This window comes from Mesocricetus auratus, unplaced genomic scaffold (assembly GCF_017639785.1).
Source record: "Mesocricetus auratus isolate SY011 unplaced genomic scaffold, BCM_Maur_2.0 Super-Scaffold_4256, whole genome shotgun sequence".
Lineage (NCBI taxonomy): Eukaryota > Metazoa > Chordata > Mammalia > Rodentia > Cricetidae > Mesocricetus > Mesocricetus auratus.
Genome location: NW_024429182.1, coordinates 52,956,252 through 53,024,293, shown reverse-complemented (window position 1 = coordinate 53,024,293; position 68,042 = coordinate 52,956,252). Strand labels below are relative to the sequence as shown.

General features: G+C 50.2%; 5 protein-coding genes, 1 long non-coding RNA gene and 1 other non-coding gene across 10 annotated transcripts; 5 read left to right on the top strand and 2 right to left on the bottom strand.

Moving 5' to 3' along the window:
• The first annotated feature begins 21,190 nt into the window (after positions 1-21,190).
• On the top strand, positions 21,191-29,180 carry Slc29a2 (solute carrier family 29 member 2). 2 transcript variants are annotated; one of them, XM_005064029.4, is made up of 12 exons: positions 21,195-21,598; positions 21,832-21,913; positions 23,115-23,275; positions 23,434-23,573; positions 24,143-24,277; positions 24,485-24,582; positions 25,110-25,194; positions 25,909-26,051; positions 26,329-26,434; positions 26,521-26,606; positions 27,478-27,677; positions 28,189-29,180. In XM_005064029.4, exons 1-12 carry the CDS (start codon positions 21,570-21,572, stop codon positions 28,298-28,300), a joined length of 1,377 nt encoding a protein of 458 aa, XP_005064086.1. In that variant the 5' UTR covers positions 21,195-21,569; the 3' UTR covers positions 28,301-29,180. The 2 variants fall into 2 exon arrangements, with proteins under 2 accessions (XP_040605824.1, XP_005064086.1); XM_040749890.1 differs by lacking the exon at positions 28,189-29,180 and having other exon boundaries at positions 21,191-21,598; positions 27,408-27,544.
• Positions 29,181-35,507: 6,327 nt separating this feature from the next.
• Positions 35,508-35,589, bottom strand: Trnas-gcu. The gene has a single exon. It is a non-coding gene; the product is annotated as a tRNA-Ser (tRNA).
• A 425-nt stretch (positions 35,590-36,014) lies between these two features.
• On the top strand, positions 36,015-38,387 carry B4gat1 (beta-1,4-glucuronyltransferase 1). Its single transcript, XM_005064028.4, has 2 exons — positions 36,015-37,210; positions 37,548-38,387. The coding sequence occupies exons 1-2, from the start codon at positions 36,155-36,157 to the stop codon at positions 37,737-37,739; spliced, it is 1,248 nt and encodes a 415-aa protein (XP_005064085.1). The 5' UTR covers positions 36,015-36,154; the 3' UTR covers positions 37,740-38,387.
• Positions 38,388-38,575: 188 nt separating this feature from the next.
• Positions 38,576-47,064, top strand: Brms1 (BRMS1 transcriptional repressor and anoikis regulator). 2 transcript variants are annotated; one of them, XM_013115083.3, is made up of 11 exons: positions 38,576-38,744; positions 39,689-39,794; positions 42,708-42,909; positions 42,993-43,083; positions 43,248-43,375; positions 43,505-43,584; positions 43,662-43,758; positions 44,296-44,388; positions 45,728-45,792; positions 46,207-46,246; positions 46,571-47,064. In XM_013115083.3, exons 3-11 carry the CDS (start codon positions 42,771-42,773, stop codon positions 46,576-46,578), a joined length of 741 nt encoding a protein of 246 aa, XP_012970537.1. In that variant the 5' UTR covers positions 38,576-38,744; positions 39,689-39,794; positions 42,708-42,770; the 3' UTR covers positions 46,579-47,064. The 2 variants fall into 2 exon arrangements, with proteins under 2 accessions (XP_012970537.1, XP_005064084.1); XM_005064027.4 differs by lacking the exon at positions 39,689-39,794 and having other exon boundaries at positions 38,577-38,744.
• LOC110340802 lies at positions 44,917-49,581 on the bottom strand. Its single transcript, XR_002382621.2, has 3 exons — positions 49,469-49,581; positions 47,892-47,984; positions 44,917-45,123 (listed from the first exon to the last, which is right to left on the bottom strand). It is a non-coding gene; the product is annotated as an uncharacterized LOC110340802 (long non-coding RNA).
• On the top strand, positions 47,561-54,092 carry Rin1 (Ras and Rab interactor 1). Of its 2 annotated transcripts, none has more exons than XM_013115063.3 (11): positions 47,561-47,605; positions 47,901-48,057; positions 48,159-48,339; positions 48,430-48,544; positions 48,633-48,705; positions 48,861-48,952; positions 49,088-49,828; positions 50,062-50,367; positions 50,630-50,761; positions 50,890-51,041; positions 51,784-54,092. In XM_013115063.3, the coding sequence occupies exons 2-11, from the start codon at positions 47,903-47,905 to the stop codon at positions 52,231-52,233; spliced, it is 2,397 nt and encodes a 798-aa protein (XP_012970517.1). In that variant the 5' UTR covers positions 47,561-47,605; positions 47,901-47,902; the 3' UTR covers positions 52,234-54,092. The 2 variants fall into 2 exon arrangements, with proteins under 2 accessions (XP_012970517.1, XP_040605780.1); XM_040749846.1 differs by lacking the exon at positions 47,561-47,605 and having other exon boundaries at positions 47,903-48,057; positions 51,784-52,076; positions 52,955-54,092.
• An 11,019-nt stretch (positions 54,093-65,111) lies between these two features.
• On the top strand, positions 65,112-67,641 carry Cd248 (CD248 molecule). The gene has a single exon (XM_005064025.4). It carries the CDS (start codon positions 65,143-65,145, stop codon positions 67,429-67,431), a length of 2,289 nt encoding a protein of 762 aa, XP_005064082.1. The 5' UTR covers positions 65,112-65,142; the 3' UTR covers positions 67,432-67,641.
• Positions 67,642-68,042: the final 401 nt, after the last annotated feature.

The window sequence follows — 68,042 nt, the reverse complement described above, 5'->3', positions numbered from 1 at the left end:
AAATCTAAATGGAGACAGACTTGGAATCTATTCTGCTAATTTGGTCACAATTGTTGGGCCGTATTCCACCTCTAAAAATCCAGTCAAGAAAATTCCCTCACAGCCGGGCGTTGGTGGTGCATGCCTTTAATTCCAGCACTGGGGAGGCAGAGGCAGGCAGATCTCTGTGAGTTTGAGGCCAGCCTGGTCTACAGAGCAAGTTCCAGGACAGCCTCCAAAGCAATACAGAGAAACCCTGTCTTGAAAAACCACAAGGAAAGAAGAAAGAAAGAAGGAAAGAAGGGAGGGAGAGAGGGAGGGAAGGAGGGAAGGAGGGAAGGAAGCCCCTTCACACAAGTGCCCAGAAGCATGTGTTTGAGTTGATTCCACCTGTAGTCAAGTTGACAACCAAGGTCAGTCCCTACAGTAGCCAAGGATGACCATGAACTTCTCATCCTCCTGCCTCTACCGCCCAAGTGCTGAGATCAGATGGGCATGCCACCACACCTGGTCCTGAATACAATAGTTTTTAGCTTAGAGTAAATAGGCCTATTGATATGATCCATCCTAAATGTTTAATTAAGCCTGGCATGGTGGCTCATCTCCGTCATCCCAGCATTTGGGAAGCTGAGTCAGGAGTGCTGAGTCTGAGGCCAGCCTGAAACAAAGAGTGAGACCAGGTTTCATCCAGATAGGGAGAAGAAAAGAGAGGAGAGGGCGGAGCCAGGGTTTCCTCGATTCGTCTGTACTTTCGTGAGGGCTTGTAGACTTTAGCCTTGTTAATCTCTAACTATAGCTGCCAATCGCCACCACCCACCTTCTCCTTTACCTTCCTCAATGGACTGAGCACAGTAATGTGACAGGGTGAAGTTTCCTCCATCATGCCTCAGCTGGAGCCAACTTTCATTTAACTGACCCCGCCCCTTTTTCTATGCTCAGCTGGAACAGTCCTGTGGGAAAACACCCAAGCCTGCTCTAGAAAATCAGGGGCAAAATGTCCAGCTAATGAATGGCATTTTTTTTATTTATTTAAGTTAAACTGCCTGCTTGCTTAACTTCCTCCTGCAACTTCCAACCAGGATTTTTTTCTGTGTTCTTTACCTTTAAAAGCTCCCTATACAATGCACTTGAGGTCGCTCTGTAAGTGTGGCTCTCCAGGCAGTCTCCAGCCTCCTTTTGGTTTCACTGAGCAGTCTTTGGATCTCTAACCCTGCAACAGTAATAGCAGGAGATACATAACAGGACATGTCTGCCATGAAGTTCAGAACAGAGCTGTTGGCATCTCCGGGTGAATCACCATCCTTGGCACCATCTGGGAGGCACCGTGTGGTTTGTGCTCAGCCGGGCATATTCGACCCCACCTGGTATCAGGTGCGGTCTGTCACCCATCACTCTCTAGACCTAATCTGATGTTGCTGGCATCTTTCTCAGTAGGTGAAACACATCGGTTTCATCTCAACCATTTTTAGCCATCAAATGCTGAATGGGTTTGCTTTGAAAGAGCAGCCCTGGTGTGTTAGTCAGCTTTGCATCAGTGTGACAAAAGGCCTGAGATAATCAGCCGCGTTAGTCAGCTTTCCATTGCTGTGACAAAATACCCGAGGAATCAGCTGTAATTAGGAATAATTTATTTCTGGTTCACAGTTGGCTCCCTTGTCTCTGGTCCTGTGCTGAGACAGTCATGACGCCAGGAGAGTGAGGTAGGATGAAGTTGCTTAGCTCACGGTGGACAGGAAGTAGGAAGAGAGAAAGAAGCGGCCAGAAGGAAAGCACACGTGGCAAGGGCATATTCTCCAGTAACTTCCTTGCTCCAACGACCTTCCCAATCCCTACCTTCTCCCAGGAGCCCACTGAGCTAGGGATGCACGGGTGGTCAATCCAGCCTGAAGTCAGAGCCCTCAGGGTCCCATTGCCCTCCAGAGTCTCACCTCTGGACATAGCTGCTTCAGGGGGTAGCCCTTCATTTAATGTCCAAATCATAACAGCAACTTGCAAGGACGGAAGGCTGTTTCTCTGAGATGTCAGGATGACAGTGAAGGGGTGGGGGCAGGGGGCAAGTCAAGAAGCACAGTAAGGTCCCAGGTCCCAGTATCCCCTAAGGTCAATGATGCAACTTCTTTTTTTAGATTTTTTAATGATTTATTTATTTTTATTTATGTCTGTCTCAAGGTGTTGGATTCCTTGAAATTATGGTAGAATCTGACAAGGGAGTCCCTGTTATACCCCAAGGAGCTAGAATTGCTCAATTAATTTTGGTTTTTCAAGACAGGGTTTCTCTGTGGCTTTGGAGGCTGTCCTGGAACTAGCTCTTGTAGACTAGGCTGGCCTTGAACTCACAGAGATCTACCTGCATCTGCCTCCCCAGTGCTGGGATTAAAGCTTGATGCTGTTACTTAAGAGATGCGTTGAGAAAGTATATTCCCAGCGTGTCACAGAGACACCAGCACGGTGGAATAACAAGGCTCCATTTCCTTATTCAATGACTACAGCAGGTCACAACTCAGTGGATCTGTGAGTCTCAGGCCAACCTGGTCTACAAACGAGTTCCAGGACAGTCAGGGCTACACAGAGAAACCCTGTCTCAAAAAACAAACTACAAAAGTTTTGTTCTTGAGTCTCAAGACTTAATGACCTCCTGAGCTCCTCCCCACCTCCCCCGCCATCACCAATGTGATGGGGATTTCAACAAATGAACGGGGTAGGACACCAGCATTCTGACTTACTAGCACGATGGCAAAGGAATTGACTGAAATTAATGCCTGTGACACTTTCTCTGCTGGAGTTTCCCACTGTCCTGGTGCAGCTGAGCCAGCAGTTCTGAATCCTTGGGAAATTTATGTATTAATATCCCTTGCCAAGTGATCGCAGGGCATTATGGTTGCTAACTTTCTGCAAGATTCTCCTTTCTAACACATTTATCCATTTTTAAAACTTGAGAGACTTCTTGGGCCTTCCTGAATGAAAATGACAAGCTCATTTGTAGTTTGCAAACCGCAAACCAATGGTAGACTGCCCCCCAGTGGCGATCGCAGGCAACACCACCATGACCTTTTTAGGAGACAGCAGGCATGAGAAATTATTTTGGATGTCCATATGTACAAACACACACACACACACACACACACACACACACACACACATCAATGAATATGTTTTTAAAATTACAAAAGCTTTTCCTCTAAACAAAAACCAACTTGGGTCTTGGAAGATGCCTCAGCCATTCAGACCACTGCCCCTCTTGTAGAGTATCTGGATTCTGCTGCCAGCTCCCACATGGTGTCTCACATCTGTAACTACAGTTCTAGATGGTCTGACGCCCTCTCCAGTCCTCCATGGGCACTACATGAACATGATGCAAAGACACATTCAGGCAAAACACCCAAGCACGTAAATAAAATAAATAAAGCTAAAAAGAACTTTCTGAAAGTTTGCTTGTCTTCCATTTAATATTTTGGGGTCATAGCTAACCTCAAATAACTGAAAATATATAAAGTAAAAGGTTTCATGAGGGAAAGACTGCTGGAGAATGGTTACACCCCCACTTCCACATCTGTCTACAGTCTGAGGGGGGCTTATGACAAAACAAAAAACAATCCATGACTTTTGTGCTGAGTGACACGAGAGTGACTGGCCTGGGAGCCCTAAGACATGACATGGAGTCTCCCCACACAAAACTCTTTTTTTTTTTTTTCCGAGACAGGGTTTCTCTGTATTTTGAAGGCTGTCCTGGAACTCGCTCTGTAGACCAGGCTGGCCTCGAACTCACAGAGATCCGCCTGCCTCTGCCTCCCGAGTGCTGGGATTAAAGGCGTGTGCCACCAACACCCGGCCACACAAAACTCTTAAAGTCAGAAGTTTTGGAGATTTTGGAATGATACCTTGGGGATCAGAAATTCATTTCTGTATTATATACACCTACACACAGAGCCTGAAGCTAATTTGATGAAATATTTTAAAATAAATTTAAGTTTTTATTTACTTATCATGTGCTTGTGTGTGTGAGAGTGTGTGTGTGTATAATAATAAAAATGAATAATAAAAACCCAGAGGCAGATATTGGGTTCAAGCTGAAGATCAGAAAAGCAAAGCAGCCAGCCACTAGAGAGTTCTTACCTCTACCAAGGCTGGGGTGATCCTGTCCTCAGAGTGACTGCAGACTGAGACCCTGAGTTCCGGGCTTATATTCCTCTCTAGTGCTGGGATTAAAGGCATGCACCACCACTGTGCAGCTTCTGTGGCTGACTAGTGTGGCTGCTGGGATTAAATGTGTGTGCCACCACTGCCTGGTCTCTGTGGCTAGCTTTGCATTCTGATCTTCAGGCAAGCTTTATTAGATCATAAACAGAATATCACCACGTGTGTGAGTGTAGGTGCGTGCCCTTGTGCTACGGCACACGCGTGGAGGTCAGAGGACAACTTGTAGATGCTGGTTCTCTCCTCCCGCTGTGCGGATCCCAGGGACGGATGGGTCATCGAGCTTGGTGGTAAGCGCCTTTGCTGGCTGAGCCATCATCTCACCAGCATCTTATAGGATATTTTTATTTCTGTTTTAAATGACACGCATGTGAGTGTGTGCACTTGAATACAGGCGTCTGAGAAGGGCAGAAGAGGGCAGCAGATTCCCTGGAGCTGGAGTCACAGGTGGTTGTGACTGAGGTGGCCACTGGGAGCCCAACTCAGGTCCTCTGCAAGAGCAGCACATGTTCTTAGCCTCTGAGCCATCTCTCCATCCCCCATCAGGGCCTGCTCTTTAGAAGGAAACAACATAGAAAATAAAACAGAATTGAGCCTCCCTCCTCCTAGTCTAAGATCTCAGTGGGAAGAGGTGTGGACAGCCAGGAGGAGCTAAAAACAGTGGTATCGTCTAATGAATCCATGCACTGAACACTTTGGTATCGTCTAATGCATCCATGCATTGAACTCCTAATCCCGGAAGCATTTGAGCCATGGGAATTACGGGAAGTGCTTGAGTCACAAGGGCTCTGCCCTCAGAAGCAGATTCATCTCCTCAGAGACTGAAGGACCGGAGGCTAATCTGGGCAGTGGCTTTGAAATAAAAGACGCCCCCTTTGACACACCCTGCTCTGTGTCACCCAGTGATGCCTGTGCTATGTCTGGTACAGTGAGCCATCCACAGCGATGCCAGGGACACGCTCTTGGCCTTCCTATCCTCTCTAACTGTGAGCTAAATAAATCTTATTGTTTATAAATTACCTCGCAGTAGGTATTTAGTTATGGCAACAGGAAGTGATGAAGAAAACTTGTTTCTGACTCAATATAGTGGCCTCAGATGATGTAGTTTTACTCATCTTTTTCCTCATCACTCTGGAAAGCTGTGGTAACTGGTAAGGTGTCCTGGGCTCCAGTACTAACACTATCTCTTTCCATCTGTGAGAACAGAGACAGTGACCGATTTTTTTATGTTTATTTTATTTATTATGCATACAGTGTTCTCCCAGAAGAGGGAACCAGATCTCATTACAGATGGTTGTGAGCCACCATGTGGTTGCTGGGAATTGAACTCAAGACCTCTGGAAGAGCAGCCAGTGCTCCTAACCTCTAAGCCATCTCTCCAGCCAGTGACTGAATTTTTCTGTGCTTGTTTCCTTATCAGTCAAGACAGCCCTTCTTGCTGAAGGTAATTTGAGAGCCAAGGTTACATTTTAATTACTATGCCTAAGAGATCCAGGAAACAAAAATGCCCCTGATCTGTAAGCCCCTTGTCCAAGGACAGATAGTTCTTGAAATGCTGGAGGCTATTGCTTATGGGAGAAAACAAGCCACAGGTTTTTCACTCCCCTAAACAAGTTTGTTTGACCCATTGGCACCTATGTGCTTGATCACATTTGCATGGGAGGTTCACATGCATCAGGATGTATGCTTGCCCCTGACTGGATGTTGGCTGGAGGTACATCAGGATGTATGCTTGCCCCTGATTGGACCTGATGGTGAATGCAATGAATTACAGGTTTTTCTTCTTAAGTTGCTACAAATTGTGACACAGGGTCATTTCCCAGGAACCTAGGTATGGACCTGGCCAGCATTTAATTAAAGCTTGCTTTAAATTGTGGTAGTGGTCTTATTCTCAATCAGTGGGATTAACATTTTCTGGAAGCCCCCAGCAAGATTCAGACCACCCACCCAAATTTTAAAGTCGGAACCTTCACTCCAGAACTCTGGGGCTGAGGGCCTGCTTCTGAAGGCATTTGCCCTGAGATGTCCCAAGGCTCCAAGGCTGCCTTCGGTTTGCAGACTATAGAAGTCTGAGAGAGCTGTGCTGACTATGCTGAGAAACACAGAAAGCATCTCCAGAGGCCTCCTGATGAGTCCTAGTCTGGTTCTGTTTAGTGGGAACCTTATCTGGGACATGGAGGGGGTTTAACAGGACTTCAGCATTCTCCTGTCCGGGGCATATAGAAAGACATAGACTGTCATCTGATTCTGGTTAGAAAGTTTTGTTTGTTTCCTGTGGAAAGTTTTGTTTATCTGTAGCGAGCCGTAGGTATGTTTGCGGATATGGTGCTACAACACTTCACAATGATCCAAGGCAAAGGGCTGAGGATGTAAAATGAAGACAAAGACAGCGGCTCATTCTTACAAGGAGAATGGCTTTATTCTTACAAGGGTAGAGCCTTAAATACCAAAAGCAGGCATGGTGGAAAATCCCCAAGGTGGAAGCCTCTGTTCCCAGGGCCCTCCAGCAAAAGGTGGGCCCAAAACAGGAAGTAGCATTTAGACAAAGGATGGATAACAGGAACTTGCTGCAGGCATTGCTGAGAGGAAGGGAAGAGAAGTGTTTAGCTCAAAGTTCCTAGTACAAGTGGTCAGCAGACAGACCCCCCATGGGGAAGGGTGCAACAAATCCCCCTTTTTTATATAATTAAAATGAGCATCTGGCTTAGGTTGCCCAGGACGTTAACATCTATCTTACCCGTCAATGAGACGTCTGTCCAGGCCTCATAGACCCTCTGTCTTAGGTTGAAAGATGTCCCCTGGAACGTACCCGTCCCTGATAACTCATTTGTCTTGCTGGCTCAACCAGGCCTGCACTGAGGGGTCATCTGTTGACAAGGAAAGCATGATCTGCTTTGTAAGAAAATGGCTCTGGGCTTGTGGCCTCTCCAAAAGGCAAACTAGGGCTGAAGACTGAGTTGCCCAGGGTCAAAATCCCGAGGGTTAGTGACCCATTCTGTTTCTCAAGTAATAGACCTGTCTGCTACAGTCCACTAAGAGGGGGTCTCCCAAAAGGGAGGCACCCTAATCTCAGTAGAATAACAAGTTAAGTCCATTTGTTAATTAAGATTTAAAGTGCCCAATTGTAATTAATAAAAATTTGGGAACTGCCGGGCGGTGGTGGCGCACGCCTTTAATCCCAGCACTCGGGAGGCAGAGGCAGGCGGATCTCTGTGAGTTTGAGGCCAGGCTGGACCGACAGCCTCCAAAACAATACAGAGAAACCCTGTCTTGGAAAACCAAAAAAAAAAAAAAAAGCACTCTTTTAAAAAAAAATTGGGAACTTAGGGTAGAGGCATCCCCCCTTGGGGTGTCACGCCCACCTTGCTGCACCATCTTAAGGGTGCCGCACTTTGCAGCTCTCTACATGGGGGTTTGTCCAGTCTGCCTGCCTTGGTAACTGGCTAAGAGAGAGGGAAGCCAAAAACTGCAGCCGCTGTGATGACAAAGTCACTCCCGTGTCATGTGAGGACGAGTTGGTTCTCTCCTGAGTGTTCCACTGGAATAAGCATGACACCTGGAACACGGACCACCAAGGCTGATCAACAGCTTCTCAAGTGGCATTCCTGGAGGAAATAATTAAACATTTCTCCCGAGGGAGTGTTATTGAATATAGTAAATGTCCAAGTAGGCAAATCCATCCTGAGGGCTGCCTTTCCTAGGCTATGTGAGGCTGATTATAGCTGGATATGAGAGATCCCAACTCAACATTTTTAGACCCCTAGCGACTAGCCCATCACAGAGTAACTTGTCCTTCTGCCTTCTCCTGAGAAACCGGAGACCTCAAGATAAACTTAAAAGATAACCCTCCCTCATCCAGGAACTACTCACCACATTCCTGCTCAATGTTTAACTATACAATGCCCAAAGAATGCTTGCTTGAGATAACCTTCCTGTTAAGACATAAGCTATCATTTAACTTACTCATCCTTTATGTTTATGATGTTTACCTAACTTCCCCATCCTTTATGATGTTTGCCTAACTCCCCCATTCTTTATGGTTTTTCCCTTTTAAAAACCCCTGACTGCAGCTACTAGGGGTCGAACTTCTCTGCCCCTGCAAGGGTTCTGAGCTCAGCCCCGGTGCACTGGTTCCCCAATAAACCTCATGTGCTTGCATCAAGAACAGTCTCTCTTGAATTATTGGGGTGGCTTATCCCGAGACTGGAGTGAGGGTCTCCCCAGTCTGGGGGTCTTTCAGTTGGGGGCTCATCTGGGATTTGCAAACACCCAAATTCTTGGGGACCCCTCTTGGAGGTAAGATTCTGTCTTTGTCTGTGTCTTTGTCTGCTGGCTGTGTCTGAATCTAGTACTTTCGGTTTGCAGTCATCCTAGCTCGTGAGAGCAATGATCTCCCTATCCGGGATGGAGGGGAGAGTTATCGACAGATGTGTCAGGAGATAACCGACTGTCGCCCTGGGAGATGTCCCAGGAGGTCTGAGGGAAGTGCGGGGGCACCCGGAGATTTCCCGTCTGGGTGCTGGGGAGAGACTTTGCGTCTCCTCGGCCATCTGATTCTGTTTCCTGGTGTTGAAAGTCCCGCAAGAGGCGGGATCTGTTTCTGCTTTCTCGATCTTTCTGAGTGTTCTGTTTGTCTTCTTTTGTGTGACTTGGACGATGGGACAGACTGTCAGTACTCCTCTTGGTCAAACTCTCGACCACTGGACGGAAATTAGAAATAGGGCATGCAACCTGTCTGTAGAAGTTAAGGACCTTGGAGAACTTTTTGTTCTTCAGAATGGCCAACGTACAACGTTGGCTGGTCTCTGGAGGGTACACTTGACTGTGATTTCTGCCATTAAGAATATGGTCTTCTAAGCCGGGCGTTGGTGGCACACGCCTTTAATCCCAGCACTCGGGAGGTAGAGGCAGGCGGATCTCTGTGAGTTCAAGGCCAGCCTGGTCTACAGAGCGAGTGCCAGGACAGCCTCCAAAACTACACAGAGAAACCCGTCTCGAAAAACCAAAAAAAAAAATAATAATAATAATATGGTCTTCTAGAAGGGACTGGGGCCTCACACTGACCAAGGACCTTATATTTGTGTCTGGGAAGATCTGGTGCAAGATCCTCCGTCTTGGTTAAAACCTTAGACCCAGAAAAGTAAGCCAGGCTCCCGAGTCCTGGCACTCTGCAACACAGAGAAAACGAAAGCAGAAATGGCGGAGTCTAAACCACCAAATAAGACTCAACCCTCAGCTCCTCCTAAGATATATCCAGAAATTGAGGAGCCCCCAGAATGGCCTAGTATCCCACCTCCTTATCCCCTCCCAATACCCCCTCAGAATCCTCAACAGGGTGCCGTTGGAGGAGCAGCAGAAGGACCGGGGGCCGGGACCAGGAGCAGATGCGCCCAGAGTCCTGAGGGTCCAGATTCAACTACAGCGTTGCCTCTGCATGTATACGGCCCCCCACGGGCGAACCCTGACCAACTGTAATTACTCCAGTATTGGCCATTCTCTTCGGCCGACCTCTACAATTGGAAATCTAACCATACCCCTTTTTCAGAAAATCCCTCAAGCCTTACAGGTCTGATGGAGTCCCTCATGTTCTCTCACCAGCCTACTTGGGACGATTGTCGACAGCTTTTGCAGGTTCTTTTCACCACCGAGGAAAGAGAGAGAATACTTTTAGAGACGCAGAAGAATGTGCCTGGAATTGGTAGGGAGCAGCTGACGGTCTATTGTTGGGCTCTGGTGGCAGGTCTCAGGGGAGCTGGCAGGCATCCCACCAATTTGCCCGAGGTAAGGGAAGTTCTACAAGGGGAGAAGGAACCCCCATCTATGTTTTTAGAACATCTCTTAGAGGCTTGCAGGCGTTATACTCCCTTTGATCATACTTCCGAGAGTCAGCAAGCACATGGACAGCAGATAAGCTTTCGCCACCGCTCACATACATGGGGCAATTTATAAACAGAGGGGGTTACTCATGTCGGCTGGGAAGGACATTAAAAATAAAGAAGAAATCCTGAGCCTGTTAGAAGCCATATATTTGCCATAGAAACTGGCCATTATACATTGTCCCAGCCACTAAAAAGGCCAAGACATCATAGCCAAGGGAAATCAAATTGCTGACACAGCTGCCAAGCAGGCGGCTCAAGGAGCTATGATCCTCACAGCTTAATAAAAAATCAAGGAACAGTTTCACAGGGCCAACACCTAGCTGATTCCCCCAGATGTAAAGATAAACCTACAAAGAGAAAACTACAGCAGTCCTCCTATTATGTTTGCCCTAGAGATGGCAGATCTAGGTCGGGGACACATAGATGTGGAGGACTGGGACATTTCTATTGCAAACAATGGAGATGTGAAACTACCGGAGATACCCACTGGAGTCCCACATCCCCTTACTGATCGTGCTTATTCTACTGACTATAGGACCTTGCATAATTAATAGATTAATTGCTTTTATTAGACAAAGAGTTAGTGCTGTACAGATTCTTATGCTACGCCAACAGTATCAGAGATTAGAGCAGGCAATGCAGACTATATAGAGTCAGAAATTTAGTTTTGCAGTTCTATGATTAGAACTGCTTACTAAAAGAAGTGGGGAATGAGAGACCCCAACTCAACATTTTTAGACCCCTAGTAACTAGCCCAGCACAGAGTAACTTGTTCTTCTGCTCTCTCCAGAGAAACCAGTGACCTTAAGATAAACTTAAAAGATAACACTCCCTGATCCAGGAACTAGCTCACCACATTCCTGACGCATCTGGTGCCCTGCTCAATGTTTAACTGTTGGCTGGCTGGGCTGTGCTTTATGGCTCTGGGTGTGCTTTACGGACAGTGCACAACAGTGACCTGCAGAACATAGCAACCGCCCAGGGAGGGTTATCAGCCATAACAACCAGTTGACCAATCAACACAGGGCGGGTCACCCAAACCTGGAAGTGCACCAATCCTGAGACTGTTTCATACCCCTAGATACTCCCCTTATGCTGCCCTTTAAGATCCCTGCCTCGAGGTTTCTTGGGGTCTTTCTCCAGCCATCTGCCATGGTGGTGGGGTGAAGGGACCGAGCTAATGGGGTTAGCACGTTAAATATCTACAATAAAAGACTCTTTGCTTTTGCATCGAAATGGGCCTCTTGGTGATTTGGGGCACAACAGTGGGTTCGAGCTTCTGGTCATGTACTCTGTGGCCGGGGGCTCTCTTTCTTTGTCACAGCCTAAACATTTATGTCTTTTAGTTATTAATTTTCCTATCATAGTGGTTATGCCCTGTTTTCTCCCTCTTAAAGTAAAAATGTTATTTATTTTTGATATTGCAGGAACACACAGTTACAAGATTTTAAAACCTTTTGTTTGTTTTTTGTTTTTCAAGACAGGGTTTCTCTGTAACTTTGGAGGCTGTCCTGGAACTAGCTCTTGTAGACCAGGCTGGCCTCAAACTCACAGAGATCTGCCTGCCAAGTGCTTTGTTAAAGGTGTGTGTCACCACCGCTGGGCTTTAAAACTTTTTTAAGAGGAAATTTTAGATTTTTACAGGAAATTTTTAAAAATTAGATATTCTTTAAGGAACAGTTTTTTTTAGTTGTTGTTTCTTTTCTTTCAAAATAATTTATTCTTATTTACGTTGGTGTTTTGGCTGCATGTATGTCTGTGTGAGGGTGTCAGATGTTGGAGTTACAGACAGTTATTAACTGCCATGTGACTGATGGGAATTGAACCTGAGTCCTCTGGAAGAGCAATCAGTGCTCTTAACCGCTGAGCCATCTCTCCAGCCCCTAAGGAACAGTTTTTAAAATATTTAAATTTATAGGGCTATGGGACATTTTAATTTTATAAAACGTTTTATATTATTAATATTTGAACTTAAAAATAAATAAAAGGTTAAAAATCAAGGCCGCAGCTATGAGTACCAAATTCTAAACACCAGAAATTGGGATATTCGTATCTTATGATACAGCAAGACAATGACCTAAGCAGTCTGGGAAATAGCTTGGGGCTGCTTTTCAACCTATGGGTCATGACCCTTTTGGGGTTGAAAGACCATTTTACAGGGGTATCCTAGGACCACCTACATGTCAAATTTTTGCATTGAGATTTATAACAGTGGCAAAATTGCAGTTCTGAAATAACAACTGGAATGATTTTGGGGGGTGTCGACACAACATGGGGAATTATATTAAAGGGTTGGAAGCATTGGAAAAGTTGAGAACCACTGGCTTAGAGAATGTCTGTCCTTACCTAAGGTCTATTCATGCTTGAGAATATATGTCTAGCCTCCTTGTCTTTGCTAACTTTGTTAACCTCAAGCTATTTTAATAAACTGAGTCATACAGAAACTGCTATATTCTGTAATGGTGTACTCTAAAAGCATCAGGAGATTTCTTAGTATCTCTGTGGACTGTGTTTATGAATGAAAAGTTTTACTTTGATATTAACAGAGCTTCAATTCAGAAATTACTGTTTTTTTAAGGCTCAATAGTGACAAAGATAAAGCTATAAAATCCTTTTCCCAGCCGGGCATTAGACAAAAGCTCCCATCCCCTCAGGGGCTTGAAGAAAGTTCATGGTTGCTAAAAAGGGAGTCATTCTGCTTACCTCTGGCTCTTCATTAGCTCGTGACTGCGGTGCCTATAACTTGTCAAGGGCAATGCTAGCCTCTAGGCTCCCCCAGTCACTGTCCTACCCCAGAAACTTCTAGACTTATGAAAGCTACTAAGTTATTGCAAGCTGCTAATGGGAATTAAGAAAAATCTGACTATGTTTGACATCCAACACATGGCACAACCACAGGTATGGAGAAGTCACACCAGGCATCTCCACAAAGTCCCTGCCTCGTGTGCTCATCTAATTACTCTTTATCAATGAAAACTTGAGGCCAGTCTGGTCTACAAAGCTATACAGAGAACTCTGTCTGGAAAAATCAAAAACAAAACAAAAAACCCAAAATAACAACAAAACCCTCAGGAATCAGATATCAGGGTAAGAAACTGAATGATCAGAGAAGTGGCAGAGAAGCAACTAGTAACCTCCTTTCTCCTTCCTTCCTTGATCCTAAAGGGGCTAAGACCCTCTCCAAGCCCCACCCTACTACTTCCTGTCTCTCTATCTGTCCTCAGTCCTCCAAAAACTTTGTGGTTAATTTTGGTCAGCCGATAGCTAGCTCTGCCCTCTGATTCAAAGCAAATTTTATTGACAATCTTAGGAGCATCAGAATATGATCAAAATATCACACAATATTCCCCCCTTTTAGTCTAAGTAAAAAGCGAAGGTTTTAACACCGGCACAGCAAAACTATATAATAAGATCAATTATCAGGTAAGAATTACTGCTGCAGGATGGTCTTTCTGTATGCTATGAATATGTATTGCTCTCATTGGTTGTTAAATAAAATTGATTTGGCCTATAGCCAGGCAGAATAAGACTGGGCAGGAAAACCAAACAGAGATACAGGGAGAAGGAGGGCAGAGTCAAGAGAGAGGCCAACAGTTACCCAAGGTAAGCACAGGTAAGTCACAGCCATGTGGCATACACAGATGAATAGAAATGGGTTAACTTAAGTATAAGAGCTAGCTAATAATAAGCCTGATCCATCAAACATTTATAATTAATATAAGCCTCTAAGTGATTATTTTGAAAGTGGCTGCAGGATTGAGTGAGACAAAAAAAAAAAAAACCCTCTGTTTGTCCAGTCTGTCCATTTGCATTTGGTGAATTCAGAGGAAATAATACATTATCTAGCTTGGTGAGTACAAAGTTTTGTACCTAATTAATTTTCTATCCTAATTTATGTTGCCAATCCCAAAATATCTTTTAGACCTCAAAACATTGTCTTAGATAAACAATTTAAGCTTTTATGTCTTATACAATTTACACCCCTTTTGTGAGTTTCTGTTCAGAATTTGGTAACAACAATTTGGTAACTATTATAAGCCCCTCAAGACACACGAGTGGCCAGGCAAAGGAAATTAGATTCAAGAGGGGGAGGGGGATATAGAAATGATAGGATAAAAGGGTTGACTACTGGATCTACTTTTAAAATAAAAAGCCATCTTATATTTTACATTGGTATGGATTTTTGTATATTGATACAAATCTAAGGTTATTTTTGTCATACTGTATGTATGTTTCTACTCTTGTTTAAGATAATTTTGTATATTGATACAAATTTAAGGTTACTTTTGTCAGAACATGTTAATCTATGTATTCCATTGTTTAGGGGGCTTGGTAGCAAGTTGTTATTGATTATGACCAGGGAGGAAACTAAACAAAGGAAGTTAGACTCAGGGATCTTGTTTAAAAAAAAAAAAAAGAGGGGGAGGGATTTAGGAAAGGGTAAATCATTGAAGCTACTTTTTTTTTTGAGACAGGGTTTCTCTGTGGCTTTGGAGGCTGTCCTGGAACTAGCTCTTGTAGACTAGGCTGGCCTCGAACTCACAGAGATCCACCTGCCTCTGTCTCCCGAGTGCTGGGATTAAAGGTACGCGCCACCACCGCCCAGCGAACCTACTTTTTAAAAAAGATTTATTATGTAATCAGTGTTCTGCCTGTACTAGCACACCAGAAGAAAGCACCAGATCTCATTATAGATGGTTGTGAGCCACCATGGGGTTGTGGGAACTGAGTGAACTCGGGACCTCTGGAAGAGCAGCCAGTGCTCTTAAGCTCCGAGCCATCCCTCCAGCTCCTGAACCTACTTTTAAACTAAAAAAATCTAACTACTTCTCTCATATTTCACATTGGTATGGATTCTTGTATACTGATACAAATTTAAGGTTACTTATATATATATATATATATATATATATATATATATATGTTTCTACTCTACTCTTATTTAAGGTATTGCACCTATGCAGCTCATTTAAAAATGTAATGTGTAATTAAGAAATACAGGAATACAGGGCTGGGCGTTGGTGGCACACGCCTTTAATCCCAGCACTGGGGAGGCAGATGCAGGTGAATCTCTGTGAGTTCGAGGCCAGCCTAGTCTACAAGAGCTAGTTCCAGGACAGCCTCCAAAGCCACAGAGAAACCCTGTCTCGAAAAACCAAAAAAAAAAAAAAAAAAAAAAAGAAAGAAAGAAAGAAAAAAAAAGAAATACAGGTTAGTAGTTAGTCATTTATAACAATCAAACTTGTAGTCAGGTGTTTTTTCAAGGTTAAGCCTAGGGTTGTTTAGCTCAGATATACTTAATAGATAATGGCCCTCAAACTTGTCAGAAATCTGATGAATGTGGTATTGAAATGTTTAATGGAAAAGCTTACTATGACAGAGACTACCAGCTCCTACCTGTGATCCCGAGGTCTCCAAAGAAGACGATGGGCACCATGACAGCTCCACCTGGATTGTGGAAATGCTAACCACTGGGAAAGACTGTCCTAATGCCACACCTGTCCCCAGGACCCTGGACAAACTGTGGACAAGCTTTTTTTTTTTTTTTTTTTTTGGTTTTTCGAGACAGGGTTTCTCTGTATTGTTTTGGAGGCTGTCCTGGAACTCGCTTTGTAGACCAGGCTGGCCTCGAACTCACAGAGATCCACCTGCCTCTGCCTCCAGAGTGCTGGGATTAAAGGCGTGCGCCACCAACGCCCGGCACAAGCTATTATTTATCCTTCTCAGATCTCTGATGGTATTGATGGTTAGGCTAACTACACCTTTGTCAGCAGCAGAAAGCAACCAGATTCTTCCCGCATCTGCAGACAGCTTGTTAGCTCATTTCACATGTACAAATCAAGCCTCAGATATCCTATTGAGAAAAGGTAGACAGGTTTGCCTTGCTAACAGACTTCATATTAAAAGATAAACAGGTTTCAGGTATACCTTGCTACTAAAGGAACATAATTTAAAATAAATTGTTCCCAGTAATACCTTCTTGTTTCTCTGGTAAATGATTAGATGGAAAGAAAAGAAGGGTTAAAGTCTATGCAAGTTTTGAGGGTCTAAAAATGTTCTAAGGCATATAAAGTTCTGAGAATATGAGAGTCTATGTAAATTCTGAGGGCCTAAGATATGTGAAACTCTGGGGATGTGAAAGCGTAAGTAAGTTTTTAGGATCTCAGAAAGTGATTTAAGATGTAAATGCAATTTTGATTTAAGGTATGTGAAATTGGGCAATATTTCAGATTTCTTTCCCCTTTTATGCTATTGTTACACTAGAATTTCAAAAGCTAAGAGTTGTAGCTTTGATCAACGTAGTTCTGAGAAGCTGGTAGAGCACTGACTGCTTACTGTTCAGTCACAAGGTCAAGATTTTAGATTTCTTTTGGTTGTCACTAAGTATAGATTTAAAGATGCTTTTCATTGGGCTAAAGACATTTCAGTCCAATCCATGTCTGGCTCTCTGGACAAAGAAAAAAAATGCTTATGCTTTTAAACCCAAATCTATAGCTTTTTCTAGGATTCAAAGGTGTGAGTCTACTCCAGCTGTTTTACAGACACCGGTTACCTGCTTTTCCTACAATGCAGATTTCAGTACAGACTGGTAATACTAACATATTTAAAATGTTTATGTCTTTTTGTAAACTAAAGTACCATATAAGTTTCAGAGAATCAAAGGAGTCCTAAGACTCGGATCCACTTCTCATGGGTCAAAAGGAGTCCAGATAAGTACAGCCTGAGTTTCCCCATCTGTCTATTCCTGGAGATGGGATCTCTCTCCTGGTCTTGGGGTCCTCCCCTCCCCCAACTACTGATTAATGGGGACTGAAAGTTCCAAATGTAAAATTCTTTTGTTCCTAAATTTTAACTTCTGTCCCTAGTCTATATCTGTCTCAGCAGGTTTCCACTTGGCTGACAGACACATCCGAGCATCAGCTCCTGACTACAACCTGCTCTGAAAGACTTCGAGTCCTGGATTTCTGAATGCTGATGTGGACCTGTCCAGCCAGTGTGAATGCTCCCTGTCTCTTCAGCTGGATTAGCAAACCAGAGGCTTACCATGAATGTCCCATTGCCTGAATTCCCTCCTTGCCTTTGACTGGCATTCCAGCCCTCCTGGGCCCTGACAAAGTCCTAGTTTCAGAAGGAAGTAGTTACAGAAGGGAGTACATCATATGTCACCCCTTGTTCCCCAACAGGCTGGAATGTTAGATCAAAAGGAAACTCCCTGGCATAGGGGGCAAAATAGCTACCTATAATGCTGATTGGAACACCAGAAAAGGTACCTGTTAAAACCAAGTAGACCCATACCTATCAACAGGAAGGTTCATTAACTGAAACAGTTCTATGGTATGATGGGTCACAACCTGCTCTGTATAAAACAGAGGTTATTTTATAGCTTTAAGAGAAAATTGTTGTTTTTATACAAACTACTCAGAAATCATTAGAAATAATCTAGCTGTACTCAAAAAATCATTGCAAAGAAAGGAGACCTGAGACAAAGTAAACAACCGGTCCTCATTCTCACTTCCAGGTCCCTTCTAGATAGGACCTCTGCCTGCCATCACGGGGCTTTGGCCCTTCTGCTTCTGCTAATTGTTGTTACACAATTGATGCCATAACTAAATGATCATTTCTGTTGGGTACCATTAAGCGGATGGCTATTAGACCCCAATATAAACAGGTGCCCATCACAGAGTCAAGGATTTGACCCAAGACACTACTCAGTGGGGGAATGTGAGAGCCCAAACTTAAAACTTTTGTTTTAGTTACTGTGCCTAAGAGATCCATGAAACAAAAATGCCTCTGATCTGCAAGTCCCTTGCCCAAGGACAAATATTTCCTGAAATCCTGGGGCTATTGCTTACGGGAGATAACAAGCCACATGTTTTTCATTCCCCTAAACAGGTTTGTTTAAACCATCTGTACTGGATGTGCTTGATCACATGGGTGTGGGAGGTTCACAGACGTAAAATATGTCAAGATGTATGCTTGCCCCTAATGGAATGGAGGCTGAAGGTACATCTCCTGATTTGTGGGAAATGCAAGAATTATGGGTTTTCCTTCTTAAGTTGCTACAAACCATGACTCAGAGCCATTTTCCAGGAACCTAGGTATGGACTTTGGCTAGTATTTAATTAAAGCTTGCCCCAGGCAGTGGTGGCGCATACCTTTAATTCCAGCAGGCAGAGGCAGGTGGATCTTTGTGTGTTCGAGACCAGCCTGGTCTACAAGAGTTAGTTCCAGGATAGCCTCCAAAGACACAGAGAAACACTGTCCTGAAACACCCCCCAAAAAAATAAGCTTGCTTGAAATTTGGCTTTAAACTGTGGTAGTGGTCATATTCTTTACTGGTGAGATTAGCAGTAAAGAGCTCAGAATCCTGACTGGCACCAAGGAAGTACTCAGTGAATGCTATGCTATTTTTTTTTTTTTTTGGTTTTTCGAGACAGGGTTTCTCTGTATTGTTTTGGAGGCTATCGGTCCAGCCCAGCCTCGAACTCACAGAGATCCGCCTGCCTCTGCCTCCCAAGTGCTGGGATTAAAGGCGTGAGCCACCACCGCCTGGCGCTATGCTATTTTTTAAGGCCCTGAAAGAAAAACAAAAGCAACAAAATAACAAACTCCCAAGGGTCTGCCCACATCTGTGGGGCTGCCCAACTGTCAGCACATAGTTTTCAAACTACACCTTTAAACACTAGGAGGACAGACTTGTGTCACCTAGGCCCAGCACATCCTAATAAAAATCACAGATGAAGAACTCCAGGAGGGAACCCCAATATCAGCTGCAGACTTTGGGTAATACTGACTGACAGGGCAATGCAAGTTCAAGGCAATACAATTCACCAATCAGAACAAGGCACCACTGTGCACAGGAAGATTGCTGTGGGGCACCCATCACACTGGTGGCAAGAAGAGTGTGGCGATGAATTCTTTGTAGTTTCCATTATGTTGTGAACCCAAAGTTACTCTGTAGGAAAGGAAAGCTTGGGCTGGGAAGATGACTGACTCAGTGGTTAAAGCATTTGCTGCACAAACAAGAAAGCTGGGATTCCCAGAACCCACATAGATGTGGAAGTGGCAGCTCACATGTAAACCAAGTCCTCAAAAAGGAGAGAAGGGGTCCCTGGAGCAAGCTGGCTAGTGGGACTAGCTAAAATGGAGAGTTCTGGGCTTGACTGAGAGACCCTAATTCAAAGAATAAGGAGAGTTATTGAGAAAGATTCCTGACTTCAACCCTGAACCTCCACACACACAAGCATATGTGTGCACGCATCCCCACACATAAATGCACATCCTATACATACAAGCACAGAAACACGCATGCACACCACACACATGCAAATGAAAAAAAAAGCAAAGCTTAATTCAGAAAATAAGTTAACTGCTAGGAAAAAGAGGTCAGTTCTGAGAAAATGAAGGGAATTACACAGGCACGGGGCTTACTTTTATTTTCAGTTATTTATTTTTATTTTTTATTTTTTTTATTTTTTGGTTTTTCGAGACAGGGTTTCTCTGTGGCTTTGGAGGCTGTCCTGGAACTAGCTCTTGTAGACCAGACTGGCCTCGAACTCACAGGGATCCACCTGCCTCTGCCTCCCGAGTGCTGGGATTAAAGGCATGCGCCACCAACGCCCGGCCTATTTTTATTTTATGTGTAAGTGTTTTACTTGCAAAACAGAAGGAGGTACTGGTTCCACTGGAACTGGAATTTATGCAAGACTGTGAGCAGTCTGCTGTGGGTACTGGGAAATAAGTGAATCTTGATCCTCTGCAAGAGCAGCAAATATTTTTTCTTTCTCTTTTTCAAGACAGGGTTTCTTGGTGTAGCCCTGATTTTCCTAGAACTCACTCTGTAGACCAGGCTGGTTTTGCCTGCCTCTACCTCCTAAGTGTTGGAATTAAAGGTGTGCACTACCAATGCCCAGCTAATAACACACACACACACACACTCTCTCTCTCTCTCTCTCTCTACATGTATTCATGGGGGGCACAAGTGTGCCACTATACTTGTGTGGAGATGAGAGGACAATTTGCAGGAGTTACTTCAGTCCTTCCACCATATGGGTCCTAGGGCTTAAACTCAGGTTATCAGGTTTGGCAGTAACAGCCGTACCTTCAGAGCTGTCTTGACAGCCTAGGTAAATATACTTTTTTTTTTGATAGCTATATTCTTTTTTTTTTTCAGAAACAGGGTTTCTCTGTATTGTTTTGGAGGCTGTCCTGGAACTCACTCTGTAGACCAGGCTGGCCTCAAACTCAGAGATCCACCTGCCTCTGCCTCCCGAGTGCTGGGATTAAAGGCGAGTGCCGCCCAGCGATAGCTATATTCTTAACTTAGAAAAACAGTAAGTTTTCCTTCCTCATCCCAGAGAAACCACATCCAAGCATAAATTATACGACTCGATTCTCAATCTGGGTGGGGGGTAACAGTGGAAAGTGCCTGCACAGTAGAGGTGTGGCGGCGACTGCTGGGGAGGGAGCCGCATTCCCTGCGGAGCCTTCGTTCAACCCCTCCTTGCTGGACCCTGGTACCGCTGGAAAAGTCTGTCTGTCTTTCGTATTTGTCTGCAAAGACACCTGGCCAACTCCTGGACCTCTGGGGTAACTCCCTCGTAGCATCTCGACAGTAGGGGGCTCCAGCTTTCCTCACCCGGCTTACTCGCTAAGCTGCCGACTGGGTAGCAGCAAGCTCAGAGGGCTCCAAACCTTAAGGGGTGCAAGCGAGACCCCACCTCTCAGTCTGCCAAGAGGAAGAACCCGAGAGAGAGAGAGAGAGAGAGAGAGAGAGAGAGAGAGAGAGGGGGGGAGAGAGAGAGGGAAAGAGAGGGAGGAGAGGGAGAGGGAGAGAGGAGAGAGATCAGAGAGAGAGGGAGAGGGAGGAGAGAGATCAGAGAGAGAGGGAGGAGAGAAGAAAGAGAGAGGGAGGAGAGAGAGAAAGGGAAGAGAGGAGAGAGAGATCAGAGAGGGGGGAGGAGAGACAGAGAGGGAGAGAGAAAGAAAGGGAAGAGAGGAGAGAGGAGAGAGATCAGAGAGAGGGAGAAGAGAGGGAGAGAGATCAGATAGAGAGATCAGAGAGAGATCAGAAAGGCAGGAGAGAGAGAGGGAGGAAGGAGAGAGATCAGAGAGATCAGAGAGAGAGGGAGGAGAGAGAGATGAGAGAGAGGGAGGAGAGAGAGATGGGGGGAGGAATGGAGGGAGGATAGGCGCCTGCGGGCAGGGCGGCGGTAAGACCCAGCAGCACACGTGCAAGCAGCAGGAAATAGGATCCCAAACCCAAAGGAACCGCTGTCTGCAAGGCGGAGTCTGAGAAGCCAGCGGTACGGAGGAGGGGTGCGCGGCCATTTGTTCCCGCCCCGGGGGCGGAGCCGAGGTCCGAGCCCGCAAAGTCTACCTAGGACCCTTATACTCCTTACGGCGCCCCGACCTTGGGATTCTGGGAGACCGGTCCCCATCGCAGTCCTTTGCCCTCCCAGCCCCGCACAGGCTCAGGTGGAGCCGCCCCGCCTGGCGCACTAAGCAGCGACAGCCATGGCTCGAGAAGATTCCCCTCGGGACAGGTGAGGTGGGAACCCCATGTGGTGCATACAGGGGCACCGGTGGACATAGGCCATAGGACTCAGCATACTCCTGAGTCCAAGACCAACGGGACTACAATTCCCATCAGCCGATTCACTTGGCTGATTGAATGGGGGTGATGGGGGTTGTAGTCTGTTCTACTGAGGGGCGGCCTCGGAGGCCCAGGCGTGCGTCCTCGGGGTGACCTTCTGACTGTCCCCCCCCCCCCCCACAGCTACCACCTTGTCGGAATCAGCTTCTTCATCCTGGGCCTGGGCACCCTCCTCCCCTGGAACTTCTTCATTACCGCTATCCCGGTGAGACCCGCGGACGATGAGCAACCGCATGGCCACAACCTCCAGCCTTCCAACCGCCTTGGGCTGCGGTTCCTGAGCCGCTTTCCTCACCACGCCTTCTACGCCTCACCTGTCAGCGGAAGCACCAAGCCTCACAGAGGGAACCGCCTCTCAGCTAGGCAAACTTAGGAATATTTAGATCCCAGAGGGGCAGGGCCGTCAATGCAGGGATCTAGCCAGCAAAGGAGCTACCAGCCCGTGTTCTTTGTTGTTCTCTCTGGCCAGTAATTCCAAAAGTGGATTTTCCAAGCCTTTAGCTTTCTTTGCAGTGACATAAATTACATTTATTCAACTAATATTTAGTGTGCAACTACTGGGAACCAGGCAATGCAGCTGTGGAGGAGTCATAAGAGAGGGAGGGTCCTATTCCCCAAAGCGTACGTTCTTTTATGGAAAAGCAAAAATGTGTAGCTTGCGTTTTCTTTGGGACAGGGTTATTCAAACATATTCAGTGGGACAGCTTTCCAGGTACTTGTGGATTGCCTGTGTCAGTGCTGGGCCCTGGATACCCAAAGATGAATCAGCTACTGAACTTAAGAACCATGGGGCCAGAGTTATTAATAATGTAACATGACACGTGTCATTCCATTCCAGCCCGAAGCAGAGTACTAAAAGAGATTTGTAAATTGGGAACTGAGCAGGCAAAAGGTGGGGGAGAGGGAATTCAGAGTGCAGGCTAAGAAGGGCCTATTTAGAAAAGATCTAGAGCTTGGAGCTTACCCGGATGTCGCAGAAGGCAGACATGAAAGGGATCAGATCCTAGAGTCCTAAACCGTGAGATCTGCCTCACAGGCCATGGGACACTAAGCAGAAGAGTGGCAGGGTATGTGTGCTGGAGAGGGACACAGTTGCTTAGTACCTAAGCTGGGGCCTGGCATACAGGAGGTGTTCAGTGAATGCCCACGAAATGAATAAACATAGCGGATGTCGCAGGTGTGGAGGTGCAGGCTGAAGCCTGGACACTGAAGAGATGTGACCCAGACATGTAGCAAGGCCTTGGCCTCGGTCCCACAAGTCAGCCATTTAATTCAGTGCATACCGACCTGCTCCAGCTGTGTGTCAGGTGCTGGGGACAGTGCAAGGACAGGCCCAGAGATTTCAGCCTAAGTGTGGGAGGGAGGGGGGAGCTGTCCCTGACGCTACAATGTCTCCTATCTGGCAGTACTTCCAGGCACGGCTGGCAGGGGCCAACAGCACAGCTGAGACTCTGAGCACCAACCACACTGGTTCCACAGACACTTACAACTTCAACAACTGGGTGACACTGCTGTCCCAGCTGCCCCTACTGCTCTTCACACTCCTCAACTCCTTCCTGTATCAGTGGTAAGAGCCAGCTGTTGGATCCAGCCTCTGTGTGGGGACAGAGGCCAGGAACACCTTCTGCTTCCAATCTCCCCTACTCCCAGTTGTCACTCCAGCCCTGCCCCGTGCCCGTCTTCCCCTGGCTGGCCATCTGATGTCCTTTACCCTTTCCTGAGCAGCATTCCTGAGGCGGTGCGTATTCTGGGCAGCCTGCTGGCCATACTACTGCTCTTTGCCCTGACAGCAGTATTGGTGAAGGTGGACTTGAGCCCTGGGCTGTTCTTTTCCATCACCATGGCATCTGTCTGGTTCATTAATTGTAAGTACGTCTGCCTTTCCCTCCCCCACTTCTTCCTTGTACTGGAGCGGCCCAGCAGATCTTTGAAGGAAGACAATACCGTTATCACCCAAATCTGCCCCAAAAGAAACTGATCCCAGAGAGAGGGAAGTCACTTGCCTTAGACCCATAGTGACCTAGGAGCAAGCCTCTCTTAGTCAAAAGTTCCACAGACCAACGGTTATATTTCAAAGGAGAAGTAGGCTGGGTGTGGTGGTACAGGCCTTTATGCCAGCACTTGGGAGACGGAGGCAGGTTGATCTCTGTGAGTTCAAGGCCAGTCTAGTCTACATAGTGACTCCCTGGCTAGTGAAGGCTACAAGGCTACATAGTAAGACCCTGCCTCATAAATAAATAAATAAATAAATAAATAAATAAATAAATAAGAGAGAGAGAGAAATAGATGGAGATGATCTAGCAGACTGTCCTAAGTCCTCTGGAAAACCCACACCTGCCCAGCCTGGACCAGTTTTCCACGCACCTTATGGACACCTCCTCTCAGATGCCTCCAGTGCTGCCTGAGTATTGGTCCCCTCCCTGTGTCTCCACAGCCTTCTGTGCAGTGCTGCAAGGCAGCCTCTTCGGGCAGCTGGGTACCATGCCCTCTGCCTACAGCACCCTCTTCCTCAGTGGCCAGGGCCTGGCTGGGATCTTCGCTGCGCTTGCTATGCTCGTGTCCATGGCCAGTGAGTCCACCTAGGTGGCTGGGGGCTGGGTAGCCTCTAGAGTTTGGGAAAGAAGAGATAGGACACAGGAGAAAGATGCCGGGGCTTGGGGGTGGAGACTAAGGAACACTTTACGCTAGGGAGAATGACCAGGTGACACTACAGAGAAGCATGTGGGACTGTGGGACTTGGCTTGAATCTCCTCTGCAGCTGAAGTGTCTGTTACAGGTGGTGTAGATGCCCAGACCTCTGCCCTTGGGTACTTCATCACGCCCTGTGTAGGCATCCTTCTCTCCATCGTGTGTTACCTTAGCCTGCCCCATCTGGTAAGCCTGCCTTTGGGCTAGACACTCCCACCTTAGGGGATGTCAAACAAAGCCCTGGGAGAGGCCACGGGAGAGAGAGGAGACCTCAATTAATGCTCTGATTGGGATACAGTCTTAGGGTTTCTGTTGCTGTGGAGAGACACCATGACCATGGCAACTCTTATAAAGGAGAACATGTAATTGGGGTGGCTCACAGTTTCAGAGGTTTAGTCCACAGTGACATGGTGACACACAGGCAGACTTGGTGCTGGAAAAGGAGCTGAGGTTCTACATCTTGAGCCACAGGCATTGAGGAAGTGAACTGCAACACTGGGCGTAGCTTGAGCACAGAAGGCCTCAAAGCCCACATCCAGAGCGACTAACAAGGCCACACCTACTCCAACAAGGCCACACTTCCTAATAGTGCCACTCCCTTTGGGGACCATTTTCTTTCAAACCACCACAGGGACCTCAGCCTCCCAGCCCCAGGTGTGGGGGAGGGCTGCAGATAGGCCTCGGGCAGGACTGACTTCCTGATCCTTCTGCAGGAGTTTGCCCGATACTACCTGACCAAGAAGCTGTCCCAGGCTCCAGCTCAGGAGCTGGAGACCAAAGCTGAGCTCCTCCAAGCTGGTAAATCCCAGGCCCTTGCAGGGGAGGTGGGAAGAGCAAGTTCAAGTAGACTCCTGGGAACTGTTCCCTTCTGTCCCCACTACAGCCCCATCTCCTTGAGCCTTGCGTGAGCAGAAGCAGGCCGTGAAGGGAAGCCATCCCTGCAACCCTGTGGGTCTGTTTCCTCTTAAGCCAAACGGAGAAGCCCCAGAAAGCACTCTGGACCCACAGTCTCTGGGCTCTGTAGCCTTGGGCAGATCAGTGACGTGCTCTAGTTTCCATTTCCCCTTTTGCTGTTGCAGTTATCTTTAGCAGCAGGGTCTTTCCTGGGGGCATTTGCCACCATGCCCAGCTTAGCCTCCATTTCTTCATTGCAAAGAGACAATGAGAGTCTCCATCCAAAATGCTTAACTCATTGCTTGGCTCATAGGCCGAATAGCAAGTCAGAGGTCCAGGTAACAGAGTTCTAGACCAGCCTAGTCTAGAAAGAGATCCTATCTTCAAAAACAAACAAGACAAAACAAAAAAAGCATTTAAGTGCTGGGATATAATTCAGTGACATGTCTAACAGACAGTCCATGAGACCATGGGTCAGTCCCCAGTAAGCAGGCTACTGACACTATTCCCCTCTTCTGCACTTTGACTGGAAAGAGACACTTTTTTTCTCCAGCAGAATCTCCTTGTTTTTGGAAAATCGAGCCACAGGCCTGATTCCCAGCTTTCCCTCTCCCCTAGATGAGAAGAACGGGATTCCTGTTAGCCCCCGGAAGGCAGGCCCAGCTCTGGATCTTGACCTTGAGAAGGAGCCGGAGTCAGAGCTGGGACTGGAGGAGCCACAGAAGCCAGGAAAACCTTCAGTCACTGTTGTCTTCCGGAAGGTTCGTTGTCTTCCGGAAGGTTCAGCTAGGAGACAACTCCCAACCATCTACCCAGGGGCATTTTCTGCAGCCCTGGGCCTTCGTGCTTACTCCCCAGTGTCGTTGGGTCAGGGTGACTGGGATGCCGTGGGTGGGCTGCAGCAGGAGGCTTGGATGCCAAGGGTGGGCTGCAGCAGCAGGCTTGGATGCCATGGGTGGGCTGCAGCAGCAGGCTTGGGGGCTGCATGGTGGACACGGGGCTGCCCTGCCCACTCACGTCCCTGCCTCCGGCTCCCAGATCTGGCTGACGGCGCTGTGCCTTGTGTTGGTCTTCACAGTCACCCTGTCGGTCTACCCTGCAGTCACAGCCATGGTGACCAGCTCTACCAGCCCCGGAAAGTGGAGTGAGTGTTGGGCTGAAGAGGGGCGAGGGGAGCGAGGGGAAAGGACAGATGGGCATTGGGGTGACTATCCACTCTCTCCTCCCCAGGTCAGTTCTTCAACCCCATCTGCTGCTTCCTGCTCTTCAACATCATGGATTGGCTGGGCCGCAGCCTGACTTCCTACTTCCTGTGGGTGAGCTTGTCTGCACTGACCCAGCCAAAGGGTTAGGAAGTAACTGGGGACCCTTTATAATGTGACCTTCAGTAGTCCCCGACCTGACATTAGAACAGCCCTCTAACTGGCAGTAAGTGACTGACCCTTAGAATGGGCAGGCCAGGCTGGGGATGAGTTCCTCCAAAGCAGAAGCCACCACATCTATCAAGGTGCTATGTCCCCGTGATGCTTAGTTAAGGGATTACTGTTAGTGGGGTGTTGTTTCCTTATGTGAAAGCTCCCTGGGAATGTAACAAACCTAGAGACCTAGCCTCCCGCTTGCTTGGAATCCCATCTGGGAGAACTGGCCAATGGGTTCCAGTTGTAGTTAAGTTGGAGAAATACATGCCAGTACTCCGATGCACAGTGACTGTAGATAATCTGAATGTCCTGTGTGCTTCACGAAAGCTAGGGGACAGAATTTTGAATGCTCTTTTTCTTTTTTCTTTTTTTTTTGGTCTTTCAGGACAGGATTTCTGAACTCTCTCCATAGACCAGGCTGGCCTTGAACTCTCAAAGGTGTGAGCCATCACCTCCCCCTGGCCTGAATGCTCTTATTATAAAGAAGTGATCAGACGGGCATTGATGGCACATGCCTTTAATCCCAGCACTCAGGAGGCAGAGGCCAGCCTGGTCTACAGAGTGAGTTCCAGGACAGCCTCCAAAGCAATACAGAGAAACCCTGTCTCTGTCTTGAAAAACAAAAAAAACAATAAAAACAAAAAAGGAATGCTCAGGAGCTAGAGAGATAGCCTGATGTACCCTCCTCTGGCCTCCTAGGGCACCTGTACGTGTGTGGCATGCCCCCACCTAGCTGCAGGGCCCACACTCACCTGAGCCTCTGTCACAGCCAGATGAGGATAGCCGGCTGCTGCCCCTGCTGGTGTGCCTGCGCTTCCTGTTTGTGCCGCTCTTCATGCTCTGTCACGTGCCCAAGCGAGCCCGGCTGCCCACCATCTTCTGGCAGGATGCCTACTTCATCATATTTATGCTGCTCTTCGCCATTTCCAACGGCTACTTGGTGTCTCTCACCATGTGCCTGGCACCCAGGTGTGGGAAGGTTGGGTGCTGGTGGTGGGGAGGGCCTACCTCAGGACCAGGATCTGCAGAGGGAGACCACTGACCCTGGGCAGCTGTCTTCAGACCTCTGTGTCATCCTATGGGACAGGCCTTCACTGTAGCACTCACCCCAGGCTAGGAACTGGGGGGGTTGCCTGTCTAGGTGGCCCAGCTGTTTGCTACAGGGGAGTAGGGCTGGGACTCTCAGAAGAGTAAGCATGGCAGGAAGAAGCAGCTGGGGCATTCTGTTGAGAAATAAAGAGATAGAACCTAGAATCCCATAAAGTTGGACCCTAAAGGTTTAGAGAGATATTCTTTTTCAGCAACTTCATTTCACAGAGAAGGGAGCTGAAGCCCAGAGAAAGACCAGGTTATAGTGACACAGGGTGGGGTCAGACCACGACTAGAACCCTAGTGCAGAGGGACAGTGTGGGGGGGGGCAGAAGCTGTCTCTAAGGTCAAGCCTAGCGTTCTCTATTAAGTTTCTTTTTCTGTGTTCTAGGCAGGTGCTGCCACATGAAAGGGAGGTGGCTGGAGCCCTCATGACCTTCTTCCTGGCCTTGGGACTCTCCTGCGGAGCCTCTCTCTCCTTCCTCTTTAAGGCTTTACTCTGAGGCCCATCAGTGCTCCCCACAGCCCTTTTCATCAATGCTCCCCACAGCCCTCCTCTCAGCGCTGCTTCTGGAGCTGGGACTTTCCCAGGGGAAGGATCTCTGCTACACTGGGCCTCTTGGTCTGTGGGTGCCAGGAGGGGGCAGAAACTACCTTGGCTGGTAGCCACATCGCATATGGTGAGGGGCCCACCAGTGGTCATTCTGCCCCTCACCCAGGAGTGAAACGGGACACAGAGGGATGGCCCTCACTGGGATGCACAAAAGAGCATATAGGAAGGCAATAATCAGGAGAGGAAGGCACAGGGCCAGGGCTTTCCCTGCCACCAGGACTGTGTCTCTTCCTCCAACCACCCACTGACCCAGGGAGCAAAGCCACCTGCAGGCTGAGGGTACCCTGATGGTCTCTACCTCAGCTCAGAGTGGGAACTGGGGCCAGCTCCAGAATAACGCTTCCACCCACCCACCCCCTAGGCCCGTGGGTAGGCCATGGAAGCTGAGGGGAAGAGAAAGCTCAAGGGACCAACCTGAGCCTCCAACAGTGTTTTTCATAGCCTAGAATGCCGACGGGCCTGTCTAACAGAAAGGCAGCTAGCTTGCACATTTTGTGCACTGCAATACAGTTTGCAAAGTTATTCCACAACCACATTCTCACAGAAACCTCAGAAACCTGGGTGGGCATTGTGCCTCTCTGAGGCATGACGTGACTGGTCCATGGAAGAATGAGGCTGCAGCCTCCTTGTAGGTGCTGACCCTGCAGCCCACCATTTGCTTCTCTTCCTCAAAAGTCTCCAAGGCAGGTGCCCTGGGCACTTGCACCATCTTTTCACCCCGTTTCTCCTCTGACCCTGTTCCTAAGACCAATAAAAACTGTTCATTTTTATGATGGGTTCCTGGAGTGTTTACTTCTGAAGTCCCACTGGCTGGCTCTGTTGGCTTCAGTAAACTGGGTGGGGTAGGGATGGTCGTCGCTTGATAGTTTGAGATGGGCAGAGGTTTGTGCACTGCTCTTCTGGCTCTCTGGACCTCTTGATAGCTGAGGAGGCCAGATAGGTCTGCAAGAAACTCTGGAGAGATGGCTTGGGGGTTAAGCTGTTCTTGATCTGCCAGGTTTGATTCTTGTTGGGGAATATTACTTTAAGGTGTGTTACTTTTGTTTATGTTGCATTTGTTTAACTCTGTGAAGCTGTGACTCTTTGTCTAAGAACACCTGATGATCTAATAAAGAGCCGAATGGCCAATAGCGAGGCAGGAGCAAGGATAGGTGGGTCTGGCAGGCAGAGAGGATAAATAGAAGGAGAGTCAAGGGAGAGGAGCAGGGAGAGAACAAGGGAGGGTGTCAGGGGTCAACCACCCATGGAGTAAGAGTGATAGTAAGATATACAGAAGTAATAAAAGGAAAAAGCTCAGAAGCAAACCACAGAGTAAGTTAAGGAAAGCTAGCAAGAAACAAGGCAAGCCTCTGAGTAAGTTTGGGATTTCCTCTTGTAGTCTCTCTAAAACAGTCTCCAGCTGCCACCCAAACCACAGAAGCACCTGGGCTCCAAACACCACAGGATTTATCCACCCTAGAATGGCTGGCTTTGCCTTCCGGCCACTCCTGTCACACTTTTTTTCCCATGCAATCCCTTGTGCTTTTTTTTTCCTCAAACACTCTGATCTCTCTGTCTCTGTCTCTCTTCCCCTCATGAGTCGCACGTTTTCCCTACAGCCTCTCTCCTTGGCTGCCATTCTCAGCTTACGGCCACACACGAGTTCTCTGATCAGACATGCTATGCCTCACAGTTCCCTGACATTGTTGCCAGATTTGGTAGGACAATTGGGAACTATTAAAGGAAGGAATTAGTTAAAAGAGAGAGTTTTCCCCAAATTATAAAATGGGAAATACTGTTACAATGGAGGGATTTAGGTCTCTGTATGATAATATGCTAGACAGTTGGAAAGTAGAACAATTAAATGAGGGAATAACTAATATAGATGGGACTTACATAATGTCAATTATAAACATTATCAGTTTTATCACTAAAAAAGTTGGTTAAGCTGAGTGCTAAGATACAAGTTTTAGAAAAACTTAATAAAATAGATCACAGAGATATTCAGACCCAGACAGAGGAATTTAATGAAGAACCAGTTTCAGCATTGCATTTTAAGGGTAGAGAGGAACAGCTTAAGGTTTTCTTTCTTTTTTTTTTTTTTTTTTTTTTTTTTTTTGGTTTTTTTCGAGACAGGATTTCTCTGTATTGTTTTGGAGGCTATCCTGGAAGACCTGGAGACCAGGCTGGTCTCGAACTCACAGAGATCCGCCTGCGTCTGCCTCCCGAGTGCTGGGATTAAAGGCATGCGCCACCAACGCCTGGCTCACAGCCTAAGGTTTTCAAACAACAAATGTTAATATATCCAGTAACCTTACAAGGAATTGCCAATGATAAAGTCTCTGTAAGAGCTAATTGGACTCCTGTGCCAAGTTAGATTTAAAGAGATTTAAGGAAGTGATAGTCTCATATGGTATGCATTCACCACTTGGGAAGCAGATGTTAAGCTCATAGTCAGTTTATAATAGAACTATTCCTACAGACTGGATAGATTTGGTTAGCTGTTTTAGACCCTGATTCACAATTACAATGGAGGACCTGGATCAGAGAAGACACTAAGACCATTGAACAACAGTGTAGACCTAGAGTTATAGAAGTCTCCCAAGATCAACTTCTTTGAGAAGATTATGCTACTATAGAAAGGCAATCTGTGCCGGGTGTTGGTGGTGCACGCCTTTAATCCCAGCACTCGGGAGGCAGAGGCAGGCGGATCTCTGTGAGTTCGAGACCAGCCTGGACTACCAAGCGAGTTCCAGGACAGCCTCCAAAGCCACAGAGAAACCCTGTCTTGAAAAACCAAAAAAAAAAAAAAAAAAAAAAAAAGAAAGGCAATCTCTATATGATGGCAACACCCTGGCCTTATGCCTTGCAGCAGCAAAGAATGCTTGGAACAGAATTGGAGAAGGAGGAAAGAAAACTGAGTCATTTACTAAAGTTGTACAGGCCCAAATGAAGTCTCTTCATGAATCCCCCTCCCCAGACAGGGTTTCTCTGTGGCTTTGGAGATTGTCCTGGAACTAGCTCTTGTAGACCAGGCTGGTCTCGAACTCACAGAGATCCACCTGCCTCTGCCTCCCGAGTGCTGGGATTAAAGGCATGCGCCACCACGCCTGGCTCCTTCATGAATTTCTTAAAAAGATTGACAACAGTAAATACAATGGTACCAAATTCAGAAGCTAGACAAATAATTGAATCTCGGGCTTTTGAAAACGCTAATTCTCAATGAAAATGGATATTAGGCCTTTAAAGGAGGAATGGGTCTAAAATACAAACAATATTGAATCTCATGACCATGATGACACATGGATAGGCCAAGTGATTTCAGGAGGTTTGAAGAAAAAAATCAAAATGTCAAATGTTTCAATTGTGGCAAAAAAGGTCATCTTAAAAGGTAAACAGGGTTAGCCGGGCAGTGGTGGCACATGACTTTAATCCCAGCACTCGGGAGGCAGAGGCAGGTGGATCTCTGTGAGTTCGAGGCCAGCCTGGTCTACAGAGTGAGTTCCTCCAAAACAATACAGAGAAACCCTGTCTCAAAAAAACAAGAAAGAAAAGAAAAGAAAAGAACATATGGGGTGGGTGGTTTTTGCACTTAATGAGTAAGCATAAGGTCCTGACTTTGGGTCCCCAGCCATGTCAGTGCTGTCTGTAATCCCAGCACTGAGGCCAGATCCCAGATGGGTGAGCCAGTCAAGATGGTGAGTTCCAGGTTCAGTGAGAGAGCCTGTCTTGAAAAATCATGTGGAGCGTGACAAGGAAAAACATTTGAAGACAATCTCTGGCTTACATGTACATACACATCTGTACACACACATACACATACATAGATATGCACACACACACCCCTGAACATAGACACCTGCAGATACATCCATACACACAGGCACACACACCTGCACATACATACACACACACTTGAACATATACACACATACACATATGCATGCACACACAGTAGAGACAGAGAGACAGATTTTAGCTGAATGTCTCAAAAGGAGCATATTGACTTTTGTGCTTATGTTTTTCAACCTTTTGTTCTGCTTATGGATTTGAATTTTTGCTTTCTGTGTGGTTGTTGTGTGTGATGTGTTGGAGTGCGGGCACATACATGTCACAGAATGCACGTGGAAGTCAGAGGAAGACTTTTGGGTGCTGGTTCTCACCTTCCCCCAGTGGGTTCCAGTAATTCAGGTCATCGTCTGCACCTGCACCTGCACCTGCATCTTACCAGCCCTGTGTTGTGTTTGTTTGCTATGTTTTAAGTTTTAATGACTTTTGTCAATAAATAATAAAAGAAACAAGTTATTTTTTTCTAGCAAAAAATTTAAGGCAACTGAAACTGTAGTGTTTTACCTGTGCTTGTCCCATCCCCTCCTGGGGTCGTTGGTTGTTAAAGTTGAATCTTAACTATTTCTAAGGATCATGTGTTGAGTCTTTGTTTTTTTGAGAAAGGGGCTAACCATGTAGCCCAGGCTACCCTGAAACTCACCCTGCCTCAGCCTCTGGAGTGCTGGGCTTCCCCCATTCCAGACTGTGGTGCTGTCAGAGGTGGCAGGACTGTGCCTTTCAAAGGGATCTTAGAACTCCAGCCTGTCTTTTTGCTTCCTTCCTGTCAAACAACAGCTATTTACCTCATCACAAGAATCCCTGATATTTGTCCTGCCACAGGCCCAAAGAGATGGGGTCAAATGACCAAGGACTGAAACTTCTGAAAGCATGGGCCAAGATCAACTTTTCCACCTTGTGAGTTTTTACCTCAGGGATTTTGCTACAGCCACAGAAAATCAACTCACACAGCGGTAGTTTTGAGGATCCAGGTCATTGGCTTCTATGGAGGGGAAGCAGACCTTGTTCTAATAGAATTGTCTTTACGTTTCAGTATGTTCTGGAACCCACCCAAAGGATAGATGCCAAACACAAGTCTGTGTTTTCCCTAACTTGGAAATCTCAGGAGGGAAAAGCTCTAGTCAAAGGCAATTCTCTAAGACATTAATACCCCATTTCTGTCTGGAATAAAGATTACAGGTGAGGCAAACAATAGCTCAAAGCAGGAAGAGCTGGAAGGGATTTTGTGGCAAACTGGAAAACTCCCACAAATATCAAGGAATTTAGAAAGTCATGCGCATGTACAGTGAGGTGCCTTTCAGAAAGACCCCATGCTTTCAGGCCAGCAGGTCATTAGAGTAGGGAGTGAAGGCTAAGGCAGAGCTGAAAGCAGGTTGGTTGCTGCTGAAGACACACTTCAACACAGGGTGAACAGCCATGCTGCCTCTGCTGGTCGGAATGTAGACCAAACCTTCCAAAATTTAAAACAGAGCCAGATATGTTATGCATGCCTGTAATCCCATCATTGGAGAACACAAGGCAGGAGAATCATTGCGTTCCATACTAAGACTATCTCAGGTCAGACTTGGTGGGGCAAACCTTTAATGCTAGCACTCAAGAGTCAGAGGCAGGGGAAATCTCTGTGAGTTGGAAACCAACCTGGGCTACATAGTGAGTTCTAGGATTGCCAGGACTACATAGAGAAACCCTGTCTCAAAACAAACAAACAAACAAACAAACAAACCACAAAAAGAAAACCTCTATCTCAAAAACACAAACAGTAAAATGATAATAAAACAGCCAGATGTGCTGGTGCAAACCTATGATCCCAGCACTCCAGAGATGATGGCAGGAGGTTCACAAGTTCAAACCCATCCTGGACTACAATATCGAGATACTCTTTAAGATAATAATAATAATAATAATAATAATAATAATAATAATAATAATAAGGCAGGGGTTACCCAGAGTAGAACTATACCCAGTGCCCACCCCACCACATCCTCATTTCATGCCACTTCTCAGCCCACAAAAGCTACCAAAGGTGTCCTTTGTATGCAATATTTATTTTGAAGCTCTATTTTAATGGCATTTATTTTGCTAAGTTTATTATTCTACGAGTTCTATTTGTGAAGAAGAAAAAAGTTAAAAACAGAAGCAGGCAGCTAAGAGTTGGTGGCCCACACCTTTAATTTTTAATCCTAGCACTTGGGAGGCAGAGGCATGCGCATCTGTGAGTTCCAGGCCAGCCTGGTCTACCCGGCAAGTTCCAGGATAGGCTCCAAAACAACACAGAGAAACTCTGTCTGGGAAAACAAACCAACCAAACCAAACCAAATCAAAACAGAAGCAGGCAAATCTTTGAGTTTGAAGCCAGCCTGGCCAACATAGTGAGTCCCAGGATAGCCAGAGCTACACAGAGAAATTCTGTCTCAAAAAACAAAACAAAACAAAACCCTCACAGTGCACCAAGTCTGATTTCTGAGTCCCGTGTCTATGAAGCCTGTGCTGAAAGTTCTGAACTTTTCCCCCTGAAGTCTATATTCAATGAATAGGACAGTACCTGTATGTACAGGGCCCCCAGCCCCAGTGCCCAGCACAGCCTTGGCATAGAGCTAGCACCCCTGAGTACTACTGTACAAATTTGTGAAATATAGGTCTCCTGAATGTTTGGGACTCTACAGTCTGTGGAAGCCCCCCCCCCAACCCAGCCAATGCTGTCACTCATTGCCCTCCCCAGTGTTCCTTACCAAGACTCACAGTGTTCTGCCCTAAGGATGTCTCTTGGTTTAAAAAGTCAAATGTTTATTAAGTATAATTGAGGAAGCAGTTGAAGTGCATGCCCCACCCCCACTTCTGCCTCCACAAACACTAGGTGCCTTTAGTATACAGTGGCTGGTGTTGGACAAGCCTTCTGCGTCAATGTGTGCGACTGTGTGTAGATAAGATGCTTCCATCCTAGGGGCAAGTGAGGAAACAGCAGCGCGGAAAAGGCAATAATTTAAATATCAGACACTACACCCCCTGCAGGTACCATCATGAGAGGTGCTGCTGGTAAAAATCAGTACCAGTCTTGGATGGCAACCACCCCCGCACTATACTTCTTAGGAGAAAGAAAAATGGAGCCTCTGCCAATTCCGCGGCGCGTTTTGAAGGTTGGACTAAGAACCCACCGAAAACACGGTCAGTCCAGAGTGGAGAACTCGGAATCGGACCCCAGGTTTCTTCACTTCACTGTTCAGGACAGGCAGGATGTGGAAAATTAAGAAGCCTTGTCCCCTATAAAACATGACCGACGAGGATGGGATTCGAACCCACGCGTGCAAAGCACAATGGATTAGCAGTCCATCGCCTTAACCACTCGGCCACCTCGTCCCATACGTGCTACCCTTCCACATTCCCATATCTCTCATCTCACGCGCACTTCCTGCACGCTTCCATTCACGTTCCTAGTACCCACCTGGAAAAGTTCATCGGGAGAAGAAATGATAACTAAGAGTTTTTAAAATTTCCTCTCGGAGGGCTTCAGCTAAGAACCGCGCCATCATTGACTGAGCCGCAACTGAGCTCTGCACGGGTTCCTCTCCCCGCGGCCCAGCAACGCACTGGGGTTTCAGGTCGCGCTTGGTCCGGGGGTTTGCGTCCGGATCCCGAGGGAGAGATGCACGTCCAGGGGTCTGCGGCCTCACGATTAAATTCGGCGTTTACAAAGCGCGCGCCGAACAGCCGCGGCTGCAGTAGCTCCTCCTCTCTCACAGAGGGCGAGCTGGCACGCACCTAGATCGAGGCGAGCGGACGCGGGGCGGGGATGAGAGCTAGGCTCGGCTGGCCTCGGCTGGACTCGGCTGCGCTCGGCAGGCTGCGGTAAATCTGGGCTTGCGGTGGCTGGCGGAGGCTACGGCCGGGTAGTCCCCGCATCGCGCCGGGAGCCCGGAGAGCCATGCAAATGTCCTACGCCATCCGATGCGCCTTCTACCAGCTGCTGCTGGCCGCTCTCATGTTGGTAGCAATGCTGCAGCTGCTCTACCTTTCGCTGCTCTCCGGACTGCACGGGCAGGAGGAGCAGGAACAGTATTTAGAGTTCTTCCCGCCGTCCCCGCGATCCGTGGACCAGGTAAAGTCTCAACTCCGCACCGCGCTGGCCTCCGGAGGCGTTCTGGATGCCAGCGGCGATTATCGAGTCTACAGGGGTCTCCTGAAGACCACCATGGACCCCAACGATGTCATCTTAGCTACGCATGCCAGCGTGGACAACCTCCTGCACCTGTCCGGACTTCTGGAGCGCTGGGAGGGCCCACTGTCTGTATCAGTGTTCGCGGCCACTAAAGAGGAGGCGCAGATGGCCACAGTGCTGGCCTACGCGCTGAGTAGCCACTGCCCTGAGATGCGCGCCAGGGTCGCCATGCACCTCGTGTGCCCCTCACGTTATGAGGCTGCTGTGCCCGACCCTCGAGAACCTGGCGAGTTTGCCCTGCTGCGGTCCTGCCAGGAGGTCTTTGACAAGCTAGCCAGGGTTGCCCAGCCCGGGATTAATTATTCCCTGGGCACTAACATCTCCTACCCCAATAACCTCTTAAGGAATCTGGCTCGAGAGGAGGCCAACTATGCCCTGGTGATTGATGTGGACATGGTGCCCAGCGAGGGCCTGTGGAGAGGCCTGAGGGAATTGTTGGATCAGAGTAACCACTGGGATGGCATGGCCCTGGTGGTGCCCGCGTTTGAAATCCGCCGGGCCCGCCGGATGCCGATGAACAGGAATGAGCTAGTGCGGCTCTATCAGGTGGGCGAAGTCCGGCCCTTCTATTATGGGCTGTGCACACCTTGTCATGCGCCCACCAACTACTCCCGCTGGGTCAACCTGCCAGAAGAGAGCTTGCTGAGACCTGCCTACAGGGTGCCCTGGCGGGACCCCTGGGAACCGTTTTATGTGGCTGGAGGGAAGGTGCCCGCCTTTGATGAGCGCTTTCGGCAGTACGGCTTCAATCGAATCAGCCAGGTGCCTAAAGGGAGAGGGCGGGTGGGGGCTGGAGGAGGGCAGGGACAGAGTGGACATTGATAGAAAGGAGGCCATGAAGCAAGAGGAGAGTGACTGGCTGGCTGGCGTAGAATTCCCAAGAGGGAGGCGGGGTGAAGCTTTAGGGGTGACTATTTGGGCCCTGGGGATGTCATTAAATTATTTCTCATTCTCTCTCTCTCTCTCTCTCTCTCTCTCTCTCTCTCTCTCTCTCTCTCTCTCTCTCTCTCTCTCTCTCTCTGTGTGTGTGTGTCTCTCTCTCTGTCTCTCTCTGTCTCTGTCTCTTTCTCCCTCTCTCTCTTTCATCTTCTCTCTCCAGGCCTGTGAGCTGCACGTGGCAGGATTTAATTTTGAGGTGCTGAACGAAGGCTTTTTGGTTCATAAGGGCTTCAAAGAAGCATTGAAGTTCCATCCCCAAAAGGAGGCTGAAAACCAACGCAATAAGATCCTTTACCGCCAGTTCAAACAGGAGTTGAAGGCTAAGTACCCCAACTCTCTCCATCGATGCTGAGTCCTTTCTTCCCCTGGTTTGAGAATTTTCATCCTCTGTCCCCTCAGGCCTGACTGGGGGAAGACACATCGCTCCACTCTACAGAGGCAGCTGTGATTTTGGAACACTGGACTTGACTATGTGGTGCTGGGATCAAGTCCTAGCTTTACCACTAACTAGCTGTGTGGCCTTGAACAAATCCTTTTACCTCTCTGAGCCTCCAATACCCCGTCTGTAAAAAGGGAGGTGAAAATACCTACCTCGCAGAACTGCTGGCTCAGATGAGGTGCTGTATGTGGAAACAGCCTGTAAACTTGGTACAAACGTGGTTTTATTACTATTATATCAGTGTTATTATTGTTAGTATTATATTGTTATTATTAACAATGTTGGGTGGCTTGCCGCAGAGCAAGAAGTATGAATGGAATAAATCTGAGAATCCTGAGTACTTAATGAGCCTTTTGGAAAGAAAGATGAAAACATAGAATGTATTGCTCAGTCTGGGGTAGAGCTTAAGCTTCCTGGTTCTCTCACACCTTGGCTTCCAGCTCCCTGAAGGAGCGAGGGTCTGTAGGCCCTGGGGGTTAAACTCTCAGCTCTGTGCCCTTCAGTAGGTTGGGCTGCGCGTTTGCCTTCAGATGAGTGTAAATAAACGAGTGCTCAGATCCACAGCTGGCTCAGTTACTCTCCCGAGCTGAGGAGTTGTGGGTGGGAGCATCGTGTTATCTGCGGTGGACTCAAGGGCACAGACCACAAAGCTGGGGCCGGCTGGAGGCCTGGGAGACTGTGGGCCGGTTGCTATGGAGACCCGCCCGCGGTATCCCGGCATGCCTGAGCACCAGTGGCTCAATTGTAAACTTCGCAACGGGCGCCTTCTGATGACGCACACGGAAGCGTCGGCACCTCCTGGAGAAAGAGGGACCTTCGCAGCTCATTCCCGGAGGCCTACGGCGGTGGCGTTTACAGCCTGGGTCCGACAGCTCTCGGAAAGTCTCGGTCGTGAGGCCGGAGGCCCCAGCCCCTACGGTGCGTATGGTCACGCCTGGCGCTGCATTGGGCTTCCCGGGTGGGAGCCAAAGCAGAGACTTAACCGGTCCGGCTCTAGTGCTGGCCTTAGACGAGCCGCGGTTCCCTGGCCAGCCCGGTGAATCCGAGGGTGGATCGCGGCTGGATGCTCCCGGAGCGCCGCAGTGAGTTTGTTCTCTGCGTCTGTAGGGAGGGGTATCCCTTTCCTTGGAGGCTTGCTGTGGAGGTGCTTATAGCTCTGTAAAGAGAAACCGCATGTGCACTGCGCTTTACAGTGCGCCTCTTCACTTCTTACAACCGTCAGCGGTGGTGTATCCCCTGTTTGTTGTACCTGGGTTAAAACGAGACGGTTGGGACTTCATTTAACGAAGTCAGGATCAGAGTCAGCTGGAGGAAGGAGGTCTTTAAGACTCGTGCTGCGTCTTAGAAAGTACATATACAAACTGGTGAAAAGGAATTGCCAGCACGGGAACCTGAGGCCTGAGAAGGGGAACAGTCAGGCAGTTTTAGGGACCTGGGTTTTCAAAGCAGGAGGAAATGCTACTAAACTCTCCTGCAGGTTCATTGTTATAATTAGTTGAGTCGGTGGTCACCAGTTTAAGTAGTGTTACCAGGAAGAGAAGTAAAAGTCAATTCCTGCACCGCGAAAGTTTATTTTGTTTACTTTGTGTTTAGAAATCTCCAGTCATCCGGTGAGCTGGCACTGGGTGAATAAGACAGTAGTACAGCCCCTGCCCTGGTGAGACTCCCTCATTCACTGGGTGGATGGACATGAAAATGACAGACTAGGAGATGGAAACCAAGAAGGCTGGGGGAGGGGGCTACCCCACTATAGCTGGAGACGTAGGAGTAACAGCAGCATGAAATAGAAGCTCCCACTTGACAGAGAGAGCATCTGCATCCAGAATGGCTCGTTTTCTCAGGTGATCAATCTATTTCTGCAGAGGTTTCTCCCCTACCTCTTTGGTTGACCTTGGGAGTTCCATGACAGACTTCTTCTCGAATTTCTGCCTGACCAGTCACTACACGAAGCCTAAACCACTTGCCATAGTAGGTAACAGAGTTCCTGAAGCCTGGATCTAGTGGGAGCTTACATGCCCATGTCATTGGTCCCTTTTCGCATTTCTTTCTTTTTTTTTTTTTTTTTTTTTTTTTTTGGTTTTTACGAGACAGGGTTTCTCTGGAGTGTTTTGGAGGCTATCGGTCCAGCCCGGCCTCGAACTCACAGAGATCCGCCTGCCTCTGCCTCCCGAGTGCTGGGATTAAAGGCGTGCGCCACCACCGCCCGGCCCCTTTTCGCATTTCTGAGTCTTTGTACTTGCTCTTCACTCTGCCAGAAATGATCCCTCTCTTGTCTGCCCCGTCCTCACCTAGTCTATCTTCCTCTGGAAGCTGTTACTGCTGCAGCAAGCCCCAGATCCTGTCTAGACGCCTTTCCCATAACACCCTAGTTTTGACTCTCTTCACACCATTATAAGGCTTCTTTGCCTTCTCTCCCAGGAACTTGTCATTTCCTTGAGGCCAGAGACTGTCTGTCACAACTACACTCTAGCATCTACCACAGTGACTGTTGGTACCTGGCATATATTAGGTGCTTAGTAAATATTAGATAAGGGGGCGGGGTGTGGGAAGGGAAGGCTTAGCAGTGTTTAATGTTTCTGAAAGGCCATCTAAGGCAAGCACTGAAAAACGCTGGCATTTGCTACAAGGAAGTTGCTGTGTAATTCTGCCAGAGTAGCTTCAGTGTGAGTGCTGGGTACCCAAACATTGAAGGAGTAGGAGGTGAAAATCGGGACGAAAGTATGCACGAGGCCTGGGGAACTATAGAAGTTAAGTAAACTGGGCCAAGTTTCATTTATTTATTCACTTACTGGCTTACTTATTGGGGGTTTTTGACATAGCCTCACCAGCTATTGCCAACCTGAAACTCACTCTGTATACCAGGATGGCCTTGAATTTGTAGTAATCCTCCTGCTTCTGCCTCCTGAGTGCTACAATAACAGGCCTATACCACCACAGCTGGCTTTATTTTTTTAATTGTATTTGTTCTTCCACAGGGCAGAGAATCTAGTCCAGCTGACTCTGTAAGCAGCAACTCTACCACTGAACACACCTCCAGACATGCTTTTGTTTTTGTTTTAAGACAGAGTGTCACTATCTAACCCAGGATGGTCTGGAATTACAGACCTCTTGCATCAGCCTCTGGTTGGGGGTACATATGTGTATCACATCAGGCTCTCTCTTATTTTTTTTCCTTTCTAGTCCTGGGAATTGAGCCCAAAAACCTCATACATGCTAGCAACCTGCTCAAACTTCTCTCCTTTTATTTTTTTCTGAGCTTTTGTTTTGTTTGTGGTTTTGTTGTTTTGTTTTTCCGAGATGGGGTTTCTCTAGATAGTCTTGGCTGTCCTGAAACTCATCTGTAGGCCAGGCTGGCCTTGAACTCACAGAGACTCACCTGCCTCTGCCTCCCGAGTGCCAGGATTAAAGGTGTGCGCCACCATCCAGCTCTGCTTTTTCTTAATGCTAGGAAAAATCTGAGCACATCTGAACTTGCACATAGGAATGCACTTTCTGTCCAAGTCCTTAAGAAATTCTGGGGGCTTTGGGTAGTTAGGGCTCCACATTTATGAAAACCAAGTTCAAACCGCAGTCTTTGACCAAAACAAAATAAAAACCTGAGACTGAGTCATTTATATAGAACAGAGATTTAGCTGAGTGTGGTGGTGAGAGCCTGTAACCCTGTGATGTCAGCCGTTTGGGAGGTGAAGTGAGGGGTTCTACTGGTTTGAGGTCAGCTTGGGCAACTTAGGGAGACTGATTCTCACAAAAGGCTGGGGACATAGTTCAGTAGTAAAATGCTATCTTTCCCAGCACTCATGAAGCAGAGGTAGACAGATCTCTGTGAGTTCAAGACCATGTTTTAGGACAACCAGGGCTGTTATACAGAAAAACCCTGTCTCCAAAACAAACAAACAAACAAAAAAATCAAAACAAGGCTGGGCGGTGGTGGCGCACACCTTTAATCCCAGCACTCGGGAGGCAGAGGCAGGCGGATCTCTGTGAGTTCGAGACCAGCCTGGACTACCAAGTGAGTTCCAGGACAGCCTCCAAAGCCACAGAGAAACCCTGTCTCGAAAAAAAAAAAAAAAATCAAAACAAAACCAAAAAATTTTTTTAAAGAATCTGAATTTAGCAGGTGGAGTTCAAAGCCAGGTTGGTATGTACAGAGTGAGATCCAGGGAAGCCAGGGCTTCACAGAGAAACCCTGTCTTGAAAAAAACAAACCAAAAAGAATCGGGGTTTAATCCCCAGCATCAGACATTTTTAAAGATGATGTTGGTGTTCCTAGGGAGATGGCTCAGCAATTAAGATCACTGGCTGGCCGGGCGTTGGTGGCGCACGCCTTTAATCCCAGCACTGGGGAGGCAGAGGCAGGAGGATCTCTGTGAGTTCGAGGCCATCCTGGTCTACAAAGTGAGTTCCAGGACAGCCTCCAAAACAATACAGAGAAACCCTGTCTCGAAAAAAAAAAAAAACCTTCCAATATGGGCCAAAAAGGAGGAGCTGAAGATACGCAGGGAGAAGGAAACACTGGGGGCTGAAGATGCAGATGATAGGATTTGATCTAGAACACAGGGAAAGGCTGGAGAATTATGAGACTACTGGGAAGAAAAACTGAGCACATTGTAGGCAATTGCATGGACAAAGAAATGAGGCAGGAGTGTGAGAACTGGTCTATAGTGGGGTGAAGGAGTTAGACATATAGTTCAAGTCCAGTCCACAAAGGGTCTTGTAGGACCCACTCAGAAGCTTGGGTCCAGTCCCATCAGCAGTGGAAATCCTTTCCTGTTGCGACGCCATACCCTTGGCCAACATTCCCAAGCACCCTAGGATTCTGTAGGTCTATAAAGTATACGTTCAGTGTGGTGACAACAGTCACTTCCCCTTATTTCTTTCAAGGCTTATATTTGGCCAACTCCCAGTTTGACTGCTGATAGTGGACAGTGGTGAGTGACGGCCCAGATGCCCATCCAGCCTCCAGGCAAAGAGGCAGAAGAGATGGAGGCGGAAGGCGACTCAGCAGCTGAGATGAATGGAGAGGCGGACGAGAGTGAGGAGGAACGGAGCGGCAGCCAGACAGAGTCAGAGGAGGAGAGCTCAGGTGAGCCCCGCAATGAGTGGCACACACAAAAGCAGCAGCTTGCCCCTGCAGCACCAACACTAATTGGCCCCTCTCTCTCTCAGAGATGGATGACGAAGATTATGAGCGGCGCCGCAGTGAGTGTGTCAGTGAGATGCTGGACCTGGAAAAGCAGTTTTCAGAGCTGAAAGAGAAGTGAGCTTGGAAGTCTTGGGGTGGGCCTTTGGGCAACTGGGGTGCAGGTACCCATAATAAGGAGAATCGAGGGGGCGTAAGGGGAGCAGGTGTTTGCCAAGCACTCACCTGAGGACAGGTGATCGCTGGAGAAGCCAGGGATACAGCTGTCTTTTTAATTCCAGATTGTTCCGGGAGCGGTTGAGCCAGCTGCGTTTACGACTGGAGGAAGTGGGGGCTGAGAGAGCCCCAGAATATACAGAGCCTCTAGGAGGGCTGCAGCAGAGCCTGAAGATCCGAATCCAGGTGGCAGGTCTGTAGCTGCCCTTTCCTCCCAGAACCATAGCTTTCTGTCACCTGCCCTGACTCCCTTTTCTTGTGGATCTCCTTTTGGGGGATATTAGGGCCCCTAGCCAAGCAGATCTCCTCTCCCTCTTTGCAGGAATCTACAAGGGCTTCTGTCTGGATGTGATCAGGAATAAATATGAGTGTGAACTCCAGGGAGCCAAACAGCACCTAGAGGTGAGCTGGCAAGTGGGCTTCTGGGAGGGAGGCTGAGGTCCAGCCATTCCCCTGGCTGAGTAGCTCTCCCCTCCCAGAGTGAGAAGCTGCTGCTGTATGACACACTCCTTGGGGAGCTGCAGGAGCGGATCCAGAGGCTGGAGGAGGACCGCCAGAGCCTAGACATCAGCTCTGGTGAGGCGAGGGCCCAATCCTGCAGTACCTCCCCACCCCTGGAGCTCAGCTTCCCAGGCTGCACAAGGGGAGTCAAACAACCCACTTCTTGGGGTCCCTGTGAGGACGGAATGAGTCTTCAGGAAAGGGTCTAGCTCAGTATTCCACATATAGTGGGGACTCAAGCAGATTGGCTTAAAATGGGGGTTATCCAGCTGACACATGGATGCATATAAAAAAACATAGTCCTCTCCATAATGGTGGCATCTGTGTTCACATGGGGTTCAGGAATTACCTTCATCCTGTCTACTAAGCAAATGGAAAAACTGGGACTTAATCACGAAGGGCAGTGTCATTTTCGCAGACTTGCACCGATGTGCAGTAAGGACCTGAGTTGTCCCAAGAGGCCACCAGCCTCAAGCCTAAGGTTGGGGCCACTGCTCTGGTGGTGATGGGGAGAGGAGGGGAGGCCAGGCTGGTCCATGGTGAAGCCACAGGGATGGTGGGGGTTACCTGTGGGTCCCTGTCCTGATCCTGACTCTGAGTCTCTGGGCACAGAGTGGTGGGATGACAAACTGCACGCCAGAGGCAGCTCAAAGACCTGGGACTCACTGCCACCCAGCAAGAGGAAGAAGGCACCCCTCGTTTCTGGTATCCTTCCGCTCAAGTCGCCTGAAACTGGGCAGGACAAGGCAGGCCCAGGGCTCAGGGAAGTGAGATTGTGTGGGACAGAGTCAAACTAGAATCATTTATGGTCATTTGGTGTCACATGAAATGTCCAGCTTTCAGGATTTTCTTTTGTATCCCAGGTCCTCTGGAGCTCAGTGGACCCCAGAGAAACAGAAAACTAAGCTCACTGACTCCTAGTCATTTCCTGAGAAAGGATCAGCCTGTGAAGTCTTCTGTCTTTCCCTCGATGTCCTGGTGTTGGCCCCATGCTGTCTCAGGCCTTGCTCAACTCTTCTGGGACTATTGCTTGTCTGCACAGTGGTGTCTTGTCAGATGCTGTGTCCTCTGAGGTCCCTCCTGGCCTCCAGCCCCCAGCCCTACGCATGTGTTCTCTTCTGTGTTGAGCAGTGAGACAGGGAACTCACTGTCTTTGACCCTCCTGTGCTACACAGAACAGCACTGGGCTGAGGTCTTCTACATCCAAGTGTCAGCCCTGGGACTACCTCAGGATAGAGGTGGAGTGGAGATTTTATTGAGCCATTATGGGTAAAAGTAGATTTCAGATCAGAGCACAGTGTGCTATCAGGAGGGAAGAGTCCAGGATCCACATTTAGATGAGGAAGGGTCCAGTGAGCCAGTTCCTGACAGAGCCAGACAAGGCGGCAGGAGCAGGACCCCTTAGGATGGGATGAGACTTGGTCAGCTGATCTGGAAAAACTGTGTGAGGGGGATGGGTAAGGTTTCATGCCCAACACAGTCCCCACACTCACCAAGAACTAGTGTCCCTGAGGCAGGTGGTGGAGCTTGGGATTAAGCCCAGGGTCTATTTTTTCCCCCACTTTTTAAATTTAAATTAGAAACAAGCTTGCTTTGCATGTCAATCCCAGCTCCCTCCCTCTCTCCTCCTCCCCTGCCCCCACCAACCCTCCATGTCATCCCCCCTCCTCTCTCCCCAGGCAGAGAGGCCCTTCATGGGGGATCTCCAAAGTCTGTCATATCATCCCGGACAGGGCCTAGGCCCTCCCCCATGTGTCCAGGCTGAGAGAGCCTCCCTCCATGTGGAATATAAGCCCAGGGTCTTACTGAGTGTAAAGGCACATGCCTTTAATCCCAGTACTCAGGAGGCAGAGGTGGGCAGCTCTGAGAGTTCCAGGCCAGCCAAGGCTACATAGAGAGATTATGTCTCAAAAAATAAGGCTTTTGTCACCCCTCCACACCACCCATGTACCACCTCCCCTAAGCAGGAGGTGGGTGGTGCTGCCACCTGTGGAGCCTTGTCCCATTCTCCTGTTGTCATCCTCTTTCCTTGACCCCTGTGCAGGCCCATACATCGTATACATGCTGCAGGAGATCGATATCCTGGAAGACTGGACAGCTATCAAAAAGGTAGGTCCATTACTGCCTGTTCCCCCCGTCCTGCTCTGCCACACACCCACCCCTCAAACCCACCCCTCACACACTCATGCCAGCTCTGGTATCTGAGAGTATTTAGTTCTCTGCCTGCCCCTGAGCAAACATCTGCCTCAGCCCTGGTACCAACTTTGTGGTAGCTTGTTTGTAGTCCTCCTGCCTAGACTGACCTGAGGAAAGGGTGTGTTCTGGTTAGCCCTCGGTCCTGGCAGCTTTGATGGAGAGGGAAGCTGCTAGACTGGCCCCTGAGAAAAGAGGCCCCGGAGCTTGGTGTAGGAAGTTTTTTATATTTCATGCAATTTGACTCAGCAGCTTTCACCCTGGGCTGTGGGGAGGCAGTGTCAGCAAGTTAAAGCAGACCCTAAAGGGCCCTGTCTTCTCTCCACCCAGGCCAGGGCAGCAGTGTCCCCTCAGAAGAGAAAAGCAGATGGTAAGAACCAAAGAGGTGGCCCTGTCAGAATCCACAGCTTCATCTCACGATGAGGGTTTTGTGGGGATTTGGGGAATAGGAACCAGGCTGGGAAAGCTCTTAGCATGGAACAAGGATTTGCAAAGGTAGAATGGGGGGCCCAGTGGAGAGTGCTTGCCCCAACACCACAGAAGAAAGGTGGACTGGAGCCAGCCCGCAGCAGGGGCGGGACAGAGAGGGCAGGGAAAAGAAGCCCTGTGGGTGAGGGGAGCATGGCATGTCCCTCGGGGCCTCGGGGAGTGGTTGTTCTCTTGATTCACCTTTTAGTTTTCCCATTGCCCCTAGGACCCTGACCCTGCATCTCTACTCAGAGGGTCCTTGGAGCAGCTGGCACCACACACAGGACTAACATTTTTCTGCTAAGGCGGGGGTTGCCTAGTAGCTCTCCAGTGTTACTGCTATCCCCTGACCAACACTGGCCTGGACTCCTCCACTCTCCTTGGGATTTGCATAACTGTGACCCTGAAGCTGACCTGGCCAAGCAAGACTCCATCCCTGCCCACCCCCCACCCCCGTAGAGAATAACTTCCTCAGTGTCCCCCCAATAAAGATGGGCTTCATACAAAACAGCAACCCTCCTGATTTTGAACCCTGCCCCCCCACCCCCAACCACTGAGCCGGGCGCCACTGCAGGAGGAACTGGAGCCAGAAACATGTTGGGGTCTTGCCCGTCCTAGCTGTCGCTGGAGATGGCAGCTTCCCAGACTTTCTCAGGGCCATTCCTGGTGTCTGCCTCCCAGATTCTAAAGAGTGGAATAAAACTCATCCTGGGACCTTGATGTGGCTGATGTGTCTGCTGTTCTCCTAAAGGGAATCGGGGCTCTTGTGGGGAACACCTGGGACAGACTCTTCTGGAGTCCCTGTCATTTGGGACATTGTGACTTAGAAAAGAGCCTGGCCCAGAGCTGGAGGCTACACGTGGCACAGGCAAACGAGTGAGCGCATGGCCTGGGTGGAGAAGAGGCTGTTCCACGTGCCTGGAGGCCAGGTCATGTCTGCACCTGCCCCAGTCACTTGGCAGATTGGCAAGGCAGGCCTGTGTGTGGGAGGCAGCTAGCAGCAGCACCATGTGCTGACGACCTCACAGCCACACTCCCCCCTGGTTAGCAGTGAGTGTCAGAACCACCCCCAGAGCCTCAGTTAAGCAAAGGGTTTAGTTTCCATGGAGACACAGCATCCTTTCTCCATAGCAACCTGAAATCACAAAACCCAAGTTAGGTTCAGGAATGAGTCATCTGTGACCAGTAGGGGGTGCTCTCCCACAAGGCTGACCCCCTCCAAGGCAGGAGCCGATGAACAAGTGACCGCAGACTTCTTGAGGTGACACAGGGGTGAGGCTTGGGCCTCTGGGAACTTGGTCTGCCCTCCTTAACTCCTCCCTACCCAGCTGCATAGTGTGAGCAGGCTGTGTGTGAGGAAGTGCTGTATGGAGGTGGTCCCCTCACAGCTGAGGCCCTGATATAGTGACACTAACATGGAGGGGGCCCCTGCCCTGCAAGGCTGGGCCCAGAATAGAAGAAGTGGACACTGGCCACATGGAGTGGGCATACAAGAGTTAACTGGAGGGGTGTGACAGGGTGAACCGCCTTCAGGAAGTGTTACTCACCACCGCCAGGAATGTGCACGCCTGTGCCTTGGGGGTTGGATTCTCTTCCTGAGTCCCAGGAGAAGCTGAAGGAGCTCCCAGTCATGGAAGACCCTGGGGAGACAGGAGCACACCCTTTGGGAGCTGCCAACCTGAACTTTGTTCCTGGACACCAACAGAAAGAAAAGTTAGTGAAGTTGGGAGGGCAGTGACAGAGGGTCTGGCAAAGACAGGGTAGGTGGGAGCCCCGAACCCAACTGCTGCTCAGGTCTGGGTGTGTGCCCCCAGGCCATCTCCAGACCCTCTGTATGACACGCCTGAAGCCGGCGGGGCACCGGCAGGTGGGTCCCAACCACCAGCACGCACTGTGAGCCTGCGGGAACGGCTGCTGATCACCCGGCCGGTGTGGTTACAGCTGCGGGCGAACGCGGCAGCCGCACTGCACGTGCTGAGGACAGAGCCTCCAGGGGTGAGTCTTTCCCTTCCTCCAGGACTGGCCCGCCAAGGGTGGGAGAGAAAGGGCCTGGACATGGAGCCTCCTAACCCTGTCCACTTGCAGACCTTCCTGGTACGGAAATCTAACACTCACCAGTGTCGGGCTCTGTGTGTGCGGCTGCCAGAAGCCAGTGGCCCCTCCTTTGTCTCCAGCCACTATATCCAAGAGAGCCCTGGCGGTGAGGGGGCTGGCCTGGCGGGAAGGGGCTGGAGACAGGCGGGGGAGGGAGGTCCCCAGAGAGCAGCCTCACTCCCAGTGTCTCTCAGGCATCTCTTTGGAGGGTTCAGAGCTCATATTCCAGGACCTGGTTCAGCTCATATGTGCATATTGCCATACCAGGTGAGTCTGCCCACCTGCCCGCCCGTCCACCTGCCGGGTGGGTGCCTGATGACCGCATGCCCTGCTCCCTGGTGTTGCCCCACCCCCCACCCCCACCCCCCCACCTCCGCACCTGAATACCACTTGCTCTTGACTGCTCCTTGTTCTGACCCTAGGGACATTCTTCTCCTCCCACTCCGGCTCCCCAGAGCCATTCATCAGGCAGCCACCCACAAGGAGCTAGAGGCGATCTCCCATTTGGGCATGGGTAAGGGTTCCTTGCAGCCCATTGTACAGATGGACACATAGAGACCAAATGGGGGAAGAAAGGGCAATCAAACTTTTTCTTTGTGGGCACCCTCCTGAGCCAGCTCTGAGGCTCCCATTGGTTTCTGATTGCTAGAGTTCTGGAGTTCCTCCCTTAACGCCAAGGTTCAGCAGAGGCCTAGTGAAGCCCCACCGATACCCAAGCTGAAGGCTCGCTCCCCTCAAGAGCTGGACCAGGGCACTGGTGCAGCCCTCTGCTTCTTCAACCCCCTCTTCCCAGGGGATCTGGGCCCCACCAAACGTGAGAAATTCAAGAGGAGTTTTAAAGTGCGTGTGTCCACAGAGACCTCCAGCCCCCTGTCTCCACCCGCTGTACCGCCTCCCCCAGTCCCAGTGCTGCCCGGGACTTCTTCCAGCCAAACAGAAAGGCTGCCTCCTCGACAGCTGCTGCAGAGGGAGAGCTCAGTGGGGTATCGTGTGCCAGGGACTGCTTCCGGCCCGAGTCTCCCTCCCCTACCTTCACTTCAGGAGGCGGACTGCGGCTCCCCCAGCAGCTCGGAGGAGGAGGGTTCTCCAGGAAGCTCTACAACCTCCCCGCGCCTGGGCCGCCCAAGGCAGCGGCGGCCTTTGCTTCGGTCCATGAGTTCTGCCTTCTGCTCTCTGCTGGCACCAGAGAGGCAGGTGGGCCGGGCAGCCACAATGCTAATGCAAAACCGATATACAGCTGTGGGTCAGCTAGTGCAGGACCTACTGACCCAGGTTCGTGCTGGTCCTGAGCCCCGGGAGTTGCAGGGCATCCGCCAGGCCCTAAGCCGGGCCCGGGCCATGCTCAGTGCAGAGCTGGGTCCTGAGAAGCTGCTACCACCGGAGAGGCTTGGTAAGGCCCCAGCCCTGGCCTCCACAGGTTCAGTTCCTGGCTCTCCGTCCTCCCTCATCCACCTCTCTCCTTGCCTTGGTGCCTAATGATGTACTCCTAGTTTCCCTGCACCCCCTTCCCCCACTACTTTTGCAGTGAATCCCATCCCCCACCCCTCCCCTACCTCCTGTCTTGACCAGGGCCTCCTGCTCTTCCAGGCCCCTTTGGGCTGACTGTCTGCTCTCCTCTGACAGAACTGGTCCTGGAGAAGTCCTTGCATCGCTCTGTTCTCAAGCCTCTTCGACCTCTTCTAGCTGCCCGCCTGTGGCGCCGTCTTTCCTCAGATGGTTCCCTTGGCCGCCTAGCAGAGGGCTTCCACCTGGCCCGGACCCAGGGACCTGGAGCCTTTGGGTCCCACCTGTGCCTCTCCTACCCAGTGGAGACAGAGCAGGTGCGCCAGAAACTGCTTCAGCTGCTTGGCACCTATTCACCGAGCGCCCAGATCAAGCGGCTCCTGCAGGCCTGCAAGCTGCTCTACACAGCCCTGCAAGCCCAGGCGGGTATGACCCTCACCACCTTCCCTGCTGCCGCTCTTTCTGAGGAGAGACTGAGCCCCCTCTCAGAGGAGGTCCCAGGCCCCCAGAAATGCAAAGAGGGCAGAAGGATCCAACCCCCCCCCTCGTCTCAGGATCTCTAGAAAGTAGAGTGTCTTTCTTCCCTGTGAGTCTAGGGGTCTGGCAGGTGCAGGGGAGGAGTCGCTGTCTAGGTCGGGGGTTGGACCTCTGAGGAGGCTGGAACTCCCTCCTTCCCATTTTTCCACAGGGGAGGATGCAGGTGCTGATGAGTTCCTGCCTCTACTGAGCCTCGTCTTGGCTCAATGTGACCTTCCTGACCTCCTGTTAGAAGCTGAGTACATGTCGGAGCTACTGGAACCTACCCTGCTCACCGGAGAGGGTGAGGGTCCCCTCACTTCCTGTCTAGGTGGAACTGAGGCTTCTTAGTTGCTAGTAGGTCCTGAGCAAGTAAGGAAGGCAGGGCGCCTTATCCAGACTGAGCTGCATTCTATGTGCCCTGTTTCCTAGGCGGCTACTACCTGACCAGCCTCTCCGCCAGCTTGGCCTTGTTGAGTGGCCTGAGCCAGGCCCGCGCTCTCCCACTCAGCCCAGCACAGGAGCTCCAGCGCTCTCTGGCCCTCTGGGAGCAGCGCCGCCTGCCGGCCACCCACAACTTCCAGGTAAAGGGCCTTTCCTTGTCTACTCCAAACTGGCTTGATCAGAGAGGCTCTGACGTCACCCAGCACAGGTCCTCTAGTCCCGCATCAGCCTCCGATAGAAACAGGTGCCCGTCTAAGCAGCCCTCGCAGGGAATGTGCTTCCTGGAGCAGGCACTGGGCTTTGAGCTCCAGGGTAGCCTGCTTGAATATTCACAGAAACTCTGAAGTAGAGCATTGTTTGACCCATTTTACAGTAAGGAGGTAGAAACTGAGGTGGAGCGTGAGAACTTCTTGGCCCCAATAATAATAAAAGTTTTACCTTCCTTGTCTGTGTCCCGTTTGGGCCTTGGCCAGGGTGCACTACCTTGAACTTCAACCTCAGTCTTGCTATGAATCCAGACTTTGTCACCATACCCCAGCCTTGTCCCAACTCTGTCACTTTTCCCCGTGCCTTGGTTTTCTCATCTCTAAAATGGGCACCTGGGCCGCCATGAAGGTTAGATGCACTGGTGACTGTTAGGTTAATGCGAAGTAATTAGCCCCAGGAACGAAAGATTGTCCCTTGGGCGCCCTTTCAGGATTCTGAGGCTCCCTCTGGGCTGGTCTTGCAACTATACCACTTGCCCACACCCATTTCTCCCTGCCCTAGTGTCCCCTTGGAGCTCACCCCATCCCATCCCTCCCATCCCTGCACAGCTTCAGCCTTCTGCTTTGGAGGGAGCCACCAGGCATAGCTGAGGAGTTGTTCTTGTCTTCCGCACAGCACCTCCTCCGAGTGGCCTACCAGGACCCCAGCACAGGCTGCACCTCCAAAACCCTGGCTGTGCCCCCAGGGTCCTCAGTTGCCACCCTGAGCCAACTCTGTGCCACCAAGTTCCGAGTGACCCATCCTGACGCATTCGGCCTCTTCCTCTACAAGGACCAGGGCTACCACCGCCTGCCCCCTGAAGCCCTGGCCCAGGGGCTTCCTGCAACTGGCTACCTCATCTACCGCCGAGCAGAGAGGCCTGAGACCCAGGGGGCTGCAACAGAAAAGGCAAAGACAGGCAGTGAGAGGCAAGAGGCGGGAGCGTGGGAGGAGGAGAAAGGGGGCCTGAAGAGTGAGGGAGAGTCAGAGACAACTGGTGCCCGAGGAGGCGGGCACCAGGCCAGAGGAGCTCATGCACAACCAGAGGAGCAAAGGGTAGAGGGAAGCCAGGCTGCAGAAGAGTAGCCAGAAAGAGCCGAGAGGGTGACCTGGGCCTCCAGGAGCCTGAATCTGCCCTTCCCAGCTGCCAAGCTTCCTTCGCCACCCACACCCAGTTCTCTGTTGTGTCTGCCACCACCTCTGTCTGATCTTCATGAGTCCACCTTCTAGGAAACAGGGGCTGGACACATAGACTAGGGCAAAGTTAAGAGAGTTAGAAGACTCCAAGACCCTGTGTCCAAGGCCCCTGGCCTGTGTTCCTCCCGAGCCCACAGGGATAAATGTCCCTGGAAAGGGGCAAATTCATCTAATGGCCAACTCCAGCATAGGAGGAGGGTGTTCCTGGCTGCTTTTGCCTCTCCTGCTGCCCATGGGCACAGGGTGTGTTGCTGGAGTTTCCAGACCCTGAACAATCCTGGTCTCTCCTGGTTCCAAGAGCCAGGGCGGTGGTAGAATAATAGCCAAGGTCCCCAAGGGCTCTTCCTGGTTTGCGAAGAGGGGCGTGAGCACCCCAAGGGCTCTTCCTGGTCTGCAAAGAGGGGCGTGAGCACCCCAAGGGCTCTTCCTGGTCTGCGAAGAGGAGCATGAGCACTGTTTTGCAGGGCTTCTGGTGATCCAGGCCCCACGTGGATAGTTGGCAACAAAGACTGGGCAGGGGAAAGGGAGGAAAGGACAGGTGTTAGCGGCCACATCATTCCTTAGGGTCCTGGCCACACCAGGCAGGCCTCATCTGTGTCTTCTTCCTCAGTCAGTCCAGAGACTGCCCTGGAGGTCAGGTCACAAGAGAGAAAGCACCTATGTTCCGGCCGTTTTTCAAGATCAGAAGTCTAGTGAGGCACTTCAGTATTTCTGGGAAACTGGACCCTGAGAAGTAATTCCCACTAGCAGGAAGAGAAGTTTCCAGAAGAGAGGTGTTCCGCAAACATTGTCTTTGTACTCCTCTTTTGGGGCTCTTGCAAATGCCGGATCATAAGGCACAGCATATAGCTTGCAGGCCCTACTGCAGGTAATTCCCAAAATGTCTTAACAAACTATCCCCTCAAGGCCAGGGCTGCCAGAGGGAAGCCGCTGCAAATCTGAGCAGAGGAAAATCTCCACCAATAGCCACAAGAGGGCATGCACAGCCTAAGACGCTACAGAGGGTGACAACTCTCCCCACACCCACACCCACACCCACACCCCGGGTGTGTGTGTGTATGTGGGGATAAAGAGAATTTAAGAGCCATACAGTGTAGGCTGTCACTGGCCTTACACCCTTACAGTTATTGACAGCCTGGGAAATGCAGGGTGGAGCCCACTTGCAGTCAGAGATTTTTTTTTCGAGACAGGGTTTCTCTATTGTTTCGGAGGCTGTCCTGGAACTCACTTTGTAGACCAGGCTGGCCTCGAACTCACAAAGATCTGCCTGCCTCTGCCTCCTGAGTGCTGGGATTAAAGGCGTGCGCCACCATAGTCAGAGGTTATTAGGAAGAATTGCTTCCAGTCTCAGGCGCTCTCCTGACACCAGCACGAGGACACCAGCTCACATGTCACATTACAACAAAGAGGCAGAGGCGTGGACCCTGACTTTCCAATCCACATTTAGCCAGTGTAGGGCTCCAAAGTAGTCACTAGGCCACGAGTGTCCTTCCTTCCCCACTTTCATGCCTCCCTAGTAGGGGAGAGTGTGGGAGAAGGGGCAAGTCCATCTGGTGTCCCATATGGGGTGGAGGGGGAGGGTGTCCCAGCTCCTTGTGCCTCTCTACCACCCAGAGGCACAGACAGGGTTGCTGGGACTTCACAGCCCTGAGCAACATGGCCCTTTATTCCATGCTATGTCCTCCCTCCCCACAACGCTCTGTATAGGATGGAGTACTATCAGGTGCTCAATAAATGGTGTCCACTGACTGAAGCTTGGTAACTAGCAGTAAGGGACTGGGGTGGGGTAGGGTAGGGCAGGAAAGCTGTTTCTGGGAACGAGACACAGGACGTGTGGCGTGCGGTCCCAGGGGAAGGACCTGGAATGTCTGCAAAGGATGATCAGAGACCCCGTGGGCAGGATACGAAGCTGGTCCCATGGGAACCAGGTCTCTGGGACATCCACAGACCCTGCCTTTTGTGCACAGTTCTAATTCTGGGCTCAGTGTGGATCCAGCTACGGCTTAAAGAAGCACTTCTGGGTCCTGCCTGCTATCTGAACTTTTTTTTTTTTACTCTGATCACCTACCAATCCAGGCCAAGTCAGTATGAGCACAATTTGGGATCAATGGAAGACTAACCAAGCGGGGTTGGTGGTAAGATGACAGTCATACTGGTGTCTCCATCTTATTTTTTTCCTCCCAATGTCTCCATGTTACAAACAAGGAACCTGAGGCCTTCTTCAGGAAAGTGGCTTGTTACAGGACAGAAAACTCAACATATACCTTCCAGAGAGAATCATTTAATCATACTCCCAACAATCAAAGTCAGGCATCAGAGCACATCTGTAATCCCAGCACTCGGGGAGCTAAACAAGAGTGTGGAGTGAAGGGTTATCCTTGGCTACATAGTGGAAGCCAGTAAGACCCCATCTTTAAAAAAAAAAAAGGGTGTGTGGGTTTTGTGCTTTAGAGACAATTCCAAGTAACCGTGAACCGCTGCATTCCAGGGAACTCTACCATTCCTACCATCTTCTATGTCCTAGAAGTCAAGGCTCTGAGATGTGCTGTGCCTTGTCCGGTGACCACTGCTGCAGTGCAGGATGGGAACACTGGTTTGGGCGTCTCGAAAGCAGACATGTTATTTCCTTGCTTGACAATGTTGCATTTGCCATTTTAAAGTCAGGGCAGTTGCATGTGTGAGTTTGTTTATTATCTGTCTTCCCCAGTAGCATGCCAGAGCCATGCTGGCTTCTTCCCAGCAGGCCTTCAAGGACCTAGAACAATGCCTGGGCCGGAACTGGCACTTGTAAAGAAATATGTGGAGTGATGCAGAATGGCAGATCCGGGAAGACCTCACCGAACCCCGTCCTGTCTGTCTGCGGGGTGGCACATTCTCCACCACTTCTACCAAGGGGCATGCCGCATTTCAGCTGCACACTGGGCTCTTCTTCCCTGTTGCTATCCCATGGAATGAATACCCTACTGGAGACAGAAGACCACCAGGCATCGCTTGAAAGGGTGTCAGGAGTAGAGTAAGGAAAGGGCAGCCTGGGCCAGATACTAGGGTCCAACTGGGCCAGAACAGGGCCTGTGGGGTGGTCCGAGGGGTGGAGTGAATGGCAGTCATTATACTCACTCTGACCTGCCCTCCTTAGCATCCTACTGTGGCCCTATGACCAGTGTTCACACCCACAGTTTAGAGCACAGTGACACTGACCCACATTCCAATGCAAAGTGATACTGCTAGCCCAGTGGACACAACAGTGCCAGGCACTACCAAGGATAGCACAGCACAGACACCACTAGGACATACATGGGGATTGTGGACCCAGGCCTACCTGTGCAGAAGTGCCAACACATCTCCAGTACAGTTACATCCATGTTCTGGATGAATGTAACTACAGCTTCTGCTTCCTATTCTAAGCCCTGGAAATTAACACACACACACACACACACACACACACACACACACACACACACACACACACACACCACGTTTTAATACTTTGGAGCATGAACAGGAGGTCCAACCCCAATCTCCTAATATCTGGCCTACCCCCTCCTTCCCCGTGGGCCTCCTGAGGAAACTGAATTGCTGAGAAGACCCCTGCAAGGGTGTGGTGACCTCACGGGCTAGGCAAGAGCTGAGACAGACAGGCTGGGCGGGGCAGCCTGAGCTCATCAGATTCCAGCCTGATTCACAGGAGGAGCTGGAGGATGGAGGATGGGGACCGGCACTGGCCCAGGAGCTGGGGCTCTGGGGGCTTGAGTGGGCTTTGGATCCAAGTGTGGTGGTGGTGGCCCTTCCTGAAGGGTACCCCCTGGGTGAGACTTAGGCCCCTTTGCTGAACCGAGGATGAGACAATCAGCCCTGCCTTCCAGGCTGGGAAACACCCCTCCACCCCCGCCCCCTGCAACCTTCCTTGGCCTTAGCAGCTGGATGTCTTTAGCTGGGGAGGTGACCTTCACAGTCCATCTTGGATCCTCCAGGCTCAGGCTGGCAGTCTACTGGTGGACTCTTAAAGGTCGGGAAAAGCTAGACTTGCCTGGTCCCGTTGCATGGGGCTGACAGGGTTACAGACCCATGCTGCCCTGCCCTGCCAGGCAAAACCTCTGCCAGAAAGAGAGAATGCATGGGCTGCCCCCAGTGCCTCGGATGTTTTCTTGCTGAAACTGAGCCCTTTGCTCCTGCCATCCCCAGAATTCCTTGTGTTCCCAACTGAGGGATGCTTATAGGAGGTGGGGGGACCAAGCTGCCCAGACCAGCTGCAGGGCGACAGGAAGAAAGGATGGGGGCAGGGTGAGGGTACAGGAAGTGCCTTTCTTGGAACTCTGCACCAAAATAGCCCATTCCATCCCTACTCTGGGTCTGGTGTCCCACGGGGGAGGTGTGTGTCACCAAGGAGACCCTCACTGGGGAGGAGCATGGACTGACCTCAGTCTGGCTTTTGCTTGCCAGCCCCTTCCACCCCCACCGCAGCCTGGGTTCCACTTTGAAGTCCCAACGTAAATATCATGTCTGCTCGGGTTCTCCTTCCTGGCCTGGTCACACAGACCCCAGACCTGGCTTCCACCCCAGCCAGCCCCCAGGATACAGAGCAGGGAGAGAGGAGGGAGGCTAGACCACCCAGGGGTGGTGGCAGGATCGAGACACCGCTAAATAGATGGGGAGGGGTGGGAGGTGTAGAAGGGAGTTGGACGCAGAGACAGACCCCAGGCCAACAAGGGACACTTCTTAGTGCAGGAGACCCAGGAAGGCCAACATGAGAAATGGAGACCCCAGACAGAGGAAAAAGAGAAGAATTAGGCGGGACAGAGAGAGGCAGGGGTCCTGGGGGTGGTGAGGGGCAGGAAGAAGAGGAGTTGGAGAAAGAAGGGAAAGAGCCTCTGGAGAAGGTTCCAGAGCAGGGGTGTGGCAGAGGTCAGGGAGACTGGGAAAGGTCGTGGCTCAAACTAGTCCCTGTGACGGTGGGGCCGGTCACCTTGCTTGCCCAGGCCTGGGGTATGTGAGGTTGGGGTGAGATCCTAGGAGTGGGGACTGAAGTTAGAAAAGCCCTCAGCAAACTAGGCCAAGCTGATCCTCCCTTGAGCACAGAGCCTACACCCACAGGTGTCCTTGCACGGGCTTCAGAAGGGGCTGCCTGCACAACTCAGGCAGGGCTGGCCCTTCTTGCTGAGACACAGGTTCCAGGATTCCTTTTCTTGAGGGCAGATGTGGCCAGATGTTCAGGCCAGACATCTGCTAGGAGAGAGAACTGGACTCCCAGCTGGACCCAGACTGCACAGTCCACGAAGCCATTAGACTGCACAGTCCACGAAGCCATTTGCTTCACTCGCAGCTGTGGGCACAGGTGTAAATTTGCTGGGACACCCAGCTGTGCACATGTACAGCCATGCAAAGGCTGTGCAAATATATGTGTGTGCACATGCCCATGCTTGCAAACACATTGTCCTGCAACCACATGCATGCAAGCCCCCGCTCTACCCTCAGCTACCCCCAGCTGTCAGAATTCTTGGCTTCAGGGATGCTGAGGAGAGCCAACACCCCTTCTTCCCAGTTTGAGTTCTCCAACCCTCTGTCTCCCACCCATCCTGTCCCCAGCAGCATGACCCCCTCCCTGCAGGGCTCTCTTGCCAGAATCACAAAGGGTGTGGCCCCCATAGTGGGGAGGGGAGGAGGTGGAAAATGTACCCTTCCCTTCTCCACTGCTGCCCAGGGTAACCCTCTCCCACCTACCCACCTTGGCTCCCACCCAAGACTGGGTGCCTCCCACCCTGTTTCAGCCCTTCCTCCTGAGGCCTGAGAGCTGGGGTGGTTTGAGATGAGTTCAGACAGGGACTGAGGTGGGGGGTGGGGATGGAGAGAGACAAGGGAAGGAGGTGATTTGTACACAAAGCAATGTGCTGGCTCAGCGGACCAGCATGCCAAGGCTCTTCAGGATGGGGGCGCCCCCAAGCTCACCCGGTCCCCCCACCCAGCCGTTCCTTGGGGCCCCTCTCTGGGCCAGCCATTCTTTAGGCCACCTTCCCCCTTCCCCTCTGGGCCTACACATTGCATCCCAAATCATCTTCCTTTTGCTTTTCCTGGACAAGTTTTCCTGAGACTATGGGCTTCTGTTTCCATGCCCCTCATATGCAGAGCCACCCCCCGTGTGGACCACTATCACAACAGGAAGACCCAGCCTTCTGGCTCCCACTGTGAACAGAATTTGAGATGGTGCACCCTGTCACCCACCCACCCCTGGGCCAGCCAGGAAGATACACTGGCCTAAGGCCCCAGCGGAGCACAGCTGTGTGGGGATGTACCCCGGTTGTTTCTTTGCAGTGGTGACGCAAGCTGTCCCTGTCTTGGGCAGTTTCCTGCACGGTGTAGAGATCCAGTCTCAGCATGCCGTGCATGAAGCTGATTGGAAGTGAGAACTCAGGCAGCCTTTTTATATCCTGTATATGTCCTTTGCTTACATGCTGTACCTACCCATGCATCTAAATGTTTTATAAGCCAGGTGGTGAATACCTATAATCCCAGCACTTGATGGTGAAGACAGAAAGATACAAAATTCAAGGTCATCCTTGGCTGCATAGTAAGTTTGAAATTAGCCTGGGATACATGAGACTTTTTTCTAAAAAAAATCCACATATACATCTACCTGCCTATCTGCCTTATCCACTTACCATACGTACATATAAACATACACACATACATGCATTGGCCTATCCATCTGCCCAACTCCTTCCTCCATTCCTCCCTTCCTCCCATCCTTGTTTTCATGCATTCATTCATACAGCTGTGTGTGTCAGCCCATGTCCCTGACATCTATCTGTGTGCCCACACACGTACATAGCCATTTATCATTCACCCATATGTATGTCTATCCAACATCTGCCTGTGTATCCATCCATCATTCACCTATGCGTCCATTCACATATCCACCCGCCAAGCTTTACTCATTTGTCACATCAATTAGCATCTTCTCTCCAGTAGGGGTGAACCGACATGAATCACACTGAACCAGAACAGCAGGAGAAGAAAACTCAAGCCAGCCCCTCTCTAGCGCCTGATCTCCAGAACCTTGGTGCTATGTTCATTGTATTCCCCATTCAAACTAGGAAAGAAAGTTCTTAGGCGACCTCTACCCCACTTCTCTCAACCTGGGGGAGGGCTGAACACCCAACCTGGACACCTAAATATGTCTCCAACTCTTATTTTTGATCCACCAAACCTTTATGTTTGTTGAAGCCAGAGGTGTTCCCTCGTCTGCTTCTCAGCCCCTTATGGTGCTTTGGCTTCCTCCACTTAGAGTGGGCCTAACCAGTACATCTGGAAGTTGGCCTTTGACCCTCTTCCTTCTACTGTCTTTGCCTGCTCCCCCAACCCTTCGCCCCACTGAAACTGGGGTCCTGACCTCTGGTCTGACCCACCCACTTGCCCGACATCCTAGAACCTCTTCTCAGACGCCCAGCACTGGCCATTGCCCGAAGCATGACTGGGCTCACCACACCCTTGGACCAAGCTCAGAACCGCCCCCAAGGAACCTCCAGAGGCTGCCTCCCCCAGCCCGACCCGCCCTGAAGCACAGCTCTTCAGCCAGATCCCTTCCCTTTCCCAGATGATTGCAACAGCCTCCTAACTGGTCCCTGGCCTTGGATCCCTCCACCCCCCATCCACCAACCACGGAGTTTCCTCGCCATGACTCTCTTCCCATGGCATCCTCAGTGGAGCTCCAGCCTCCAGGCCTCTCCTCCTTGCCTGATATTCTGTCTCTGCTCTTCACCATTCCCCTCTCCAGGCCAGGCAGGAAAGTCCTTTGCCTCCTACAAACCTGTCTGAGTTCTGACCCCAGAGCTTAGCCAGCCCATCTTCCTGGTATACCTCTGCTCGGAAAGTACCACAGGTGCAAATAGAGTGAGAAGCAGGAGCCCTGGGTTCTAGTCTGAGCCCTGCCACTAACTCCCTCTAAGACTCTCAAAGCCTCAGCTTCCCCATCTACAAAAAGACAAGCACACCACCAGGAATGCCCTATATTAAAAGAATAGCTATCAAGTATGGCAAGCAAGCGGGCTTTGGCTCCAGGCGAATACCAGCTTCCCAATGGCGTCTTCAGGAAGCAGGTTCTTCAATTCTCTGTGTTCATTCAGTACTCAAGTCCCCACCTCCACCACCCTTCCATTCATTCATTTATTGAGACGGGGTTCCTTCCTTCCTTTCTTTTTTTCTTTTACCAAAACAGGGTTTCTCTGTGTATCCCTGGCTGTCCTGGAACTCTCTGTGTAGACTAGGCTGTCTTTGAACTCAGATCCACCTGCCTCTGCCACTGGAGTTCTGGGATTAAAGGTGTGCACCGGGGCTCGAGAGATGGATCAGAGGTTAAGACCACTGACTGCTCTTCCAGGGGTCCTGAATTCAATTCCCAGCAACCACATGATGGCTCACAACCATCTACAATTCAATCTGGTGCTCTCTTCTGGCATGTAGGTAGAACACTGTATATGTAATAAATAAATCTTCAAAAAAAAAGGTGTGCACCTACCTTAAATTTCTAATCTGCTGCATTCACCCCTAGTAACAAATTGTTACTAAGCCTGTAACTTTCCAGGCTCTTTGGCACACCAGGGAATGCTATGAGTCTGCTGCCATGGAGCTCACAGTCTCCCAGGACAGAGGTTCTCCACTGGGCATCTGATATTTGGCAAAATCTGGAGATCTGTATTTTGTCATCCCATCTAGAAGGATGCTATTGGTGTCAAAACCAGAGCACAGAACAAGCCACTCATAACTACTATCTAGCCCTGAGTATCAATAATGCCAGCCACAGGTGAGGGATTCTGGCTGCAATTCAGGTCATAAGAGAGTTAACAATGAAGCATACACCATGACAGAGAGTGATCGGTAAGGGTGAGAAGTACAGGGAGAGAGAGGAGCTGTGTGGGGTTTGGGCTGGGGACTCTGTTGACTCAACTGAGTCCTGAGAAAGTGAACGCAGAGCTTTTGAATGTTGCAGGAATATGCTCCAGGCAGAGGAGAATGTGGAATCAGAGGTCCTGAGCTCAATGTAGATAGTGCCTGATTGTCTAAGACCAGCACAGACAAGAACAGCGTGGCTAGAACCAACAGAGGGACCAAGGGAGTAAGAGGGACAGGGTGGACTGAGCAGTTTGGAGACAGATCACATCGAAGGGACTTTGGCTACCTCTGAGTGCTGAGTGAGACATGGGCCCTGGAGGGTTGTGAGCAGAGGAGTGGCTGGGTCTGGCCAAGGGTGTGTGTGTGTGTGTTTTTGTGTGTGTGTGTGTGTGTGTGTGTGTGTGTGTGTAAGACTTTTATTTTATTTTATGCATATAAGTGTTTTGCCTGCAAACACTGTATGCACTACACTACATGGGTTACATGTGTGCCTAGTGTGTGGAAGAGGTCAAAAGAGGGCATCAGATTCCCTGGAACTGGAGTTACTGATGGTTGTGAGCTTCCATGTGGGTAATGGGAACCAAGCTCCAGTCCTTTGCAAGAGCAACAAGTGCTCCTAGCCACTGAACCAGTTCTCCAGCCCTCTTGTTTTTTAAAGGTTATCCCCAGAAGGGTAGAAAGGAGGGGAGAAGAGGAGGAGGAGGAAGGGGGAGGGAGAGAGAGAAGGGGACAGAAGGAGAGAGAATTGCAAGGCTCTAGATATGAGATGAAGAGAAGAGACTGGGTGGATGGGAACGGAAAAGGTGTTGTTGTGAAGTAGCCACACTCCTGATCCAGCTTTGAAAATGACGTTAACGGCATTTGCTGAGATCCTGGACAAGGGGTGTGGGAGAAAGAGGAGTGAAGGATGAGCTCAAGGTTTGGCTCCTGCACCAATGGAAGGATGGGCTTTGCTCTCCTGAGCAGGGGCGTAACCCTGCATGCTTAGAGCATAAGACTTCCCAGCATAAGGCGAGAGTTGTATAAACAGTGGTTCTCACAGACTGGCTGCAAATGCAGGTCCAACTTGGGCACTATGAGATGGTTAGTGAAAGCAGCTTTGGTTCCTACTGGCATCTAGATTTGCTCAGAAGACTACCGAACTTTTGTCTTGTACTCTGCAGTTGACAAAACACATTTGCAAATAGGGAGTGTTGTGATACAATAGTCCTGCTGAACTGAGAGACCTGGACACATTCATCCCCATACTGTATATGGGAAAAATGGAAGCCAGGCATGGTGGCCCACACCTGTAATCCCGGTACTGCTGTACAATGAGACCTGAACCCAACAAAAGGGAAGAGACGGAAGGGAAAGGAAGGAAGAGAGAGTGAAAAAACAAAGGGGTGGAGAAACAAGCCTGTGTGGTGTTACATACTTAATCCCAGCAGAGGCAGATGGAGCTCGGTGAGTTCCAGGCCAGCCAGAGCTACACAGAGTGAACAAGTCTTAACAACAAACAAACAAACAAAAACAAATGGGGCCTGGGTGAGGTGTAGCAATGAAGACTCAGAGACCCTCAAACACATGGCATGTGGACCAGGGCAGTGTCCCAAAGAACAAAGCTTCTCTCTCACTTTCTCATCCATGGCTCAAAAAGTGATAAGAATCCAACCCAGGACCAGGAATCACTCTGCCACTAAGCCTCACACACCACTCTCCCAACCCCGCTGATTCAAAAATCTGCTGAAAGTATAAAGCATGATGTGTTAATGCCAGGCATGAGGAGATAGGCAGAGCAGTGGGTTCCAGCTCAGCCTAGGCTACATAAGACCTTGCCTCAAGATTACAAGCAAGGGGTTAGAAAGATGGCTCAGCAGCTAAGAGTATTTGTTGATCTTGCACAGAACCCAGGCTTGGTTCCCAGCACTCACATGGTAGTTTACAACTACATGTAACTCCAGTTCCAGGGGATTTGATGCCTTCTTCTGATTTCTGAGGGTGCTGGGCTTACACATGGTACACATGCATACATGCAGCAAAACATTCATAACCTGAAAATAAAATTCAAAATAAAAAAACAAGAGCATAGGACTGGAGAGAGGTTAAGAGTACTGACTGCTCTTCCAGAGGTCCTGAGTTCAATTCCTAGCAACCACATGGTGGCTCACAACCATCTGTAATGAGATCTGGTACCCTTTTCTGACTGGCATACAGACAGAACACTGTATACATAGTAATAAATAAAATAAAATCTTTAAAAAAAACCAAGAGCATAAAAGGATTACCTGGTGTTGGGTGACTATAGTACCAGCTACTCAGAACCCAGGAGTTTTGTGCCAGCCTTGGCAACATAGCAAAATCCATCTCTTAAAAAATAATAAATAAGCGTTGGTGGCGCACGCCTTTAATCCCAGCACTCCGGAGGCAGAGGCAGGCGGATCTCTGAGAGTTCGAGGCCAGCCTGGTCTACAGAGTGAGTTCCAGGACAGCCTCCAAAACAATACAGAGAAACCCTGTCTCGAAAAACCAAAAAAAAAATAATAATAAATAGCTGGGTGGTAGTGGTGCACACCTTTAATCCCAGCATTTGGAAGGCAGAGATAGGACCTGGATCTCTGTGTTCAAGGGCAGCCTGGTCTACACAGCAAGTTCCAGGACTGCCAAGTCTACACAGAGAAACCTTGTCTCTAAAAGCAAAAAATTAATAATAATGATAAAATAATAATAGTAAATAAAAAGTAAATAGAAAATTCAGGAGTTAATCTTTCAGACAGATTCCCAGGGACCATCCTGGGTGCCTGGCCCAGTGCACAAACCTCCAGAAGCTTCCAAGAAGGATGGAAAGAGGACCCCAGTCAGGATATTCAGTAAGCCCTGGGAGTAGGGAGGGAGGGCAACGTGATGCCTGTGTCACACATGCCTATCCCATTGTGTACCCCATGCCCATACACGGCCTTGCACAGGTCCTGTCATCAGCGGCCCTGCTCACCCTGCCTGTAGCCCAGCCTCCACTCATCCCAGAATCTTGCACCCTGCCCTCCTGCAGCATGAGCCCAGCGAGGCATTTCCTGTTTGGGGGCTGCCTCCTCCCCCTCTAAGTCCAGGTTCCCAGGGCCCCTGACTGAGCCATTCCCTAACCCCTAATGCTGATCCTGCTGGAGCCAGAAAACTTGGGAGTGAGATAGGCTGAGCAAAGGTGCTCATCAAATACATGTCTGGTTGAGGTTGTCCACGTGGGGGCTATCAAGCTGATTCTTCTGTAGGGCCTGGCAGGAATGGGAGGAGCTTCATAGGTCCCACCGTTTAGCTTGCCATGTCATCCTTGCCTGTCCACCCAAGGGCATAGCATGTCAGGAGGACTGCGTGTGTGAGGCTGGGGTTTGGCTGCCTGAGATAGACAGGGTGTCAGAGAGGATGCTCTTGCCAGGAGTTGAAGAGGAGCCTGCCCACCACATACGTGTGATGGGAAAGAGCTGGCTCCAGCATGTCGTTGAGCTGAGAGTGCAGTCACACACTGACACTGGTGGACCCAGATTCGATCTTCACGAGTGTCTCAGGAAGACTACTTCACCCTAGCTGCCTTAGCTGCAGACCCTGCTGAAGTTTCAGAGGGTTGACTAGAGATGCCTCTCAGGCAGGCAGTTCCGTTTTTCCCTGACTCTCAGCTCTGTAAGGCCTGAGGTAGCCCGTTAGTTAACTGCACCTCCTCCTCTCCTCTGCCCTTCGCCTCTCACCCCAGAACCCCCCACCCCACTGCTTCCTGCTCCAACAGCCCCCGGGGAGCTAGCAGGGGAGCTGGCAGCCGCCCCAGCCCACTCCTTACAAGGCGTGAGTCCGCAGGGCCCGCCCCCGGCCCTCCCGCCGAAGGCCTTGATCCCTCCCTCTGTCAAGAACAGCGGCGGGCCCGAGCCGGGCCAGTTGGGGGGCGTCGCGATGCTGCTGCGCCTGCTGCTGACCTGGGCGGCCGCGGTGCCCACACTGGGCCAGGCCCCCTGGACACCCGAGCCCCGAGCCGTCTGTGGTCCGAGCAGTTGCTACGCTCTCTTCCCCCGGCGCCGCACCTTCTTGGAAGCTTGGCGGGCGTGCCGCGAGTTGGGGGGTAACCTGGCCACGCCGCGGACCCCGGAGGAGGCAAGGCGTGTGGACAACCTGGTGGGCGTCGGACCGGCCAACGGGCTGCTGTGGATTGGGCTGCAGCGGCAGGCTCGACAATGTCAGCCGCAGCGCCCACTGCGGGGCTTCATATGGACCACGGGAGACCAGGACACCGCCTTCACCAACTGGGCCCAGCCGGCTACGGAAGGACCCTGTCCGGCCCAGCGCTGTGCAGCGCTTGAGACCAGTGGAGAGCATCGCTGGCTTGAAGGCTCGTGTACACTGGCTGTCGATGGCTACCTCTGCCAGTTTGGTTTTGAGGGTGCCTGCCCTGCCTTGCCGGTTGAGGTGGGCCAAGCCGGCCCAGCTGTCTACACCACGCCCTTCCATCTCGTTTCCAGCGAGTTCGAGTGGCTGCCCTTTGGCTCCGTGGCAGCCGTGCAATGCCAGGCTGGCAGGGGAGCCTCTCTGCTGTGCGTGAAACAACCTTCAGGTGGCGTTGGCTGGTCCCACGGTGGCCCACTGTGCCCAGGGACAGGCTGTGGTCCTGACAATGGGGGCTGCGAACATGAGTGTGTGGAAGAGGTGGATGGTGGTGTGTCCTGCCGCTGCAGTGAAGGCTTCCGTCTAGCAGCAGACGGACACAGTTGTGAAGACCCCTGTGCCCAGGCCCCCTGTGAGCAGCAGTGTGAGCCTGGTGGGCCACAAGGCTACAGCTGCCACTGTCGCCTGGGCTTCAGGCCAGCTGAGGATGAGCCACACCGCTGCGTGGACACGGATGAGTGCCAGATTGCTGGAGTGTGCCAGCAGATGTGTGTCAACTATGTTGGTGGCTTTGAGTGCTATTGCAGTGAAGGTCATGAGCTTGAGGCAGATGGCATCAGTTGTAGCCCTGCAGGAGCCATGGGTGCCCAGGCTTCCCAGGACCTTAGAGATGACTTGCTGGATGATGGAGAAGAAGGGGAGGATGAAGAGGAGGCCTGGGAGGTCTTTGATGGCACCTGGACAGAGGAGCAGCGAGTCCTATGGATGGCACCCACACGACCGCCTGACTTTGGTCTGGCCTATAGGCCCAATTTCCCACAGGATGGAGAGCCTCAGAGATTGTACCTGGAGCCTACCTGGCCACCCCCACTCAGTGCCCCCAGGGGCCCCTACCACTCCTCAGTGGTCTCTGCCACTCGGCCCATGGTGATCTCTGCCATGAAACCCACACTACCTTCTGCCCACAAGACCTCTGTTATTTCAGCCACACACCCACCCCTGAGTCCTGTCCATCCACCTGCCATGGCCCCTGCCACACCTTCAGCTGTGCTCCCTGAGCACCAGACCCCCCAAATCAAGGCCAATTATCCAGACCTGCCTTTTCGCTACAAGCCTGGGATTATTTCAGCCACTCACCCAGCACAGCCTCCTGTTTACCAGCCCCCCACTAGCTCAACCGAGTATCCTCAAGTATTCCCTCCCCGCCAGCCCCCTATGTCTCCAGACACCCACACTATCATTAATTTGCCTCCAATCCCACCTAACCTTGACCCTGGGGATACCACTTCCAAAGCCAGACAACGCCCCCTGGCCACAGATGTTCCAGGCATCAGAACCCAGGCTCCCCAGCTTTCTGTCTCAGCCGTCCAGCCCTCTCTGCCCAGCAGGTCCTCAGCCCAAGAAGTCCCTGTGCCTGCTGCCCCCCATCCTCCAGCTTCCCCTTCTCCCCTTCCCCCTCAGGGCCCTATTAATCAGACCTCAACTATCAGCCCTACACGTCCCTATTCCAGAGCCCCTCTAGTCCCAAGGGAAGGAGTTCCCAGTCCCAAATTGGTGCCATGGCTACCCTCAGTGGCCCCTACAGCAGCTCCAACGGCCCTGGCAGAGGCGGGTCTGGCAGGCGAAAGCCAGAGGGATGACCGATGGTTGCTGGTGGCACTCCTGGTACCAACATGTGTTTTCTTGGTGGTCCTGCTTGCACTGGGCATCGTGTACTGCACCCGCTGTGGCCCCCATGCCCCCAACAAGCGCATCACTGACTGCTATCGCTGGGTCACACAAGCTGGGAACAAGAGCCCAACAGAACCCATGCCCCCCAGGGGCAGCCTTACAGGGGTACAGACCTGCAGAACCAGTGTGTGACGGGTACAGATACCCCTTGTGGGGTAGGAGGAAGGGACTTGCTTTGGACACATGGATGAGACTGCACCAGGGACTTATGGGGGCTACCCAGCTGAACAGAAGGGGTTCTGTTCCCTGGGCCCAGCATTCATGGCAAAGGACACACAAGGCCTCCAGGACCTCAAGGGGCGGGTGCTGGGATCTTCTCCAATAAATGGGGTGCCAACTTCACCCAAAGCTCCTGACACCCTCTGATGCTTGAGGGAAAGGTCTGGGAGGACTTGTGGGAAGGGAAATAGAGCTCCCTTCCATTTGTCTAGGTAAGGTAAGGATTCTTTAAGAGGAGGTATACTTTCAGTTCTGGAGGTTTGGCAGGGAAGAAAGTCCATATTTGTTCGTCTTTCTATTGAAATGCAATGAAAAGCAGGGGAAGGTCTTGAGACAAGGGCCTCTGATGAACTGGAGTCCAACCGGCTTTGGGAGTCACAGCTAGGATGGGGCTGGAGATTCAGGGGAGAGAGGAGTCTCCAGTGGTTGGCATTTCTGAACTTTCTTCTAAACATTCTTTCCAATGTCATAGGCTGCCTGAAAGTCTGAGTGGGGGAATCAGGGCCATCCAAGGATGCTACCAC

Bases quoted from the DNA above. Each gene is read 5' to 3' on its own strand.
- Slc29a2 (XM_005064029.4), top strand. From the start codon at position 21,570: ATGGCTCGAGAAGATTCCCCTCGGGACAG. The intron at 24,583-25,109 runs GTAAGCCTGCCT...ATCCTTCTGCAG, and splicing joins ACCTTAGCCTGCCCCATCTG to GAGTTTGCCCGATACTACCT. The intron at 26,435-26,520 runs GTGAGTGTTGGG...TCTCCTCCCCAG, and splicing joins TACCAGCCCCGGAAAGTGGA to GTCAGTTCTTCAACCCCATC.
- Cd248 (XM_005064025.4), top strand. From the start codon at position 65,143: ATGCTGCTGCGCCTGCTGCTGACCTGGGCGGCCGCGGTGCCCACACTG.
- B4gat1 (XM_005064028.4), top strand. From the start codon at position 36,155: ATGCAAATGTCCTACGCCATCCGATGCGCCTTCTACCAGCTGCTGCTG. The intron at 37,211-37,547 runs GTGCCTAAAGGG...TTCTCTCTCCAG, and splicing joins GCTTCAATCGAATCAGCCAG to GCCTGTGAGCTGCACGTGGC.
- Rin1 (XM_013115063.3), top strand. From the start codon at position 47,903: ATGTGCACGCCTGTGCCTTGGGGGTTGGATTCTCTTCCTGAGTCCCAG. The intron at 48,706-48,860 runs GTGAGTCTGCCC...TTCTGACCCTAG, and splicing joins TGTGCATATTGCCATACCAG to GGACATTCTTCTCCTCCCAC. The intron at 51,042-51,783 runs GTAAAGGGCCTT...TCTTCCGCACAG, and splicing joins CGGCCACCCACAACTTCCAG to CACCTCCTCCGAGTGGCCTA.
- Brms1 (XM_013115083.3), top strand. From the start codon at position 42,771: ATGCCCATCCAGCCTCCAGGCAAAGAGGCAGAAGAGATGGAGGCGGAA. The intron at 43,084-43,247 runs GTGAGCTTGGAA...TTTTAATTCCAG, and splicing joins TTTTCAGAGCTGAAAGAGAA to ATTGTTCCGGGAGCGGTTGA. The intron at 44,389-45,727 runs GTATCCTTCCGC...ACCCCTGTGCAG, and splicing joins GAAGGCACCCCTCGTTTCTG to GCCCATACATCGTATACATG.